The sequence below is a fragment of the Gossypium hirsutum genome, chromosome D01, assembly GCF_007990345.1.
Source record: "Gossypium hirsutum isolate 1008001.06 chromosome D01, Gossypium_hirsutum_v2.1, whole genome shotgun sequence".
In the NCBI taxonomy this organism is placed as follows: domain Eukaryota; kingdom Viridiplantae; phylum Streptophyta; class Magnoliopsida; order Malvales; family Malvaceae; genus Gossypium; species Gossypium hirsutum.
In genome coordinates this window covers 58970769-59042599 of record NC_053437.1, presented here as the reverse complement: position 1 = coordinate 59042599, position 71831 = coordinate 58970769, and the positions used below count along the sequence as shown (strand labels likewise).

The 71831-nt window shown below is 32.4% G+C and overlaps 6 protein-coding genes and 4 long non-coding RNA genes across 14 annotated transcripts in view; 4 read left to right on the top strand and 6 right to left on the bottom strand.

Moving 5' to 3' along the window:
* The window catches only part of LOC107922145 (3-ketoacyl-CoA synthase 6), a 1891-nt gene extending 1728 nt beyond the window's left edge, over positions 1 to 163 (bottom strand). Inside the window, 1 exon segment of the mRNA XM_016852015.2 lies at positions 1 to 163. This exon segment is cut by the window's left edge and continues 1233 nt beyond it. Coding sequence (XP_016707504.2) covers positions 1 to 67 — 67 coding nt within the window. The 5' untranslated portion in view covers positions 68 to 163.
* A 13841-nt stretch (positions 164 to 14004) lies between these two features.
* On the bottom strand, positions 14005 to 16185 carry LOC121213974 (DEAD-box ATP-dependent RNA helicase 6-like). Of its 2 annotated transcripts, XM_041087519.1 has the most exons (3): positions 16129 to 16185; positions 15368 to 15602; positions 14005 to 14488 (listed from the first exon to the last, which is right to left on the bottom strand). In XM_041087519.1, exons 1-3 carry the CDS (start codon positions 16159 to 16161, stop codon positions 14427 to 14429), a joined length of 330 nt encoding a protein of 109 aa, XP_040943453.1. In that variant the 5' UTR covers positions 16162 to 16185; the 3' UTR covers positions 14005 to 14426. The 2 variants fall into 2 exon arrangements, 1 of the variants encoding a protein (XP_040943453.1); XR_005909568.1 differs by lacking the exon at positions 16129 to 16185 and having other exon boundaries at positions 14883 to 15656.
* A 3069-nt stretch (positions 16186 to 19254) lies between these two features.
* On the top strand, positions 19255 to 22510 carry LOC121213973 (uncharacterized). Of its 2 annotated transcripts, none has more exons than XR_005909567.1 (4): positions 19255 to 19514; positions 19597 to 19688; positions 22096 to 22387; positions 22474 to 22510. It is a non-coding gene; the product is annotated as an uncharacterized lncRNA (long non-coding RNA). The 2 variants fall into 2 exon arrangements; XR_005909566.1 differs by having other exon boundaries at positions 19259 to 19514; positions 22159 to 22387.
* Positions 22511 to 22558: 48 nt separating this feature from the next.
* On the top strand, positions 22559 to 23518 carry LOC121213972 (uncharacterized). Its single transcript, XR_005909565.1, has 2 exons — positions 22559 to 22686; positions 22762 to 23518. It is a non-coding gene; the product is annotated as an uncharacterized lncRNA (long non-coding RNA).
* A 2187-nt stretch (positions 23519 to 25705) lies between these two features.
* Positions 25706 to 30727, bottom strand: LOC107922354 (shaggy-related protein kinase kappa). 2 transcript variants are annotated; one of them, XM_041087518.1, is made up of 13 exons: positions 30417 to 30727; positions 29248 to 29483; positions 28921 to 29013; positions 28749 to 28808; positions 28384 to 28656; positions 27980 to 28054; positions 27603 to 27659; positions 27383 to 27523; positions 27240 to 27290; positions 26661 to 26756; positions 26487 to 26570; positions 26286 to 26388; positions 25706 to 26090 (listed from the first exon to the last, which is right to left on the bottom strand). In XM_041087518.1, the coding sequence occupies exons 2-13, from the start codon at positions 29392 to 29394 to the stop codon at positions 26002 to 26004; spliced, it is 1269 nt and encodes a 422-aa protein (XP_040943452.1). In that variant the 5' UTR covers positions 29395 to 29483; positions 30417 to 30727; the 3' UTR covers positions 25706 to 26001. The 2 variants fall into 2 exon arrangements, with proteins under 2 accessions (XP_040943452.1, XP_016707839.1); XM_016852350.2 differs by having other exon boundaries at positions 29248 to 29487; positions 30417 to 30719.
* A 3208-nt stretch (positions 30728 to 33935) lies between these two features.
* Positions 33936 to 35893, bottom strand: LOC107922442 (uncharacterized). 2 transcript variants are annotated; one of them, XR_005909563.1, is made up of 3 exons: positions 35663 to 35820; positions 34658 to 35405; positions 33936 to 34546 (listed from the first exon to the last, which is right to left on the bottom strand). It is a non-coding gene; the product is annotated as an uncharacterized lncRNA (long non-coding RNA). The 2 variants fall into 2 exon arrangements; XR_005909564.1 differs by having other exon boundaries at positions 33936 to 35405; positions 35663 to 35893.
* A 2134-nt stretch (positions 35894 to 38027) lies between these two features.
* On the bottom strand, positions 38028 to 38680 carry LOC121213610 (protein MAIN-LIKE 2-like). Its single transcript, XM_041086409.1, has 2 exons — positions 38621 to 38680; positions 38028 to 38537 (listed from the first exon to the last, which is right to left on the bottom strand). Exons 1-2 carry the CDS (start codon positions 38678 to 38680, stop codon positions 38028 to 38030), a joined length of 570 nt encoding a protein of 189 aa, XP_040942343.1.
* An 8226-nt stretch (positions 38681 to 46906) lies between these two features.
* LOC121213609 (secreted RxLR effector protein 161-like) lies at positions 46907 to 47971 on the top strand. Its single transcript, XM_041086408.1, has 2 exons — positions 46907 to 47002; positions 47417 to 47971. Exons 1-2 carry the CDS (start codon positions 46907 to 46909, stop codon positions 47969 to 47971), a joined length of 651 nt encoding a protein of 216 aa, XP_040942342.1.
* A 4504-nt stretch (positions 47972 to 52475) lies between these two features.
* LOC107920901 (prolycopene isomerase, chloroplastic) lies at positions 52476 to 55593 on the bottom strand. Its single transcript, XM_016850724.2, has 9 exons — positions 55289 to 55593; positions 54974 to 55197; positions 54769 to 54879; positions 54406 to 54459; positions 53950 to 54237; positions 53644 to 53835; positions 53394 to 53552; positions 53057 to 53293; positions 52476 to 52972 (listed from the first exon to the last, which is right to left on the bottom strand). Exons 1-9 carry the CDS (start codon positions 55443 to 55445, stop codon positions 52658 to 52660), a joined length of 1737 nt encoding a protein of 578 aa, XP_016706213.2. The 5' UTR covers positions 55446 to 55593; the 3' UTR covers positions 52476 to 52657.
* Positions 55594 to 64851: 9258 nt separating this feature from the next.
* Positions 64852 to 69615, top strand: LOC107921415 (uncharacterized). Its single transcript, XR_001691058.2, has 3 exons — positions 64852 to 65011; positions 68259 to 68337; positions 69287 to 69615. It is a non-coding gene; the product is annotated as an uncharacterized lncRNA (long non-coding RNA).
* Positions 69616 to 71831: the final 2216 nt, after the last annotated feature.

Genomic DNA, 71831 nt, shown 5'->3' with positions numbered 1-71831 from the left:
GATTGACGAGATATTGGTAGCCAAGCTTGACATACTTAAGCTTGACAGAATTAGAGAAATGTGGCATTGTTGCAGTGGTGGAAATGAAGCTATTGAAAAAAGGTGTTGTTTGTGTGAGGGAGAGGAAAATGGGGGGTTAAAAATTTTTTTAAAAGGAGGAAGAAGAGGCGTGGGGGTTTTAAAGAGGAAGGGGACCAAAGAGCAATGAAGGAGGGGGGCAGTCAGGCAGATGAGAGGATTAAATGAAGGGAGTCACACCACTCAACGCTCACTTAACTCCCATTAATTTTTCCTAACTCCCCTTTATATCCAACATGTAACTAAATCCGGTAAAATTATCATGGAGGTCCCTGTATTAAGAGTCAGATTATATTTTGCTCCTTCTATTCAAAAAATGGGCAATTAATCCCTTTATGTTAAATTAAAGAACAATTTCATCCTTTTTATTAAAAATTTCATCAATTTGTACAGTTGAAAACTGAGATGGCTCATAGAATAACCAGACAATAACATACAGGGATAAGTTTTTAATAGTAGAAACAAATAATTTTTTTTTAACAGAATGACTAATTTGCTCTTTGATCTAATGTACAGGGATAATTTGCTCGTGTTTTGAGTAAAAAAGGTAAAATGTAATCAGACTCTTAGCACAGGGGCTTACATAGTAAATTTACCAACTAAATCCTTGCTTTCATCAATAAGCTCAATTTTCGTGCAACCGTCTTCTGTAATTTGGTGGCTTTAATTCTTTTTCATTAATTAAGTAATCATGGGGATCACAATTAGATATCAGTTGGTCTCATGATATTTTTACAATCGATTGAAATAAAACTAAAAAATGGAGAATACAAAGAAATTTTCATTTTTTTTAAAAATAATATTGGATTTTTTTCCCCTTATATTTGGATTATTTGTAACCCAACCACTTGATTACTTAATTTGATGATTAAGAAATTGGTTCATTTTCATATTTGTTTTTTTAAATATGATTAATTTTAATCCCCTCATTCAATCATTAATTAATCTATGACCTTTACTCCATCTTCAATATTTATATGTAACTTAATATTTTTTTAACTGGTATAATACCACATTTAGTCCTTAATATTTACATATTCTATGACCTTATTTGTCTCCGTCGCCGGATTTGGGTCACGAAGTATTACAATAAAATTTTAAACATTTACATCACATACAAACAAGTATACAATTATAAATACAAAAGAAAATCAAATCACATTCCATTTATAATAAATATACACTTACGGGCCTTAAATCGAGCTTACAAGGCTCTAAAATAGTTTGAGAACATTCTAGGTTCAATTTTGAAAACAGGGGACACATGGCTGTGTGTCACAACATAGACCATGTGGACATTCGAAGTCTAGACACACGCCCATGTCCCAGCCCGTGTGTCCGCCCGTGTGCCTACTCGTGTGTGCATTCGATGTTGAGTCACACGGCCGTGTTGTAGGCCGTGTGCTAGGCCATGTAAAACCAACACCTAAAGACAATAAGACACACAGCCATGCGAGTGGGCCGTGTGTGTCACACAACCGTGTGACTAACGTGTCCCAGGCTGTGTGCAACGTATTTAACCCCTAAATCAAGCTATTGCATACACCATTCCTTATGCAAAAAGACATATCATATCTAGATAATTTCCTAGGTTTAAAATCACATTCAAATCATCAATCACATTACAAAATTTCATCCATTCTATACCTAACCGAACATATGACCTTAACCACATTTTTCTACTCAAACATCCACCAAAATAGCTAAATATAATCATTCTCATCAAATTGTCATTGAACATAATATTTATCTATTCACATCAACAATTACATACATTTAAAAGAGTCAAGCTCATGAAACATACTTATTTCAGTCACAAACTTTATACAAGCATTTGTTCCAAAAAAGCATAATTCAAAAGTTTACATGACATTCAATATAAGTAACCTTCACTCAATTCAATTATAGACCAAAAGACCTTGACTCAAACATTATCATCCTAGGTACATGCCAAGACACAAAAAGAAATACGTCACCAACATTGAGTTCGGGATTGACATTGGATGCTGAGTCAATAGTCAAAATATAGGCACCTAACCTGCACACAAAAGAATGATTAAATATCTAAATAATTTCATAACCCAAAGAACTACATTTTTGTTTAATAATCCATTAATTCAAATATCTAACTTGTAATAGTTATTACCACATAGTGTACCATAGGTTCCTCATGAACATTTCATATAAAATTAAAGTTGTCTCTCATTTTACCAACCAACTTCAAGGTATCGGTTAAACATTATTAATATTGACCAACCTATCATTGGCACCCGATGCTTGACGGATAAGCCGTAACAAAGTTTTACGCCTAGCGCTAGTCAGATAAACCAACATTAGATGTGCACTGCACTAGTAGAATAAATCGACAATGATTTGCGCCCAACACTAATCAGATTAACTGACGATATTAATTGCGTGCCCAGCATTGGTCGAATAAATCGACAAATATTTGCATCCAACGCTAGCCAGATAAACCGACGTTATTAACTGGGTGCCCAGCCCTAGTTGAATAAATCGACAAAGATTTGTCCACGCTAGTCGGATAAACTAACGATATTAACTGTGTGCCTAGCACTAGTCAAATAAATCGACAAAGATTTGCGCCCAGCGCTAGTCAGATAAACTGACAATCACATACGTAATTACAAAATCCAAAATTTCCTTATTTTATAATTCAATCATTTACAACAAATAATTATAAGACAATCTTTGATCCATTCCATGATTATATATATATACACAATTTAATAATTCTTCATTCAATCCGGAATAACCAAATTACGTATAAGAATATAATTAAATAGCCATGTAATAGTTAAATTAATTAAACTACATAAATAAATAGAGCTCGAGTTCAAGGACTACGAACTTACCTCGACTAAAACAGTTACTAAAACGAAGTCGACAACTAATCCAAAACTTTAGCTTTTTTTTCCTCGATTTAAATACGATAGTAGCATCTTTTGAACATAATAATATAATTTTATTTAATTAAAAAGTTTAAATAAATTTTAAATAATTAATTCAAGCTTATAACCCATTTTAGTATAAATTTATAAAATCACCCCAACATTTTTCCTTTTATGCAATTTAGTCCCTAAACTCATAACTTGCAAATTTATCAATGTTAGTTACCAAACATGCTAGCCGAATTTCTTAGGCTTTCTAACCTGCCCATTTTTATCAAGATTTCACATTAAATCCCATGAATTTTACTCTTTAAACAATTTAATACCTAACTTTCAGAATCACTAAAAATCCTTTAACAAAATATGTTTATTTAACAACCAAGCTTAATATTCTACCAAATAAATTTCAAAATATATTTAGAATCATTTATGACAGTCCCTAAACATTTAATATTTTTACGAATTAATCCTCGGGTTAGCTAGATTAAGCTAATACGAACTCAAAAATATAAAAATTACTAAAAAAGGGATAAAGTTACATACCATACAATGGAAATCAAACTTGACCGAAAGCTCACCTATCTATGGCTTCATTAGGTTTTGCAAAAAAAAAAACATAAATAGGTTGAAGATGATGATATTTCACTTATCATCTTTTATTTTATTTTTAATTTACCTAATTACCAAATTAACCTTTAAAATTAAAACAAATTTCATCAAATGTCAAGCCATGATCATCCACTATAGTTAAATTTGGTAAAATTACTACTTAAGGCCCTTACTTCATGCTTTTTCACCCATTTAATACGAATAAGTCTATAGCTATTAACTTTTATAGATTTTATAATTTAGTCCTTTTTTCTTTAATTAACTATTTAAATATTAAACTTTTCTTAACCAAATTTTAATATAACCCTAATAACACCCCGTAAATATTTTACTAAATATTTACGGGATCGGTTTATAGAAATGAGGTCCCGATACCTTCTTTTCTAGAACCACTTGACTTTAAGAATTTACCACTTGAACCTAATTATTCGTTTAAATAACATAAATTATCAAATCAAAATATACTATAATACTATATTTGACTCGTAAATATTGAATAACAATATTTACGAATTCACTCGCCATATTTGTAGCCCCAAAACTATTGTTTCCGACACCACTGAAAAATGGGTTGTTACATCCAAACTCAACGGTGGCAACTAAACCAACTAGGTCGTCAATGCAATTAAAAAATCATGAAAAAGCCCTTCTATAATTAAAATAAGTTATACTATTTAAGGGTAATTTAGTATTTTCATTTTAATAAAAACCAATTATAATATGCATATTGTGAAGTTTGAACTCATGCCAATTAGATTAGAAAGCCTTAAATTTATTGCTCAACTAAAGCTTCAGTTTGATGTATTTTATACATTTTTATTTTAATATGCACAAGTTATTATCTCCATTGGTTGTATATATATCTATACTTGCTATTTGTTAAGTGTTTTACTGAGTTGGTGTTACTCTCAATCGGTTCACCAATTCACTAGAAAATTACGAAAATACCCTTTCATAATTAAAATAAGTTATACTATTTTTTAGTCTTTTTATTTTAACAAAAACCACTTAACTAAAGCTTCATTTTGATATTTTTGTGGTTTATCTGATGTATTTATATGTTTAAATTTCGTTTTACTCACAATTTAATCTATTTTTATTTTAATATCATACATGTTTCATGTGTTATTATAATTAATTAGTTTCAAACCATATGTTACATGATTTATCATGTGTTACTTTTAAACACACCTTTTTATTCTAAATCCGTAATTTGTATACGTGTATACGTATGATAGGATTACTTATTAGTCAATCTAATTGTTAAAAAAATAAGTACGTAATCACCTAGTTATTGCTTTAAGTAGAAAAAAAATTAGTTATTTCTTTAAATTTGTTTTTGAATTACAAAATACTAAAACAGGAAATTTGGTAACGAAAAGGCAAAAATTCAAAAAATAAAAATACCAATATTCTACGGTTCTGTTTCTTTTAGTTTTCATATTTTCTACTTTTAAATATTTATTTTTCATTATTGGAAATAATGGTGCAACAATTTTACTTTATTTGGAATAATATGAAAATAAAGTAAAATAAATTTTTTAATATTCAAAATTTAGTTACTTTCGAATCAATGACTTGATTGTTTTTTTAATCTTCCATTAAGCAGGTTTTAATGAATAAAAGTTCTTTACCTTTCTCTTTCGTGATTTGCTCTAAAGTGTCATTCTTGTTCCAAAAGAAACTTTGGGCCTTATAGAAATTGTTGGGCTTCATCAGCTTCAAGCGAAACTGAAGTCTTAGTCTTTTTTGTTCTTTGGAGGAGGAAGCGATCGCCAAGTTGGCTTTTGCATTTGATTGAACTAGGCATCCCACCATTTAACATTAACTCATTAAATTTTTACTCTTTCATGAGTTGGGTAAAGTTGAGCTCCCAGGTTCCTAAGTTATATATGCAACCTCAAAGCCTGCAAAGTCTTTTAAACAAGGTTTTAACACCATCTCGATATGCCCATTTGTCTTTCACTTCCATAAAGAATCCTAGAAGAGTAAGTATATGTTTTTTTACTGGAATACCAAGCTTTTGCTTAAAGTTGATTAAATTGGTTTTCAAAGATTCTTGAGCCAAGATAACTTGACCTTCAAACATATCCTCCAGATTGCCCATAATCTTTTTAATAATTCTATTGCTTTCTTGTTGTTTTTGCAAAGTGTTACTAGCACTTGCAAGAATATAACAACGAGCTATTTCATTAGAGCTTTCCCAACAAGCTCTAGCTTCACGTTGGGACTCAGGGGCATGCTTCATCAAACACACACTTGTGGTTCATGTACTTGAGAACAATGTGCAAGTTTTGTTTCCATTACTTATAGTTGTTGCTAGTTGTTGCTGTTCAGTTTGTTTTCAGTAAGAATACTGATGAGAGAAGTTAGTGCTATTTCGATTTGAAATATAAATTGTCACATATTAATTATCTTTAAGCAAGTATGTCATCAAATTTAGCAACATACAAGATGCATTAACATGATGCATGCTTCTTACATTTAGCCTTGAAAAAAAATGTAAACCGTTATAATGATAATTCTCAAACCCATGAAATTATGCCATCTTGGGGAAATCACAAACAACTAGTAAAAACATGGATTTATCCAATTAATATGTTAATTTAAATTGCAAAACTCCACACAAATTAATAATAGTTTCACTTTAATAATTATAACTTAAATAGAGTTTCATCAGAAGTTATTTAATTAAAATAATCTTGAATATATAATCACTAACTCAACACCCATCATTATATACTTTCAATATGAGTTATAATGAGATAATCTTAACAAGAATCATACATGACTAGTTGTCCTATTAACCGAGGTTGTGGTCTTGTTAAGGGACCCTGTAAAAAATAGAATATCGATAATGACAATATATCGCAAAGAAAAGAGAAATAAAAATAAAGAACACACAGATTTTTACGTGGAAATCCTTTCGAGAAAAAACCATAGGCAGAGGAGAAGAAAATTCACTATGTCGAATTCGAATGATTACAAAAGGAATAGACTATGTCTATTTATAGGCTTGTAAAACCATATTCTATTAGGAGTGTAGTAAGATTGAAACACCTTATTCTAACCAATATCAAATAGATGGAGTTTAATAAGGTTTAAAAAACCTTATTCTAAAATAAAATAAAAGAAGAGTAGTTCTATATGGATTTTACTTTTATTTTATTTTACCATTGTATTTTATTTAAATAAAGATTCGGGTCACCTAATTTTAACAATCTCCACCTTGACACGAATTCTCAATGAACAAGTTCTTCATCGCGAACTCTCAACGAACAAGTTCTCCACCTCTTCCATAAAACCCCTTAAGGGTTTAACTTCAACAATGAACACCAACCAAGTCTATGCAATGCTCAAACTTGGTTATAGGAAGTGACTTAGTCATCATATCTGTAGGGTTTTCATAAGTACTAATTTTGCTCACAACAATATCACCACGACTAATAATATCACGAACAAAATGATACCGAACATCAATGTGTTTTGTTCTCTCATGAAACATTTGATCTTTTGTCAGGAAGATGGCACTCTGACTGTCACAAAATATTGTACTAATTTGAAGGTCTTCATTGAGTTCACTAAAGAGTCCCTTAAACCAAATAGCTTCTTTACAAGCCTCAGAAATCGTCATGTACTCAGCTTCAGTGGTAGACAAAGCGACTGTAGTTTGCAAAGTGACTTTCCAACTAATTGCACAACCTCCGATTGTAAAGACATTACTTGTGAGTAATATTCTTCTATCAAGGTTTCCAACAAAATCAGCATCAACATACATAATGACTCCATCTCTAGTTTTTCTAAACTGTAAGTAAACATCAGTAGTACCTCGTAAGTATCTTTAAATCCACTGAACTACTTTCCAATGTTCTTTACTGGGATTCACCATGTATCTACTAACTGCACTGACTGCATATGATAAATCTGGATGTAAACAAATCATAGCATACATGAGAGATCCCACTACACTAGAGTATGGAACATGTGACATGTACTCAATCTCATCATCTGATTGTGGGGATAAAGTCGATGAAAGTTTGAAATGGGCTACTAAAAGAGTACTAACAGGTTTAGTATTCTGCATATTGAACCTGTAAAGAACTTTTCAATGTACCCCTTCAGACTCAGGTATAATTTACTTACTTTTCTATCTCTGAGATTTTCCATACCAAGTATCTTTTTTGCTGGTCCCAAATCTTTCATCTCAAATTCTTCACTTAGTTGGGCTTTAAGCTTTCTTATCTCTCATTTATCTTTCGCTGCTATTAATATGTCATCAACATAAAGGAGTAGATAAACAAAAGAACCATCATTTTTTTTTCTTAAAATAAACACAACTATCAAATCTACTTCTTTTGAAATCATGAGAAGTCATAGAGGAATCAAACCTCTTCTACCACTATCTTGGTGACTGTTTCAAATCGTAAAGGGACTTTTTCAGCAAGCAAACATAGTCCTCTTTTCCTGAGACTGTAAAAATCTCTGGTTGTTGCATTTAAATATCCTCCTCAAGTTCTCCATGCAAAAATACAGTTTTTACGTCTAACTACTCAAGCTCCAAATCATGCATAACCACAATACCAAGTAAAGGTCGAATCGAACTATGCTTCACAACTAGGGAGAACACATCTATGAAGTCCACTCCTGGAATTTGACTGTAACCTTTTGCAACAAACCTTACTTTATATATGGGTTCTTCAACTCCTGGAGTCCCTTCTTTTTTTTTTAAACACCCATTTACAACGAACAACCTTTTTACCTTTAGAAAGTTTCACAAGATCCCATGTTCTGTTTTTGTGAAGTGATTTCATCTCCTCTTGCATAGCAAACACCCACTTTTCTGAGTCTTCACAGCTAACAGCCTCAGAATAATTAGATGGCTCTTAGTTTGTATCTATATCTTCAGCCACATTTAAAGCATAAACAACTAGATCAGCCTCGACATACTTTTTTGGAGGTTTAATTTCTCTTCTAGTTCTGTTTTTGGTAATAGAGTATTGTGGTAAAGAAACAACTCTATTCTAAATTTTTGTACTGGCTTGAGGAGTCGACTCAATTGTAGATTCTGGATTAATCTGATGCTCCACCTGCTTTTAATTTTCTTTATTGGAAGAGTCTTTAAAAGATAAGTTAGGTAGCATAGCAGTTTCATAAAAAACATCTCTGTTAATCATAACTTTTCTATTTTCAGGGCACCATAACTTATACCCTTTTACACCAGCTTTATAACCAAGAAAAACACATTTAATGGATCTCGGTTCCAATTTTCCATTATCAACATGAGTATAAGCAGGACACCAAAGATCTTTAAATCAGAATAGTCAGCAGGATTTCTAGACCATACCTCTTATGGAGTCTTTTTTTCAAAGGCAACGGATAGAGATCGGTTGATCAAAAAATATGCAATAGAGGCTGCTTCGACTCAAAACGACGTTGGTAAGTTGGCATTTGACAACATACATCGAACCTTCTCCATGATCATTCTATTCATTTGTTCCAGAATGTCGTTTTGCTGTGGAGTATGACGAACTGTCAAGTGTCTTACGATCCCTTCTAACTTGCACAGTTTATTAAACTCATCAGAACAAAACTCTAAGCCATTATTTGTGCGGAGGTATTTTATTTGTTTTCCCGTCTGTTTTTCAATCATAGTTTTCTAAGACTTAAATGCAGAAAGCACATCGCTTTTCTACTTCAGGAAGAACGCCCAAACTTTTCTAGAAAAATCATCAATAAAAGTTAGCATATAATTAGCTCCACCTCTCGAAGGCACTCTAGATGAGCCCCGCGGATCAAAATGAATATACTCCAAAATTCCCTTCGTGTTATGGATTCCTCTTGTGAATCAAACTCTCTGTTGCTTCCCAAAAACGGAGTGCTCAAAGAAATTTAGTTTGCAAATTCCTTGTCCATCAATAAGTCCTCTTTTGCTCAATTCTGTCATACTATTCTCACTCATATGCCCTAGGCGCATATGCCAAAGTTTAGTAATATCATCATCTAACAAGGAAGAGGAAGCGATAGCTGCATCACTAGTAACATTAAAACCTAGAAAAATATATTTCTTGGCAGTCTTTCTTTGTCCTTTCATTACAACAAGGGAACCTTTAGAAATCTTCAAAACCCCACTTTCAGCTGTGTATCTGTACCTTTTTGAATCAAGAGTACTCAATGAAATTAAATTTCTCTTCAATTCTGGAACATGCCGCACGTCACTAAGTGTTCTGACAGCTCCGTCAAACATCTTAACTTCAATTGTTCCAACACCTGTAATTTTACACGAAGCATTATTTCTCATCAAAACAAAAACTTTAGACATTGTTTCGTAAGTTGTAAACCAAACCCGATTGAGACTCATGTGGAAGGTGTAGCCCGAATCAAGGACCCACTCCTCGCTCACTTTAGAATTGTTGATAGAAGCGACTTGAAGTTCACCATCACTGTAGTCTTCTACAACATCAGCTTCACCAAATTTTTCTGGTTTTTTTTCGTTTTGATTCGCGGCCTCTCTTTTGATCTTGTTCTGCAACTTATAGCACTCAAATTTAATGTGCCCTTTTTTTCTTACAAAAGTTACAAGTTTTACCTCTGTTTGAAGACTTTGATCTACCTTTAGATTTACCATGAGGATTTCGTTCCTGTGTCATTCCACGATCATCATCAGCATTTCGTTTTTGTCTCCCATGAACAATGAGACTCTCTCCCTGAAAGTCGGGTTTAACCACAAAATGCTTCATTTTATCATACAAGGTCAAAGAATCATAAACCTCATCAACTGTGAAAGACTCGCGGCTATATAAAATCGTGTTTCTAAAGGTTGAATAAGACGGGAGAAACGAACAAAATAGAATCAACCCTAGATCTTCCTTATCATACTGAACCTCCATGGCCTCCAAGTTTGAGAGAATTTCTTTAAACATTGTTAAGTGTTCGTGCACATACGTACCTTCCTCCAAACGATGAGCATAAAGACGTTGCTTTATATGCAACTTGTTGGTTAGAGTTTTCGACATACATATTTGCTTCAACCTCTTCCATAATGCAGCGGCGGTCTTCTCCTTCATCACATCCTACAAAATTTCGTTAGACAAATGCAGATATAATTATGTTAACGCCTTTCGATCCTTACGCTTCTTCTCTTCATCCGTTAATGTCGAAGGCATCTTATCTATCCCTAGTAAGGCATCCTCCAGATCCATCTGTGCAAGAACTGCTTCCATCTTAATCTGCCACAACGCAAATCTGGTGTTACGATTCAATAGCATAATTTCATACTTCAAAGACGTCATTACCGTAATCAATATATCGTAAAGAAAAGAGAAATAAAAATAAAGAAGACACAGATTTTTACGTGAAAACCCTTTCGGGAAAAAACCACGAGCAAATGAGAAGAAAATTCACTATGTCGAATTCGAATGATTACAAAAGGAATAGATTATGCCTATTTTATAGGCTTGTAAAACCATATACTAATAGGAGTGTAGCAAGATTAAAACACCTTATTCTAATCAATATCAAATAGATGGAGTTTAATAAGGTTTAAAAAACCTTATTCTAAAATAAAATAAAAGAAGTGTAATTCTATATGGATTTTACTTTTATTTTATTTTACCACTGTATTTTATTTAAATAAGGATTCAGGTCACTTAATTCTAACAGACACTCTCGCAGTCAATATTTTAAAACATATGCAAAATTTTCAATTTGGTTTCAGGGATCATTAAATGCATAGATAATATCAAGTGACATTTTTCCTAATCTAAATGACATTCTTATCATATAAGCATGGCATGTTTATCGATTCATTAATCATTCAATCATGCAAATATAAACAACAGCTATCTAACAATTGAAAATAAAATCGACTCTGACCAACCAAAGGTTTCCATGGTTTTATTCTAAGAATAAGAAAAAGAAAACAAGTAGGTTACAAAGTTTACTCGAAAGAATTCTTTGGGTCATCAACTTCTCTAAATAGTTGATCTTTACATCATTCAGCCACACAAACTCATCTAATCTTTATCAAAACTTGTTTCCATTATAAACCAAAAATTTACGAAAAAAAATTGGAAAAGAACACCTTAGGAGTCGACTTTTGGATTCCTAGAAACCTTAGAAATGATTTTGAAAACTTTAACATATGGTTTCTTCAAAATCTATGATTCTTGAATTCAATCCCAAAACAAGTCCACCTTAGAGTCTTCCAGAAAAGTCAAGGCACACCCAATTCATAGAATCGGAAATAGTTTCAAATATGGTTCAAAGAATGAAACCCTAATTTTTTACTTTCAAGATTGGAAATATGTTGAATTTTCATATCCCATTAATCTTGATCTTGTTTTTTAAAATTGAACTTTTCCATGATGTCTAAAACTTCGATTGTATGAACAATCAAAATTTTCACTTTAATTAAAAATGAAAAACTAGATCAAATACATACCTGACCAAAACCCGATGTTCCCTAAAGAGGGTGTCAACTTTCAATATTCTGTAATTACAATAAATTAAAAACCTACATGGAGATAATAATCCACAAACTAATTACATATCCAAAAATAACATAAATACAACCATTGTAATTCTAGGAACCACAACCTTCGCAAAATTATATAATAATAGTTTTATAATTTACGCATCCATTCACACACAATTTATACATGCAATAGATTAAGAATGCCACTTTCTATTAATTTAATCACAAAGGAGAAAAAGAGATCAATCAAATCATCAATTTATACTAATAGACATAGCATGACCTAGGCTCTGACGTCAATTTTGGAAATGAAAATGTTTTAGGTGACACAACGAAATATTAAAATTTTTCATAAAACGGTATATTTATATTTATATCTATAGTAATAAATCAAATACAGTACATGTGTTTTCGAGCTTAAGGAGATGCTCAAAACGTAATTTGGCTCCTAGGAATGTGTTGGATTTGTCGAACGATTCAATTGGAATTCAAATCCTTCAAGCTTTCAAGAAAATAATCTTTTCCGCTATTCTTGAACCCTCTGATATTTAGAGTGTGGGGTTTAATGCAAAGAGCCGAACACAAGATGAAAACTGAGACTACGCAAAGGGGTAAGTTAACTTCTTTTAAAGTGTGGGTCTAAAATCAAAATTTATTTTCTAAATTTGAATTATAATTGCCAATGAAATTGCAATTATAATCTCACAAATTTAAACAAGATAAACTAGAAAAATATAATCTATTTGAGTTTAGGGAAAAACAACTCAAATAAAATTTCACTAAATTTTGATAGAATTCTCCCTTAGCATGCATATATGTAATTCAACACCCCCTAGTCTCAATTTATATAGGAAAAATCACAAGATTTATATATTTGAGCAAAGTGAGCATAAAAATAATTATTTAATAGAGAATCGAATCTTCTTAGGACTCCCAAACGAGTAAAAAGTCAATGGCACTAATGAATAGAACTCCTTGTGTGCCACAGAACTCATGCCTAAAATGGGCATCTTAGACCAACTTGTATTAGATTTAATTATATATGCTATCTAATCTCAATTTATATATATATAAAAAAAAAACAAGCTCATATAGTTATCCAACCAATTATTTAGATTTTCTATTCATAAATAATTATTTTTAGGGTGCGTTTGGTTCGCTGTATTGGATTAGAGGTGTATTGGATTAGAGATGTATTGGATTAGAGGTGTATTGGATTAGAGGTGTAATAGCAAATCAACTGTTTGGTTGAATGTAATGGAATAGAGGCGTAATAGTAATCTTGTGTTTGGTTGAATGGAATAGAGGTGTAATAGCATAATGGAAAAAACTAAAATGACTAGAATACCCTTAGCATAAATTTGTTTTGGTAAATGATTATTGTTATTGTTATTTAAATTTTAATAAGATTATTATTATCAATAATAAATAATTTAATCATATTTAAACATAATTATTATTAAATATATTATAATTAAAATATATAATTTAATAAAATTCTTAATAATTAATATTCTTATATGAATTTACTCAAATCATAATATATGATACTATAAAATATAATTTGAAATAATTAATATTAAATATATTTTAATTAAAATATATGATTTAATAAAATTTATAATAATTATACCTAATAAATTTTCTTATATGAATTTGTATAATTTAAAATAATTATTATTAAATATAATTTAATAATAATATATAATTTCATAAAATTCTTGATAATAAATTTTCTTATATGAATTTATATAATTTAAAATAATTAATATTAAATATAATTTAATAATGATATATAATTTCATAAAATTCTTGATAATAAATTTTCTTATATGAATTTATATAATTTAAAATAATTAATATTAAATATAATTTAATAATGATATATAATTTATACATTTAACCAGTGCCAAGCATTATGACCTTTAAGCAATGTTGAACTTGATCACCCAAATTTTCACAAATACTGTTAATTACTTAATTCAAACTGCATTGTACAAAATGCCGGTCAGATCATTTCAACCTTCCAGCTACCAACTAATATGTTTTCCAATTTTCTAGCCCACCCAAACTTTACAAAATGCTAGATAGCATATTAGTCACAATCATATTCACATCACTAACTATATCCGAAAATGAATGACCCTGGGAAAAATTACAAATATTACATGGATTTCATTCAATCAATGTTGATGTAGAAGCATCCTTGCCCTCTGTTGAAGTTGAGTCAATGACCTAATACAAGTGCCCTCCTCGCATGTCTTTAAGCGTGTAAGGCTGATTAGTTCCCGAATAAAAACTACAAGACTACTTTGCATTGGCAACTTGTCTTCAGATCCCTTGCTTCGGTGTTTCCCTTATACAACCTCAAATTCTCTAGACTTACTGGCAGTTGTTCGTAGTACTGAGTCAGGAAGCCCTAAAATGATTACCAGTCAGGTGACATTCATCATAGCAGATGCTAAAATTTTGCAATTCAGTCGATTCTCTATAAACAAAGATGTAGATAAATACAACAAAATATATCTACATCTTTTTGTCCTAAAGGTTCTCAATAACAGAAGGTATTGATTAATGCACATTTCAACAATCTGAGAATATGAACTAAATTCAAGGAAAAATCAACACTAAAATAGCAATGAGCCCTGCATTTTACAAATTTTCACTAAACAAATTGGCAGATAAGACTTCAAACTGATGCTGTACAACTCAAAATATCTCATTCACTCTCTCTGCACCTAATATAATTTGCCAATTATAAATGCTATAAACTTCAGTTTAAAAATATATTATCCAACAGAAAGCAGACACACCTTGGAATTGTTCCTATAGTCCACAGCTAAACGATGGTAGTGTGTTGAAAACATCCCTCGGAATTGCACCTAATATAACTCATATTTCAAATTACAGCATAAGGGTCAACAAAGAACTTAATTTGGAAGGTTTCAGAAAGATGAGTGAAAATTTCTGCTTGGACTGATGGAAAAAGTTGCACCAACTTACAAAATGGAGGACCTAATGCACATGTTTAAGGAACTGCTACAAAGATTTGATCGTCAGTCAACTAAGTCCGTCCATGCCAAAGCCCATAATTCAAATATCAGTTAAAAGAAATGAAACAAATGACACTCACACTTCTCCAATATCAGATTGACAAGCAGATCAGACAACTAGAAGAACAATAAATAATTGAAATGGCCAAAGAATCCTACTTTCAGTACCCACTACCATTTTATTGGGCTTGAATTGGTAACACAAACACACACAATCAAGAAATTAAATGTAGATGAAATCTAACCTTGAATAACATTGTTATCTTGGTCAATTTTTTCCAATGCAGGAATGCAAAATGCTGCAATTTTCCCAGTTCCATTTTTGGCTCTAGCAAGAATATCACTTCCAGTTAAAGCAATGGGAATACTCTCTTCCTGAATAGGAGATGGTCTTTCAAAGCCCTTCTCATATATTCCCATAATAAGTTCACGTTTCAGAAAGTAGTCTTCAAATTCATTTCCTTTGGTAGCAGTCACATCCTGGCACAAATTTAATAGGCAGATCAGTACATAAGCGTCAAAATTAAAATTTTAAAAAATATCCAAATACCAACAAAAGCACTGCCATGCCCTGTGTGAAATTTATATCAGAGAAACGATATGGAGTGCTATCGAGGATAAAGAAATGCAATTGCAAGCCTAAAAATGGCCCTTTGTTCAAAAGGCCTCAACATCAAGGAACTAGTATCAGTGTCCTTAAGTTATAATCTTTGGAAACTGTCCATTCAAAATCATATACCTTATAGGAAATTAATGAGTAATTCACCTACATTGCCCAAATAACATAAGCCAGAAATTTTTCCTTCGAGAATTTTCATAGTTTAACGAAGGTATGACAATTATATATAGTGAAATAAACAAAACCAATGCTACAATTTCTTTAACCATAACTGGTAAAAGCAGAAACTTCAAGGAATTTTTAAAACGATAGGTAAGCTATGCAATATTATTAAAAAGGTTGTATTAACTTCAATATCTACTCGATTAATATCATTAACAAAAATACCTCCGTTTTGTAGCGTGTATCTGATGGTGGCATCTTTAGCCTTGCCTTCCAATCATGTGAACTGAAAGATGAAAAAGAATGTAAAACCGTGCACAATTCAATATGAAATACATAAAAGAAAATTCAATAAAAAAATTAATAACTGTAAACAATGCACAAGAAATTTAATTTATGAAAAAAATATAATTATGAACATTCAATACGTAACATGTACAAGAAAATTAAATAAAAATTAATCACAAATGCAATTAAAAAGAAAAAAGGAGAAGAAACAAAAAAGAACCTTGAGTTGACGACTTCAGATTGTACGGTCTTCTCGACCTCATCGGCGACAGTGGAGTCATTTCCGCCGGGCAATTGGTTTCATCTGAGCCACTGCTGTTGATGTTGTTGCTGTTTGCAGGTGATGATGATGATGATGATGATGTTGTTGTTGTTGAAAATGATGATGATTCTGCACCAAATTTCTCTGCGCATACTGCGGTTGCTCCAGCCTCGATTGAAAGCTAGGGTTCGCGTTCGCTCCGCGGCTACGGCCGAGCACCGATGGATACCTCCCTCTATTATTCATAGCACGGCCCTAAACTCCCTAAAAAACAAACAAATTCTAAAACCTAGGAAAAAAATAGAAATCTATATATACAACCGCAAAAAAGGAAGTTAAAGAGTGGAGTTTCTTCCAATGGGTTAACGCCGTAAATAGTGGCAAAACCAAGGGTCGTCCTACGAAACAACGCTGCTAGGGTTGGTTAGATGAAGAAAAAAAACCGGTTAGATGGGAAATTTGAAATGAAAATGGTAGGTGCTGCTGCGCAGATCTATTGAGAAAATAATAATACAAAAAAAAACATATAACAGGGAGAAGGAGAAACGGCGAGGAGAGTGGAGAAGAAAGGTAGAATGAAGAAACAGAAGACTTTGGGTAAGACAGAAGCGTCAATCGGGAGGCTAAAACAGGGAAGAAAATTGAATCAGGACCTAAACTGAGCAAAAGGGATGTATTACAAATCGGTGGATTTCACCGATTAAGTAAGTAACGTATTACACCCGTAATAGCATTACCATGAACCAAACAATGGACTAAAGGGGGCTTAAGTGGGGCCCACTGATTAGGGGTGTATTGGCATAGCCAATACACCCAACCAAACATGCTGAAAGTGTATAAAGTCAATAAACGGAAACGAAACTTTAGTAATTGTCACCCAAAACACGTGAAAGACACGTGATTGATTCTCATAGCTCATTTTGGTCTATTCAGTTAGATGCAAATGTTGGAGAAATTACCCAACCTCATAACACTTTATGTTTCAATGCTTTTGTCTGATGCTTATAAGATTTTTTAAATCTAATCCCCATTTTTCTTTAAAAATTCAATGTTATTTTTAATACAAATTCTATAGCTTTAAAATTTTTGTTTATAATTTTTAAGATTTTTTTAATAATTTTTAGAAGGACTTTAATTTTTTTTTTAAATTTGTTACTAAGGTTTTTTTTTGCCTCTTTAGCCTTATGAGTTTAAAAACTTTCTAATTTACTTCTAATAAAAAAATATGGGTCAAATTGAATAAAGGTATAAAGGTTGAGGACTAAATTTATTATTATACTTTATATAAAAAAACACGGAGAGGCTGTTTTGCTCACTCATTGCCCACTTCTTAAAATAAGGGCTATATGCAATCTAAGATATAATATATATATAATATTAAAAAAATAAAAATGATATGTGGTGTATTCTAATAACGTCATATGGCAGGTCAATGTCGATCAACAATTAGTCAATATCGATCAATGATCGGTCAACGGTCAATCAAAGTTAACAATATTTCCTAATATTTAAATATTTAATATTATAATTTTTTATTTTTATTTTTAATTTAAATTTAATATTTTTATTTTAAATAAATCTAATTACCATATGGTATTTTTTAATTGGCCAAAAACAAGTCACATTATACTTTTCCATTGACCCGAGTGGCTTAACAGATTTTGTTAACAGTCATTATAAAATAGATCAAAATAGAAAAAATTGATACTTTAAATATGAAATTGAGATAAAAAGCTTTAATCTTCGACTAAATCGTGAATCAAAGCTTTCTTTTTTGTTGAGTTCGACATAGGAAAAGATGGAGTTATCCAAAGTGAATAGAGACCGAATCCCCTACAGGACATAAGGAGTGCATCCACTGGAGTCACCTCACAAATCCCAATAGGAGTGCGACACCTGCCTTGTTGCTACTAACTTGGTATGGAGATTGCAAGAATCCAGATGAAGGTTGCGACACAGACCTTGGGAGGTCACGTCTTTTGAAGCGGAGTTGAGGTGGAATTTTCCAACATTTAGGAGGTCACGTGGATATGGGACAGTTAATAAGGGCAAAATATGGAAATTTAAGGGAAGGTAATGAAGTGATTTATGTAACATGGCGTGGAAATTGCAAGAATCCAAATCAAGGTCGCTACACAAACCTCGGAAAGCCGCAACTTTTGCAACAAAATTGAGGTGAAATTTGTCAGCATTTGAAGGATATCATAACCATTGTTTAAGAAGGTCACGATGTCTCAATGGATTCGAGATTGTTCATAATGACTAGTTAGGCGTAAAATATACAAATTTAAAGGAAGGTCATGACCTTTCATATATAGAATAAATAGAAGACAAACATTTGAAGGAGATCGCAACTATTATTGAAGGATGTCCCAATGGATTTGGGATTGTTCATAATGACCATCTAGGGGTAAAATATGAAAATTTAAAAGAATGTCATGACCTTCTTTCCTATATAATAAGACCCGTTCGAATAAAAGGAAGAAAACAACAAATGAGAAATAGATTGCTTGAATTATTATTTGCAGTAAATATATTTTTTCAAGAAAATAAGAGATAAGTTAGAAATTAATTTAATTTCTTTGGGAATATTATTTAATTGTATGAAATTAAATAAATATTGTGTCTAAAGTGAAAATTAAATTAATTAGTCATTGTAGTTATATTTTATTTGAGTAATTAACTTAATTTACGCGTAGATTCATTTATGGTAAAGTCGTCGTTATTTTAATGGAATTAGAATTAAGTTGTGTAAATTATTTAATTGACTTAATTGATTAATTAATACTAACAGTCTGTTTGGTTCGATGTAATGCGTATAGCATTATGCGCCGAATCGGTGGGCCCTACCTATTCCAGCGTTTGGTTCGCTGGTTTGTCCATTACGTGCCTAATCCATTACTTGCGTATTCCTCATTCCTCCCCGATTTCTATTCCCTGCCCAAAGACAGAATAGCTTCCGTTTAGCATTCTTGAAATTTCTCTGCCCTGTTTTGCCCTCATCTTCCAAGCCAAAATCCACCTCCAGAACTCTCCCTCCTAACATCAAAAAAGCTGCCAGGTGAGTGACCTCCACCACTCCTCTTTCACTTTCATTTGATTGTTTTGTCGAACCAAACTCACCTTCTGTTCTTGAAATGCAGTGAGTAGGGAAGTCCAAAAACAGACTTCTGTTCTTCAAATTTCAACAAGTATCTCCAAAGAAACCCAGAAGAAAACCTTTCCAATTCAATAGGTAAATATTGTCTGCCCTAAAATTTTTCTGTGAAAGTGTTTTCCCTTTTATGTCTATGATGAGAGATTCATCAAATTAGTTGAATCTCTGTTTACAATCGTTTAAAATTGGCATCTAAGGTTTCTGAAAACTAAAAAATTCGACCAAAGTCACTCCCTTTGCAGCGTTCTGCCCTTCTCTGCTGGAGTTGGTGAGTCGAGTTGCGGCCTTTAAAAAGAAAAACACTATTGCCCTTTTCACACACCTCTTTTCTTTTGCATGGTTTCCTAGCAAATAGGAGATAAGATGTTCATATTTGGAGTTATACTCTATTTGTTAGGAACCCGTTCCACTAGACAGTTTCGTTTTGGTCAGCTTTATCATCTGTTTCATGTGAACAAAGTGAAGGGAAAAAAAAATGAAATTCTTTAACATTCAAAGTTACATGAAATTATTTTCACAAGAATTGTATCTTCCTGATTCCATTGAGCTGAGTTGTCAAAAGTCACGCATCAGCAGCTAATATTCACATGTTGCATGTTTATTTGCATAAAAAAAATGGAGTTGACAGAGTGATTAAATGATATCTTTAGTCCTAACTAGTGTTTGTCCCGCTTTCATATGCTGGTATCATCTTACCCAAGATGTTTCACCCATTTTTTGGACTTCACTTTGCATTTTCTCAGTTAAGTATCGAGGCTTCCAGAATTTCTTGTGACTGAATATTTGTTTAGTGTCTTGCTTCTTGTGACAACGAGAACATGTGGAAATACATATACATGCATGCAATTTAAACTAATTCTGCTTGTCCCTCCTGCTGAATCATTTTCCCTCCTTTTTTTTTTCTTGGCTATAATCCTTTTTTCTTTTTTTCCTTTTCAGTTTTTAGATATAGAGGTGTATGGACTGAAGAAAATAGTTACTATCTATCATAACTTATGTGAGGACGGGTTTACATGAGTTGAGGATAATACATTAGCCAGCTATTTAACTTTGACCTTTGGATGGCATTGGTTATATGATTCGAAGTATCTCTGTCTTGAGTATTCCTTTTTATGTCTCAAGTTTTATGGCCTAATTTCCTTCAAACATAACATGGAGAAGTGAAAAAAATGGAAATAGAGAGTGGTTTATGGTTTTGGACTTAAGAAAAAAGAAACGTTGTATCATTTTAAAATAGGGTAAGTTTTTAATAAACTGTTCAGTTTGTGTGGTTTCTATAGGTGAACTTAATTCTTTCAGAAGAAGATGATTAGATTGTTCTTTTTTAGTTTTTAGATGCAACATATTGGATTCTGTTGCTTCCTTATGTCTATGTATATGTGCATGTAGTTGATAAATATTTTCTGGCATACTGATTTCTAAACTTAGAGGGTATAAAATATTTTGGTTATAGGTCTTCGGTGGTTTGAAATGTTATAGGAATCTTCTTCCTTTCATGGTCTATTTTCATTTTACTTTGAAGTGAGACAAAAATAACTTGTCCTTTAGTGCAGCAAATGACCACTGCTTAAATTATTAGCTTTGATTAGGCTATTTTCTACTCTCTAATTATGAACTATGTGCCAATTTAGAGATCTGAAAACCCTTTGTTTCTTATAATCATTTGGTGTGTATGAAAGGAATATTGAAATATTTTATAAAGTATACTCCATGAGGTGGCCTGTGCTTTGTATTCAAACTGACCTATTGTGATTCTTTCTACAGCATTGGTTTCTTAGTTGATAATGCTATATATATACTCAAGGAAATATCTTTTTAAAAAAGCTTTTGAGTCATTTTCAATCGTGATTTTCATGATGAAAAGCATTTAACTTTGTTTCATGACGAGATTTTGACGAGGCATTCAACCAGAGTCTCCTCACAAATGGCTGCCATGCACATATAGCCACTAATTTGGCCATGTGCAGTAATAGAAACTAGCGAAAGTGATCTCCCTTTTTTTTACTGTTAAACACAATTTGCCTACCTGTCTGCGTCTAAAATGAAAATGAAATCAGACCTGTTTCTTTTCTAATTATATCTCATTTTTGATTTTGCAGAAATTTTGAGCATTTTTAATATTTGTTTACTTTTTTTATTTTTTAGGAATGTTTTTCTATTATTATAGCATGTTTATTTTTATTTTAAAAATAGGAATTTTTATAGTATTTTTTTTAAACATAGGAAACTTTTATTATTTTATTAGTAATTTATTTTTTAATTTATTCTAAATTGTTGAAATATTTTAATTTTTTAATATTACATAATTTTTCCCTTTTTTTCTTAAATTTGACCAATGGGTATTATATATTAATTGTTAACATTATTTTAATTGTATTTGTTTCTTACCTTTAAACAATTACAAATATTAAGTTGCTTTATTTATTTTGAGAGATAAGTATTAATACTAAATAAATAAATAAAATGATGGACACTGAATTTACAGTGAATTAATTTGGAAGCAGACGATAATTGTTAGTCACTGAATTTACAGTGAATTAATTTACAGTGAATTAATTTGGAAGCAGACGATATTTCAAGGAGAGCCACAACTAGTAATTAACTGATAAACCTAGATATCGAACGCGAAAAGGTGACATAGCAACAAATATGCTAGGTGTTTGTACACCTGAAATGCAATTTGTTTATGTTCTTCCTGGTTAGGAAGGTTCTGTTGCTGATGGACGAGTTCTTCGAAGATGCCATTAGTAGGAGGCATGGACTAAAAGTTCCTCACGGTAAAGTAGATAGTTAGAGGACTTTGAATTATTCATTAAGATCAAACTTTTTTGGGGAATTAATAATTAAGAAAAAAATTTTATAGGTTGTTATTATCTAGTTGATGCTAGATACACAAATTGTGAGGGATTTCTTGCACCTTTTAGAGGACAATGATATCATTTGAATGATTGGCGTCAGGGTTATCAACCAAGTACTCTGGAAGATTTTTTTAATATGAAACAATAGCGGTTTTGGTTGGGACGACCATAGGCAGGTCATTGTTGCTAAAGATGCGGTTTGGGACTCTTATTTAAAGGTAAGAATGAGTTCAACTCTTTATTATCCTATTCTTACCAAACTTATAACTAATATGATTTCCTCATTTTTATAGAGTCATAGAGAAGCCGGTCAGTTCAAACATCATAGTTTCCCTTACTACGACCAACTTACTGCCATATACGCAAAAGATCGAGCGACTGGGAAAGACGCTTGCACAGCCGCTGACGTTCTTGAAGAAATAAATGCTGAGGATGTACCTTCTGCAGATATTAATGAAGACAGAAACGAATACTATGATTGGGATGCTAATGTCTCTTTCGATGACATGGATGTTTTTGCCACGGAGCCGCAAACGGACAAAAACCAAGGGGGTTCCTCATCTTCAAAGAGGAAAAAAAAAGAATTCTGATGCAACAGGTCATTTTTCTTCTTCAGTTAATGATGCTGCCACTTTATTGGCTGAAAACATGCGGGCAATTGGCGAACAAATCAGTAGGAGTATTGCCTCCGATGTGGTAGTTCACCAGGGCATCCAAGAAAAAGCGGCAAATTTATATCCAACCTTATGTGAAATAGAAGGTTTAACGGTGGATGAACGGTTTCAAACATTGAGTAAAATTCCAGATCATCCAACCCAAATGGTAGTTTTCTTTAGTTTACCTTCTGATGTACGGTTGGAATGGGTCAGAAGATTTCTTGCTGACCATTAAAATTTATGGTTTTGTTGATGACATTTTCGTAACTTTTTCTATTTGTAATATTTGGGATGGTATGTCATATACAATGTTCTAACTTTTTGATGTGGCAAAACTGTATAACATATGGATTGTGACATAGAATTTCATGAATCTCATTTAACCTTTTGTTAATATTCAATTGTTATTATGTTTATGCAAAATATAATTCTAAAGTTATTTATTATTGCTAATATTTTTTTATTGTAGAATAATTAAATTATTTGTTCCACAAATGATATTTTAGCACATTAAATATGTATTGCAATTTAATAATAATAAAGTAGATTATAAATTATATTTAATAATAATTATTTAAATTATATTTTATAGTATTATATATTATGATTTTAGTAAATTCATATAAGAATAAGAATTTTATTAAATTATATATTATTATTAAATTATATTTAATAATAATTATTTTAAATTATATTTTAGTATTATATATTATGATTTTATTAGTAAATTCATATAAGAATATTTATTAACAATTTTATTAAATTATATATTTTATTAAATTATATTCTATAACAATTATGTTAAAATATGATTAAATTATTTATTATTTATATTAATAATCTTATTAAAATTTAATAACAATAACAATAATTATCTACCTTAAAAAAATTCTGCTAAGGGTATTCTAGTCATTTTAACTTTTTTTCCTTATGTTATTACACTTCTATTCCATTACATTCAACCAAACAAAAGAATTACCTATTACATCTCTATTCCATTACGTCTCTATTCCATTACGCCTCTATTCCATTACAGCGAACTAAACGTGCTGTTAAGGTTTGTGTATCTGTGTAGTTTTAATTATTTACTCGGTTTAGGAGTTTACGTTTAGTTGAGGTGAATGGAATAAAATTGTAATTAGTAATTTAATTGTTTGGTTTAATGGAATAGAATAAAATTATAATAGTATTTTTATGTTTGGTTTAATGGAATAGGTGTTATAATAGCATAAGAAAAATGTTTAAATGTCCAAAGTACCTTTAGCAGAATTCTTTTAAGATAGATTTAAATTTTAATAAAATTATTATTAATTATAATTTAATAAAAATAATAATAAATAATTTAATAACATTCTTAATATAATTATTATTAAAATATAAATTAATAATATAAAAATAATATATAACCTACTTAACTAAACAAAAATTTCATGAAACAAAAATTCATATCTTTACAAGTAATAATGTCTTCAATATTACACAAAAAATTATATAATAGGCTGTAAGGGCAAAAAAAATTAAAAATATATTATGAAAATTGCATGAAATTGTATTTACATATTATATTCACATCTTGCGTTTTAACAATATCCATCGCAAGCATCACATTGCAAATAACTTGAGGTTTTAGCTTTAGAACCATTCCAGTCTTGTTAAAAGTATAAGCATGACATTCACAAATAAACATCTTCGGAATGGAATGAGAACCCAAAACAAACAATGCATTTGCACTTCAAAACATTTCTTGCTAAAATGCTTTAATTGGGTGTAACTTTCATGTAACGGTATTTATACCCATTCTATATCATTTATTATTCATTTTCTTACGTTCAGGTGACCCCTTCAATCTCACAATCCACCATTTTAGCATGTTGGTGCTTGATGATTTGAAGCTACATCCAGCATTCCATGTCAACCTTTTAAAGAAACCCCCCCCCCGGGGGAATCAATGAAGATGGTCAACCTAAGGTGGGTCTTAAAGCTGTCTTGATCAAAAGAAACAATCTAGTTGTTACTCAGTGGTTGGTGGAATGGTCAAATTTGGGTCTAGATGCTACATGGGATGATTTCTTTCTTTTAATCTTTGGGGGGAGGAAGGCAATGTTATGAAAAAGACAACTGGAAAGGGTAATATGATCAATTTCTATGGAAGGGCACAGGTAGAGGAAACAAGTGGCGTAAGCCATGAAGATGAAGTATGAGAAGAAATCTAATAAAATAGGAATCTTGTATTGTTGAAACCACCTTGTCCTTTTGTTCAGAGGTCCTATTCTTTTGATTACATAACAATCTCCATTTTTTCCATTCTTTTTTCTTTGCCAAAATTTTAACCCGATTCGATTCTCAACGGTTCATTTATTTTCAGATTTTATGGAGGTGATTGGACCACCAAACCTACCAATCCTCATCCAACCAATTCCAAATTGATTTCTAATGACGCAAGCCAAACTTGGTTGGATGTTATTATAACAATCACAAGGGAAAAAGTCCATGGTCCTAATTTTTTAGTAAAAAGTATAAGAATAAGGAAAATTATAATTGTTAAAATTTGAATCCTGAATTTAAAGACGATGACATGAACTTAGTAAAGCATCTCACAAATAAGTATACATAAAAGGTTATAGTAATTAAGACGATTGTCTTCAAAGGAAAAAAAGAAGAAAAAAAAAACAAAAACAAAACAGGTTCATAGGCACTCCAAGCCTTGGATCTCCTTTGTTCTAATGACTTGGTTTTCAAACACACTATTCGTACTAGAACGATGAAGAAGACACGGGTATGGTACTTTTTTTTTTTTTTTGGCTTTTTACATATGATGATAACATATATGATGATACAAATGAAAATGGCGTGGCAGAAGAAACCTGGGAAAGGTAGCTAAGCATGCAGCGCCATGAATAAATTCTGCTTACGAGCATGTTCCGGAATAAGTTTCTTCACAACGTCAGGGGGGACACCCGAGAGCTCTGCCAATTTAATTAATTTCAAGCATTCAAAACACATGTATCTTATAAGAGTTCTGCTTTTGTACTATTTGTGGTTAATTTCAACATATTGCATACATGTAGCAAGAAATGTGATTTCCAGTAACGTAAACGTGCTGCGGTGTCTGTTGATGGCATAATGATGCTAAAAGTATTTAACTACCAAGTGAAACTGACCTTGAGGCTTAAAATTGAAGAGGGGTGGAAGTGGACGGCCATTTGGAAGTCGAGTGTTTGGGTCCCTCAATTCATCAAAGAATGGGTGAATGCAAGCCTCCAACTTCAGTAGTATTGTCACCGCAAGGTAAATAAAAAAAAGTTAATGGTATTTGTACCATTACTACTCATTGCAGCAAAAACATGAATATCATAACTTACAGCAGTGCATCGCAAATTGGGAGAGTACTGAAAGAACCTGCAGACAAGGTCCACTGCTTCCGGAGGTAAACGCTTTTGGAAGACCTGTTGGAGGAAAATGTATCATGGACTTCAATAGGAAACCTTATGATAAGGAGGGCATAAATAATGAAAAAGAGAGAAGTGCACACATACCTTGTGCCATGGATGAGGCTTTATCTGGGGAAACTTGAATTCGGTGTAGTTTGGGTTCATGCACTTGATCTCTTCCCTTGTTGGAGTCCCCAAAACCTATCACACACACATTATAAAATCACATCCTTGGGGAAACTTTGATGTACATGTTTCCGAACATTGTGTCAAAAACAATGGAGAGAGGGCCAGCATAAGGCACCAAAGAAATTGTTTTGTCGCAGACTTTATTCAGCAGAACTTGAGATACTCAAATCCTAAACTTTTGGCCCAAATTTTCTTCTATTCATGATAAGGAAGAATTAAGGGACACATATAAACTCATTTGTAGGTCAGAAAACGTCAAGTTATCTACTGTGTTTATCAAAGTATCCCAAGAGTACATTTAATTTCATTCTTAATATAACCAAGTTGAAGCACAAGTAAGCCTAATAAATTATCAACCTATGGTTTATTGTCGAGATATCATAAGCTTCAACTGATTTTTCCAACACAGCAATTGTCAAAAGTAACTGATATATTAATCATGCAGCAAAAGTTAGTGCTCCAAAAAAATATAGAAAGAATGATAGATGCAATCACCTTAATGATTTCAACAAGTTGGTCGACCCCACTTTCACCAGGAAAAAGTGGCTGCATTGTATGTAGCAATCAGAAACACAATTGATAAAGACAACAGTAACTTATAACAGTACCCTTACTAAACAAATTAGTCTAAGATTTACCTGTCCAAGAAGCAATTCAGCCATCACACAGCCAGTAGACCATATATCTATAGCAGTTGTGTATTCAGTAGCACCAAAAATGAGTTCTGGAGCACGATAATATCTTGAGCAGATGTAAGAAACATTGGGTTCTCCCTTCACCTGAAAGCATGGAATGCATGTCAACTCAGGTGATGAAACAAGATCTGGCAACAACAATCAGTATTGCGTGAAAACTTACCAGCACTTTTGCACTCCCAAAATCACAAAGTTTCAACTGATGCGTATGTGGATTCACCTGGACAAAAGCCATAGAACTTGAGTCTCACCAAACTGAGTAAGGACAAAGTGGCTCCAAAGATAAGTTCTTTAACCAGATAACCATTTTCTCATATGAAGAAAGCAAAAAATAAAAAAACTTATAAAATCTTCAAAAACATAACTGCTATACATCTTTAGCAATGATAAAAGTAGACAGTAAATAACAGGTTTTTGTCAATATGACCAACAGACTTGATTCGATAGAAAATATATATATGCTAATGTGCAAGGTGTACACTATTACAAAAAAACATGTACTTTGCAACAAAACTTGATTCCCTAGAAGAAGAGTCTTACAAGTAAATTCTGAGGTTTGATGTCACGGTGACATATACCAATACAGTTGTGTATATAGGCAAGTGCTCTGCATATCTGCAATCCAACGAAGACAATTAGCTACAACTTTTTCCAGTAAACTAAAACTTTTAGTGTTTAAACCTTAGGGAAAAGAAAAGCAAGTTGATCTCTAGAGAATCTGAAATATTTGACCTAAGGTAATAGTTTATACCTAAAATTGAAGGATGCCTTCTCATTACATTACCATATCAGATAGCAGCAATACCAAATAAGTCATGACAATAAACCATTTTTAAAAACAACTCTGGACTGCTCAATCACTCACTAAAAGGTTATTGGGAAAGAAATATATTCCAAATATCAACATAACATACAAGATATGCTTTGATAAGACAGAGAAGCACCTGATACGTATAGAGTTTAACATATATTAAAGGCATTCGTGTGTTCATCCTGCTGTAGCTTCTGGCTGTACGATGAACAGTTTCTGGTACATAGTCAAGAACAAGATTGAGGTAGAGTTCGTCCTTGTCTGTTTTTGAGAAAAAATAATGCTTAAGGGACACAATATTAGGATGATCCAGCATTTGCATAATCTGCAACTCCCTATTCTTGTAGCGCTTATCTTGAAGAACCTTCTTGATGGCAACAATTTCTCCAGTTTCACGACATTTTGCCTGAAGTATACAGTCAACTCATTTCAAGATTATAATCTACATAACAAAGTCAAGAACATATTAATGATCAAGAATCTTATAGAACTACATACTTGGAAAACAACACCAAAAGAACCAGTTCCAACTGCATGCTCAGCAATATAACTAACATTCTGTCAATCAAAACAATAATAGATATATGTTAAGAATAATGCAGGTTGGTAAAAAAAATCAACTATAGAATCCCACATGGAAAATTTACAAACTAATTTATTTTCTTTCAACCTGTTTTGATTGACCATTTCGACCACCAATGGTGGTTCTTATCACATGCCCTGTTTCAGCACCCACTCCATCAACTACTTCTGGTTCACTATCCTGCATAGATAGCACATAAAGGATCATCTACAAATATTGCAAGGATTGTAAAATCATGTTTAAGGTCTCAGCAGTCAGGCCAATACATTTTCAATAAGCATGACTGCCATTGTAAAGCCATTTGAGAAGAAATTTTGACAAGTTAAATCCCCACCAACCCTCTCCTCCCCCCCCCCAAAAAAAAAAAAAAAAGAAGCAGAAGAAAAAAATGAACTATTGGGTTTAGCTGCTTACTCTGTCTTCATCATGGTCCACCTTGTCTCTCAGTCTCATTTCAAGCATTTCTCTCCCGAGCCAATCAACAGAACTAGAAGAACTTTTGAAACCATTAACAGACCTGGAACTACCCACTCCTCCATTTCCTAGACTTGCAGATGCCATAATTCAGCCAGGTAAATCTTATAGAAACTAGTATTTGTTATCCACTAAATACTCTGTGCTGCAGCTGACCATCCCATCCAAGCACCTATCTTCCTAATAGATTCCCAAAATTAAGAAGACGGAAATCATTAAAGAGAAATGTAGAATGATTAATATCATAGTTTCCATGCAAATATAACATATAAGACCTACTGCCAAGGTGAGAGATCAGAACCAAAAAAGATGCCTACATTACAACATCACGAGAATAAACTCCTCGAATAAGAATAATTTCATGCTTCTAGGACATGAATTTACTGGGATACAGAACATATATGGGAATCAAATGTTAAGCATTACTTCTTCATGTAGCATACAGAAATATAGTTTCCCGGAATATGGGTGTCAAAATATGCAATGAAATAGGGAAACAAAAATGAGATTTTCAATTAAGAAACAACACTGATAAGACAAATAGTCCACGGCTTAACTTCAAGTTCAAACTAGTGAGATCAGTTATCCAATGTCAGATTCTCCGAAAAAATGTCCTAATTCATTGTTTGTTCAATCTTATATGCCAGTTATTATATCTTTATAAATGAGTTTTCTTTCTATTAAATTAAAGCTTATTTCTTCGTACTTGTTTCCATAAAACGTCGGGTTTTTCATTGCTAAAATTATCAGTGCGATCTATTAATTTTTTTTTAAAAAAGGAACAAAATAGTACTAAAATTAATTATTAAAAAATGCACAGTAATTCACAGCGTGAAATTATGTATTTTTACACAGAGCATTGATCAGATCTAACCCTAATCTAACCAATCAAAACACCAGAAACCACATAATTTTCCATTCAAGAGATGAATTAATGAAAAGAACCCTAAAAGATAAACCTTTTTCATAACATTAGAAAAAAAAAAGAGCAGCACTTTTTGTCAATAATTAAACTCAAACTATTGCACTTCAAAAAGGAAAAGAGAGAGAGAGAGAGAGAGAGAGAGAGAGAGAGAGAGAGATTGTCGTTCAGTGTTTCGAATACTTACTGGGAAGTGTTTGGAACGAAACCGAAAACAGATCAAGCGCATTTTATTTTATCCTCGGAGTTGGATTACAAAACTCGAATCGGATTTACAAAAATAAAGGTAGGCAGCTATGAACTGTGTCTGATCTGATCAAATAGATATTCCGATATGTGTTGGTACTTTTTTTTCCATATATTTTGAGTGGAGACTGGAGAGAGAGAGAGAGAGTGAGAGAGAGAGAGAGAGAGAGAGAGAGACGGTGAGAGGAAGAGAGTGTTGGAGTTTATGGATTTTTTTGGAATATAATATATAAGAAATGAAAATTACCTATCTTTACGTCTTGGTTTTTTAATAAACATATATTTCTTTCACCTTTTTTTTTTGGGGGAATTATAATTTTTTTTATTTTCTAAAATTCCAAATTCAAAGCTCTAAGCCAAAAAAGAAAAGGTTAAAGTACACTGTAAGTCCCTGTATTTTTTAAAATTTTAGAATTTAGTTCTTGTATTTTTACTTCTCAGAATTTAGTCCCTTTATTTTTCATATTTCAAAATTCAAGTCTAATTATTATCATTGTTAAATCTCTTTTGTCAAATTTGTTAGTGTGACATTTTGAAATAAAAAAAACTCACTTGGTAGCTATGCAATTAAAAATGATGTTGTAGTGAACTTGAATTTAACACAAATTTAACAATGTTAACAATTAGACTTGAATTTTGAAATTTGAAAAGCAAAAGGACTAAATCCCTAAAAAAATATAGAAACTAAATTTCAAATTCTTAAAGAGTATAAGAACTTATAACATATTCTTTTTTATACAATGCTCAGAACTACCCATAACCCCTTCCCAACCCTTAAAAGAGGAAGATAACGCAATTCAGCACACTCGAACCCACATCCCCTTGCACTGGTAACATTATCAATGTTAATCGAGCTAAGACTCAATCGACATTTATTTTGACATTTTGAATAGCTTTGATTTTATTTTTTAATATCATACTTTTTAAAATTAATTTACATGTTTTTTAAATGTTGTGAAAATTTTATCATGTATTCTTTGAAAAGATAAAATTTATTTTATTGGATTTATTGGTAGAATAAGGCCAATAGAGCTTTTTTTTTAATTAATTAGGCCTTTAGGCCAGTTTTAAAATTAATTAGGGAAATAGGTTAATTTTAGGAGAGAAAAATAGAAAGTGCGTCTAATCTGCACAGATAGCAGGAAAGCACGCCCAGTTGGACGCACTTTCCGTTTCTCTCTCTAGGGTTAGGGCTTTTTTTTAGGGTTAGAGTTTTTATTTTATTAGGGTTAGGGTTAGGGTTTATGGTTTTTTAGGGATTAGGGTATTTTGAAAGTGTTCAAGGTTTTTGCCTGAAACAGTGAAAGTTCTTAGGTAGTTTTGAGGGGTCGGGGATGTGATAATGCGCCTCAGGGCACATACATTTCATATGTCATGGCGGGATAGGACTATCACTTGAGAAACCTATCTTGGGGAAATTAGGTTTTGGGAGAGATCGTGTTTGATATGATCAAGGGTCAAGGTCCAGGTAGAGGCCCCAGTCAGTGACCGTGATGCGATCACAGGTTCGAGTATAACCAGGGGCCCGGTGATGGTTGTTACACGGTTAGGAGTTCAAGCTTTTTGGACACTCACAAACAATGCCCTATATATACCATACATAAGATTGATGCCATAGTCATACGGAAAAACTCTGGGAACTTCCGGTGTAATCAACGCAATTTTTTTCTCTATTTCCAAGCAGACAATATTTTTAACCATTCATTCTTGTCCGAAGGCTGACACCGAAGTGGACACAAGAGGACTTTTAGGTGGAGAGCATATGTTATGGCACAATAGAGGTCAAACTCGGGTCGACGCGGCAGTAGTTGTAATAACGACAATCGGTTCTTTTGGACCTTTGAGCAATGTAGAGAGGCATTTCAGCACTGCAAGCCTGTGGTCCAAATTAACGGCACCTGGTTATATGGAATGTATCGCCAGTGTTTGTTACTTGTCATTGCTTAGGATGGTAATCGAAAGATTCTGCCTATAGCGTTTGCAATAACTCCCGGAGAAACGACAGATAACTAGCATTTCTTCTTGAACCGGTTGCGTCGTCGCATTTGCCCGCAGCCCGACATATGTATCATATCAAACAAGATACCTAGAATACTCTCAGGTATTGATTGTTACAAATCCCTCTAGGATCGCACTCATCATCGGTACTACATACGACATATGGGATCCAACTACTACAAAAGAAATATCCTTCAGTGACTGAGCGAAATTTAGTAATCGACATGGGTTTGTAGTTGCAACTATGTATTCATTGCACATCAAATATTCAAATACAAGGTTATTTCATTGCACTAACCGGTAGCTATTTATTGATAGGTTACAAGCTCGTCCAACATCGGTTCCATCAAATGTTGAACAACTTGAGCACTATTAACGCCTACGGTGCGGTGTATGTATTGAATATATTGTTCAAATAGTGGACGCAGTCATACAACGGGGGTCTACGATATGGGCACATAACGTCAAACTTGGTCGAGTGCATCAATTCTACATTGAAGGGGACGAGTCATTTTCCAGTAACATCGGTTGTCAAAGAGATATACTTTTGACTGCCCACTTTGCTTCCTAAGAGGGAGTTGGTGTATGTTTGACGAAGTATAACGAGAGCGAACATGATGTATGTAGTATGTCACTCGCGTTGGAACCTCAATTTTTTAGTCACGAACCACGCTAGGCTTAACTAGGAAATGTCAAGTGCATCCTATCGTGTAAACCTAATGGAATGGACCTACGATTATGAGAGATTCCAAGCACTTCGATTTTCATGCATACATGCAATTTTCGTATGTGGGAACATATAGATCGGTTACGCGCCTTACATCAATGACGTCTACTAACTACAAAGCATTTATAGTGTGTGGAATCCTAAATTTCCACCTGTCCCAGATAATAGTATGTGGTCGTATGTGTCCAGCGTGTCATTCGAGTTGGTACCAAACAAAAACTTGAGTCTCATCTTGAAAGGTCTCCTGAATTCTACCCAGATAAGAAACAATATGGATATTCAAGAGAGAGACAGTCAACAAAAATTATGCGGGTATTGTAGAAATCCTGGGCATACAAAGCCAACATGATTTCTATACATGGATGTGTTGAAGCCTCAGTGTCGATAACATTACTTTCTACCAAATTTCATATTCATTAACATGCCATACTAATAGTGTTTGTTGTATTCCCTATAAACCATAAAGGTTGGTGTTCCGTATTATGATTGGTGATAATGATATATAATTTATTTAGTTGTAAAATGTCACGACTTTCAGATGTACGATCTATCTACTTCTTTTTATTCTAAAATTTTCATGTTTATCTTTCTTTTCTTTCTTATTCAAATCACAAGCTAAATTCAAATCAAATTTCATATTCAAAATAATATGTCGATAATAAAATTTGACATTTTTTGTTTATTCTTAACTTACGCATAACTCATGATAGATAGTAATAAAGAAAAAATATTTTGTTTGAATGAATAACCTCGATTTTTTATTTATGACATATCTATATTTATATCACAATAATTATACAAAAAATACACTTAATTGTGTCATCGAGGAGAATGTGTGCCACAAGGCGGTGGATGACAGTCGCGTGGAGGATTTTTGTGTACAATCGGAGGTGCATATGAAGGTGTATCCAGAGGTGTGGGACTGTAGACTTCCTCCTCGTCATCATCGCCTGAATATATACCTAGCACAGCCCCTAAAAAATCGTATCTTCGGGATTGACAGCGTCATTATCTTCTTCCGTGGTTGATTGTTGCATCTTTCTCGTTTACCATCGTGCATCCACCACTCCCGTGTCCAGTGGTTGCGATGATGAGCCACCCTCTGAAACAGTAATACATGCTGTGTTTAGGTCACTATAGGCGTGTAACCATAAAGTGCCCCAAATCTAAAGTACGTCGAAAAGGTATCGGGCATCGATATCGTCATCGGTTGCTGTATGGGCATCTGCATCGGTATCTTCATTGGTGGCGATGCATACATCGGCTTCTATCCCAACTGGGGTTCGACATCAACATTTTTATGAGGGTGTAGTATGCAGGAGACGTCGGTGTCACTAAATATGTACCTGCAGGAACAGAAGAACCTACCACGTGTGACGGTGGTCCGTAATGTAGTGGTGCTTGTGAAAAAAACATAGGGTTACTTAATTGAACAAAAATAAGTGGATCAAACTAACTCGAATATTGCGCAGCCATAAGTGACACATCTTCTGCCAAAGTAGATGACGAAGCCGTCGTACGACTGTGTCCCCTCTTATGCTACCGTGGCGGTCGATGTTGCCTCTTTGATCGAATTTGTCTACTCCTCGCTTTCGGTGGTAGCAAATACAACTTGTTGACAGTTCTAAACCATGCCAAGTAATCATCAGCTGCCACTGTGTCTGCTGAGAAAAATGGTTCGCGAACAGGTAAAGATTGTATCTTATGATCCCACGCCTTGATTTGCTCCCCGTGCTGCACCGCCTAGTCGTTGTTGTTCTTCCCCTGCATGTCCACATTGTGCAGCTCTTTCAGGTCTCACAATGGCGGCGAAATTCGTTGCCTCCACCTGAACTGCCGCAACACCTGGTCTGATTTGTGTATTTCCACCATCGTCTACACTACCAACGGCACATTGGTGTCCCACATTTGTCGATTATCCAACACTTCTAGCGAGATACAAGATATGACATCGGTGTCAGCGTACGACATCTATTCAAACTAAAAAGTAAAACTGGAAATATTGTTATGTATGAATTTTCTTTTACGATACTGTAATACCCAATTTTTGGCCTGGGACCAACTAAACCTAAAGCCCATATTATAGCAAACCCAAACCCACTAGCCTAGAACACAAAACAGAATCAAAAAACCCTAGCAGCAAACTGGCGCCGCAGCAGCCCCCCGTATGTCGCACACGTTGCCCCGCGCTTCAACGTATTCCACCTGTAACAAAACCACAAACAACAACAAATAAAAAGGAGGGCTAGAATAGAAAAGGGGGGAGGAGGAAAAAACGAGTGTAAAAGAGACAAATATTGTATTGGAAAGGATTAAAAAATACGAAATCAAGGAATCAAAAATAATTTTGAAAGGTGATCGGTTTTGCTCTAATTTTTCTGTTCTTTTTACTGTTTTTTCTTTTTTCCCCCTTGTTTCTTAAAACGAATAAACAAAAAAGGGTAAGGAAAGAAGGTTCTTACCAGTGGTGGTGCGCCGTCAATACCCTTGCTGTGCGTCGTCAGAATCGGAGTTGAGTAGAACGGGGAAATTTCGGTGTGAGGAGCAAAGGAGAGCAGCCCCTGTGGCTGCTGTTGCTACAAATGAAATGGGGTTTTGATTAGGGTTTGAAATGGGTTTTATTGGCTGCAAATGAAATGGGGTTTTATTTATGGGTTATTTATGTTTTTAATCCTTTTCATTTTTCTATCATTTCAAAACCATTGCTTTTATTTTTTTTAAAGAAATATTGAAACTATTTCATTTTACTCTAGTGCTGTGCAGCATTTTGAAAGTGGGATAATTTTACCTTTTGGCCCACCATGTTACGCGTGTTTTGCAAATTTACCCTTTGTTTTAATTTATTTTTGTTTCTTTTCAATTCTGTTTTGATTACCATTTAAATTTTTGTATTTGTTTTACTAATTAAGTTTAATATTAGTTTGTTTATTATTATTATTATTATTATTATTATTATTACAACCATAAATTCGTGCGTATTCCTTATAATACATGCATATATACTTTTTATTCTACATATACATTTTTCCATTTTATAATTCATACATATATACATTTCCTTTATGTTATTTACGTACATATTGTTTTTATAGTTTATATATATTTTGTTATTACTTTATTTTCATAGCTTATATATATATATATGTATATACATTTATATTTTATAATATTTATACATTTTCCATATTTTACAATCCATATATATATATATACATTTTTTATATTATATATGTATATTCATACACTATTCAAAATTGTTATAAATATATTTTCCGCATTTTTTTATATATACATATATATCCATATTTTCATAATTTACTAATATATTATACTTATACATTTTTATTTTTTATAATGCATATACATTTTCTATATTATATATACATATATTATATATATTTCATTTTTTATATATATTTATATACATACATATTTTTTACATATATATATACATATCTTCATAGTTTATTTATATATTATATATTTACATTTTTTTATATATTTTGTAAATATATATACATATATCTTAAAATACCCATACTTTTATATACTTCTATATATTATAATTTTTATAAACGCATTTATAAACATACTTATATATATTTTTGTTTCATAATTTTAAAATATATTTGTATATTTGTTTTTTTAAATGTTTGTCTTATTAAAGCATTAAATTCATCTTATCTTGTATTTTTTTTAAATATTTAGTATTCATGATTCTCGAGAAGGATTTGGTCCTAACTTATTGGGCTTCAATTCTATTCGATGAATTTAGATAGCCAAGTATTTATTTTGCAATAAAATTGTACATTTCATAAAAAGCTCATTATCAGAACTCAATACATTGTGTCCTAACGCATTGGATATGACACATTGTTTTCTCGAGATGAGGATTTCTAAAAAGTAAAGGCAATATTCGGTATTTGGAATTTTGAGAAATTGTGCCCTAACTTACTGAGTTTCGATTTTCTTCATTTGACCTAAATAGCCGAATATCTTTCTTAGATTTAAATGTGTGAGTTTTAAAATTAAAAGACAAACTTAATTTTGAAGATTTAAAAATATTGCGCCCTAACTCACTGGGTGTGATGTTTTATTTCTTTGAAATAAGAATGTTTTATTATTTTAATTCATTCAAGTTAAAAAGTTTTCTTTTAAAATGTTTTCAAATTTTTGACACCAAGGCATTAAACAATCAATTCGGTACCGATTTTGGGCCTTACGAGGGTGCTAACCCTTTCTCGTACGTAACTGACTCCCGAACTCGTTTTCTCAAATTTTGTATACCAAAATAATTTTTAAGGTGAGCCGATCACACCTCAATAAAGGATCGGTGGTGACTCCAATTTTTTATTTTTAAAGTCGACAACTAAATTTTTGTTTTCAAAAAAATGGTTTCGACAAATACATTACGTAATTAATATAGGTTCAAAAGAATAAGTAACTAACATCGGTTTCCAAGCATTGGTCTAACAACAGCCTAATATTTTTTAGGTCATCGGGAAGTCCCACATAGTTTGGCCCATGGTTCCACATGTACAAGTGATATGTTAGTCGAAACGTATAATAAAAAAATTACTGTACATACTACATATTTGTTAATAAATGATGTTTACCTCGTTATCAACAGAAACATGTATGGGTCGGTCACCTTGGGACATAGAAACGGTAGTCGCCACAAGACCCACGACTATAGCAAGAGCAGACAACCATCGATCGACGCCGCACTTGGTACCGTGGCCCGACACATCTTTTGGTATAACGTAGAAATACAACAAATCCCAAACTTAGTTTTCTACACTTATTGAAGTCCAGTAGATGTAGTAGCTACTTTATATGCACCAAATTTCGAGATTTGTTGGGCACTAAAATGCCCCCAGTTAATCTCATGATGTATGCTCGGGCGTATTGTTCTATGACCTCCTCCGTTTGGTTTTCAAGGTCCTTAGGGAGCTCGTTGAAATTATCTTTCAACCAGTTCATCGATATCCAATCACCTTCAAACTTGTCTGAGACATTCCCCAACAGTGATTGACAGAGACCCACTTTGCCTAGAACGATCGCCGATCCCATGATGACTAGCCCATCCACTGGCAAACCGAGTTGTAACGCTACATCTTCGAGTGTGATTGTACACTTGCCGCATGGAAGGTGGAAAGTGTGTGTTTCGTGCCTCCATCTTTCCACCAATGCGTTGAATAGTGCCAAATCGAGTTTGCAACCCCTGGACATGCGAGCCGCATGTAAGAATCCAGCCGCTTGCAAGTGGCCACAAATTTCAAAGATCGCAGGCTTTCCTATATTATGAATGAAGCATTCTAGAACATGATCATTCGCCTATTTACATAATAAAAATTTCAAATTAAAAAATTTAAAATTAACATTATTGAAATTTAAAAAAATTTAAATTTTCGTCTTACCATTACTGCTTGGGCGGTGGAAATATGCCTGTCGTCGAAGCGGATTAGAGAGGCAGCCATTACTGAGAAATCAATTTGAACGAATAAAAACGTGATAATTACAAAATAATGTTTTTAAATGAAAATATAAAAAAAATTAACACGAGAGAGTCGAAAGATTTGAGAGAGTTGAGAAAAGGATGTGAATAAAAAAATAAAATTTGGGGGTATTTATAGGGTAAAAAAACTTACCGTTTGATTTTTTTTACCGTTGGCGCGGCAACATTCAAAAAACCGTTACTTTTTGACCGTTATGGGAAAGCGCGTCCAGCTGGACGGATTTTCCAGAAAGCGCATCTAACTGGGCGCGCTTTCCTGACACTTATGCAGAAAGCTCGCCCAGTTGGACGCGCTTTCCATTTAAATCAACCTATATCTCTTATTTTGTCGGATTTACTTTCACTTTAAAAATAATCTAGAAAAATTCAATTCTTTAAATTTACCTTTTCCTATTCCATACCCTAAATAAATAAATAAATAAATAAAAATAATTTTAATTTTAATTCATAAATGATTTGGTTCTATTAGAATTAAATACATTTACTAATAATATTTAAGTGATTGCATTGATATATTGATATTAAATATATGTTCTATTTGTTTTTATTTTATAAATTATTTTTATTCTAATTAATAATTTTTAATTGTAAATAATATGAGTTATTTGTATATGTGCATTGTATGGATAAAAACTAATATTATATTTATCTTGGAATCCATTTTAAGATATATTTTGATTTATTAAAGAAATTTTTATTATTTTTAAATTTTATTTACTTTACTTTTATATATAAGGAGAATAATTTTATTTTTAGATGATATATACATATTTACACTAGAATTTAGTTTTTTCATATATACTCAATTTATTAGAAAAAAAATAAAAAAAATATTTTAAAGTTATTCCTTTTTTAGATTCTTTTATTCAAAGCAATGCATTAGTCCCTTTTTCATTTGACACAATGTGTTTGTATGATGTTATTTGGATAAAAAGAATAATTTTATAGATTCGAGAATAAATATAAAATAATTTTTAAAAATATATATATATATATATATATATTTGAAGATGTTTTAGTATTTTTGGAATCTATCAAATATATATCTTAAAAATTATTCAAGAATAAATATAAAAGAATTTATAAAGATATCATTTGAATTGAACTAACTTTAAAATTAAATATCTAAAATTTTAAAATAGGAAAAGAAATTAAAACTTTAAAAGACAAAAACCAGCCACCTCATGCTGAGCAACGGAGCTCCACATTTGGCCAACATTCACAATCTAGTTTTGAATGTAATATATATATATATATATATATTATTTTTATTAACAAAATAGGTCATTTCAAAACCTATAAATTAGACATTAATTTAAATGAGTGATTAGTAATTTGGTCCTTTTTTTTAATTTTTCTTACAATAACTCTGATTTTTTTTAAAATAATAAATCAATTCAAATTATTTGTAAATGATTACACGGCAGTGGTGGACTAATCAACAGTTGATACGTGTTGATAGTTATTATTTTTGCCTAATCTGCTATTTATTTCTCATAAAACTCTAGGCAAATGACATATTGGCACGTGGTAATATAATTTTTTAAAAATAAAAACCATTAAAAAAATTAAAAAATAAAAAATGTTTTTAAAATCTAAGAAAGTACTTTTTTTAAAAAAAATTTCTTAAATCAGAAAATAATTTTTACAACACCGTAAACTTCTTCTTGAGTTACTCACAAAACCGTAAGATATCAATGCTAGATTATTGGAAAGCAGGAAAACACGAGAGATTGAATGATTACGGATTGCGAAATTATTTTATTTGGAAAAATATGTTTATGTTTTACGAAATTTATTAATTAAAATAAATTAAATGATTAAATGATTTATGTTGTTATTCTCAGCGATAATAAAGCTCCAATCTAAAAAATCCAATAAATATTTTCAAAATTGATTTAAGGTTCTTTATCAATGATTTGGATTTAAAGGCTTGAAATTGCTATTTGGGTTTCCAAGAGAAGTTTGTGAAGAAAACAAGGCTTCAACCTTCTTCCGTGACAGATTGTGGAGACTTGGCTATAGGAGAAGGTGAAAGAATGTGAAAAGATTAAAAACCTAACAGCAGTTGAACAACGAAGGATATGAGGCAATACAATGAGTTTTTTTCTTAATATTTTCAGATTTGTAAAAAAAAAAAGTAATTTTTTTCAAGATTTAGCGATTTTAAAAATGTAACTTTCTTACATTTTTTAAAATATTTTTTTGCCCAGATTTGTAAAAAAATTAATTTTTTAGAATTTTTGTTCAGAAATTTTGTTTAGAAAATCAAAATGATATCTTAGTTATAGTTCAAGGACCAAATTAATAATTAACCATTTAGATTAATTTAGATTAATGTCACATCACAGATAAAATTTAACGGAGGGACTAATTTGCATGTTTCAAAATGTATAAAGGCTAACTTATCTATTTTTTGTAGAGGGGTCGAAATGCAATCCACCCCTAAGTATAAGGATTTCCCTAGCACTTTTACCTTTGAAATATGAATGTAAAAGTTTTTAAATTTATTTATTTATAAATTTAATTAGTTATATAGTATTTTTAAAAACTCATGTTTCTATTATCAAGTTTATTAATGATTAATAATTTTATTTAAAAACATTGTTACTTTTATATATATTTTTTAGAATTTTTACTTCTAAATTAATGTAAGCAAGTGATTTGCCAATTGCATGAGGGAAGTAACCACGATGGTAGTATCAAGCATGCAATTTTGCAGTAAAAAATGAACTAACTTTCCAATATCCTTAATTACTTTCATTTGAATAGAACTCTAGCTCATGGCTTAGTGGCTTGGGTGCTAATCTTAAAGACCTATATCGTGGGTTCAAATCATAGGGACAGCTTGTCAAAGACATTGTAATATTTTGTAACACCCGTATACATGACCCGATCACCAGGTCTGAGCTATAGGGTATTACATTCGTTCCCGGAGCAACTACAATCAATAACATCCAATTCAACATTATTATACATTTAAAACAAAATGATTCATGCATATAATACGATACGTTATCCATTTCGAGGCTTATACAAGCTTATGAAAGCTCTTTTTCTAAACTGAGATCGAAATTGGACCAAATTGTAAAGAATAAAAAGTTTCGAGTTGACGTCGCGACTTCAGGATATCCTCATCATGACGTAACTCACTGTTTTGGTTTGTCGTGACCTTGAAGCTATGTTGTCGCAATGTGAGCCCTAAACTAATTCTCATTGCGACGTGATCCCAGCAATTCAACAACTTCAAATTGGTACCTAAATGAACACCAAAACATTATTAGCCACATATATGCTAATCTCAATACCTCAATTTCAGTCATTCCCTATAAAAACAAGCCTAAAATGCCATGTTCAACATTAACACTTCTTTTATACTCTAAACATTAACCAAATCACATGATCATTACATATACATATTTAACCATTTATGACATTAAACCAAAACACCCCTTAGGTACATGCCATGAGACCAAAAAAAGACTATACAAACATTGTTGAGTCGAGAGGGTCGCTTCTCGGATGCTGGAATCACTTTTCAGGATGTAACACCCCTCACTCGGCCTGGTCATTGGATCCAAGCTACGGGATGCTACTTCTATTACCAGAGCTAATCACATTTACCTCTCAATAACAATCCATTCAATCATGGATTCTGATCATAATTGCATGCACATTACAGTATACAAACAAAATCAAAACTCAATTGAGCTTACGAAGGCTCTTAAGTTGACACGAGCATAAATAAGGACTAAACTGTAAATTTTTCAAAGTATGAGCATAGGTACCGATACCTAGGTCAAGTATCAATACTAGGAAAACATTATTTGAGCATACACCAAAATTTCATTTTAAAGACCTTATTATCAACAACCAATATATCACAAAATTTGGCATCTTTTCATATACAAACTTACGCATACTACATACTTAAATGGCCCTCAAAATGCAACTTTCATCTATATATTTCATGTCAACTAAACTACACACAACTTCAATAGATTTTCAATCGTCTTTCAACCAATCATGCAATTAACCATTACTCTCACAAAACATACCATTCATATTCATCAAGTACTCTAGCATCATTATTAACTTTAACATCTAAGTGTTTTATCTATAACCTAACACATTACCAATTTGTAAACTTAAGTACATAACATATACCATTCAAAATCCAAAGTACCAACATTCAAGGTACACACATATACATAACGTTGCCTATATACATGTCATATAACCGAGTTCAGAACGTTTAAAAGTCTATTGAGTCAATATTTTATGTGTAGCAAATTACCCTGAAAAACTACATAACATTGCGAGCTTCAACGAGGAGGTGGACCCCCGAGCTAGTCTGATGCTCCATTCTAGGGAAGTTCGATAACCTCTTATATTTGAGATACATTGGGGACAATGTGTAGTCTAAGTGTTAGGGGTGCACATAGTTTTATATGTTTTATTTTTCTTACTTTTATGCCATTTTGTGCATTTATTTTAATTTTTTGTCTTTTTCAAAAAAAATCCAAAAATATTTTTCATTTTTTTTGTTTTTATTTTGTGTAATTTCATTGTGCTTGGACTATAATTAGGTAATGAGTTACTAGTTGTTTATTGAATAAGTACATAGAATTACCAAATTTGTAAATTTTGAATGATATTAGATAATTTCTTATTCTTAATTGTAGACTAATTAGTTCAATTAGTTAATTTATTCGTAATTGTAGACTAATTAGTTTAATTAGTTAATGTGTATAATAGACTAGAGGCAATAACCTAAATGAAAATGCATAAAGTATACCATAGGATGAATAAAGTATATGAATCCTTGTAGATAAATAATTTGAATTGTTAATTGTTTGTTTAAGTAGATGTATGTTTAAAAGAACTGGTGTTAGGTGATTGATTCGGGAAAAACCTTAGGCATTGTTTGAAATAGCCTAGAGCCTAAAAGCTTATATATTGCTATGTACCCCTAATTCTTATATCTTTAAGTCTCGAGTAACCTTTTCTTGTAAGCCTTAACATCAAAGGCTTTTGTCTAAACGAGTTTAGTACTCGATCCTTATTTGTCTCGTTCTTTAAATGCACTATGTAATGGTCATCGGGCCATAGACATTGAGGGCTAGGTAGAAACATTATGGTGGCTTTGTGTGCGAAAAAAAGAAAATGAAGGAATTACGTGAATTAGTATGTTTAAAAAACAAAAAAAAGAGGGGTGAACGAAAGAGTGCAAAATAAAGAAAAAGAGAGCTAAATCAAAATTAAGCTAAAAAATGAAAATATTTCGATTCACAATTATAAATTTTGTATGTACTCATCTTGCGTAATACCTTCTAACATTTTGGAGAAATAAGGTAGGTGAGAGAAAGAGAAATAAGGAGGTGAGCTTGTAAATAAATTAGGGACGAATAGGGAACAATGTCATGTGCTTAACCGTTTCTAGTGCTTGAAATTGTTTTGAGTATCTATTGTTTGAATTTTGAGCCGTCCTAAGCCTCAGAACTTTACAAGTCTAGAAGACCTTTGTGACCCGAATAAATCATCAACACAATAATTTATGAATAGCTTGCATTTGTCTGAACGAATATGACCAATTCTTTTTAAATATCTATGAGAAATCCATATAATTCATTTTGATGGATGACACTTGTATATATGTTCATTTCCATTGTCTCTACATTTATTGACATTTTAACTCAGTGAACTAATTATGTTTGCATTAGGAATAAACATGTTAGCTAGATATCACTCTTAAGTTGCATGTGAGGTAGTTCTCGTACGAGTTTGATGTTTGATATTTTACCGCCATGTGACTTAATTGTCTAATTTAGTCTAAAATGCATCTTTTTTTTTTTGCATGTTTAGTGTGTTTGCTTGAGGACAAGTAAAGAGTCAAGTGTGAGAAAGTTTGATCTGCCATAATTTGATATGAAAAATTAGGTTTTTCCAATATACTTAAGGAGATTATTCTCGAGCAAAGTAATATCTTTTTTCATATTTTTTTTTGTAATTTTTAAATTTTAAGTTAATAAATGTAAATGTCTCGTTTTTACTCAATTTGTGACGCAATTTGGCCAATGGTGTCATTGGGGGGCCTAACATATGGTTGAGTGGTGTAGGGACGTGTTGGAGGTTGAATATGAGCGAAAATGACACCAAAAGAAAGGATGTCGTGATATACATACCTTGGAATCGAGATACCTCTAACAGTATTGAAGATTGAAGACTACCCTTCAGCGTATCACGATATCCACCTTCAAATGCCCCCAAGGTTCGAAACTGCCTAAGGTATTGGATATCCTATTTTGGGTATCACGACACTGACATAGTGAGAGAGACAAAATTGGATAAAAATGGTAGTCTTTGTCCACCTAATCCACCAATCATTCAAGGCACGTGTAGGGGCAATTTTGACAACAAAAATATCAACATTCCATCTAAAACAACCAATTTTGGCTAATAAGGAGTGACACACACATTAATTTAGTTCTTAGCTTTAGTTTTTCTAGGTTTTCTCTTAGTTTTTCTGCAACTTTTCTAGGCTTTTTATTTTCTCTTCTTCTTTCTTAGTTTTAAGGTTTATTTTTCTGCATTTACTTCTTATTCTTAGTGTTATTTAAGTTACTTATCACTGTAACTTAAGTTTATTTGCATCAGTCCCTGTGCCTTGGTTGTAAGATATTTTTAGCTTTTGTTTAATGTATTTCAATTTCTTTTACTTTAAATCAATTAAAGTTGGTTCCTTTTATATTTATTGCTTTAAATTTTCTTGTTGAATGCCTTTAGTTTCATGTTTTTTAAGTTTTCTTGTATAAAAATCCAAACTTTTATATTTTTCTTAAACTTTACTTTAATGTTTTCTTTGCCTTTCATTTCCATGCCCATTCTCTTTATTTTCAGCATGATTAACTAAACTTAAAAAGGAGGTTGGTTGATGGAGATGTGGGTAAGCTGATTTTTTTTTGGAAAAGGACTAAATCATAATAAATTGGACTAAATTGAATAGACCTAAAAACTTAGGAACTGATGCCCCTAAAAGAATATCTAGACAAGTGAGACCGAGAGGTAATCTTACTGTGCACCAATTCATTAGTCCCTGATTAACTGGTGAGATCGAGAGATAAATTAAATTAATTCGTCTAAGTTGTTAAAATTGAGATTGAGAAATAAAATAGAGCCATTTAGTATTTTAAGAAATTTAAGTCCCTCATTTGAAGATCAACAAACCACATCGAAATCAACCAACCACTTTTAGTCATTTATTAATTTATCTCTTAGCTTTGTACACTTCACAATTTGGTCTCTAGATTAACATATTTAATTTTCTTGCAAAAATTTCTTGCTATGATTTGTCGTTCTATAAAATCATATCAGTAGCCACTTAGAATCTATAGTGTACGCTATTTATCATTCAATCGTCATCTCCTTTGGGTTCGATTTTTGGAATACTCTAGTGTTCCATTGTAACACTACAAATATTACAACTGACTTGTACCATTGCAGTAAAATCGTGCTTTAAAATTAATTTATAAAATCATTTATTTTATGCGCACGTGTGAGTGCGGTCAGTCAACCTTCCACCTCAGGTGAGAGATTGGTTATCATACATAACACCCCTCAAGCTCAACTAGGTGTTGAACAACCAATTAATAAAAATCCACAAGCTACTGAGAATACTCTAGTAGATCAAGTTGGTCAAGAAAATCTAGAAATTATTGAACAACCAGTTGAACGACATGATCTATAAGAAAATGTTGGTTCAACATTGAGGAGATCTACTAGAGAAAGGAAATCAACAATTTCTAGTGACATATTGTCTATCTACAAGAGTTTGACTATAATGTTGGAGCTGAGAATGATCTTGACTCCTTTTTACAAGCCATGAGTTGCAAAGAGTCAAAATTGTGGTACAATGTATGAAAGCATAGATGAATTCCATGAAAAGTAACAATGTTTGGGATCTTGTGTTGTTACCTGAATGGTAAAAACCATTGGACATAAATGGGTTTTCAAAATAAAAAGAGACTCAATGGAAAACATAGAAAGATATAAAGCTAGACTTGTTCCAAAAGGATTCACTCGGTGAGAATGAATTGATTATATTGAGACTTTTAGTCTTGTATCGAAGAAAGATTCCTTGTGCCTTGTGTTAGCATTAGTAGCTCATTTTGACCTTAAGTTGCAACATATGGATGTGAAAATCGCCTTTCTCAATGATGACCTAGAGGAAGAGGTATACATGAAACAACCTAAAGGATTCTCCTCTAGTGATGGTGAACACTTGGTATGCAAGCTAAAAAAGCCTATATATGGATTGAAACAAGCCTCTTGATAGTGGTATTTAAAGTTCCATGAAGTTATCTTTTCGTTTGGTTTTGTTAAAAATGTCATGGATCAATGCATATGCCAAAAGGTCAGTTGGAGTAAAATATGTTTCCTTATTCTATATGTGGACGACATTTTACTTGCAACAAATTACGGGGGTATGCTAGTGAAACAATTTCTTTCTAAAAATTTTGATATGAAAGATATGGGTGATACGTCTTATGTCATTGGCATTAAGATTCATTGTGATATCGTGGTATCTTAAGTCTATCTCAAGAAACCTATATCGACAAAGTTTTAGAAAGGTTTCGGGTGAGATTGTTCATCGAGTATTGCTTCTATCGTAAAGGGTGATAAGTTCAATTTGAACCAGCACTCGAAGAATGAATTTGAGAGGGAGCAAATGAACAATATTCCATATGCTTCTATTGTTGGAAGTCTAATGTATGCTAAAGTCCGCACAAGACTTGACATTGCATTTGCAGTTGGAATGTTGGGAAGATATCAAAGTACTTCAGGTATTGACCATTGGAGAGCTGCAAAGAAAGTTTTGAGATATCTTAAAGGGACAAAGGACTACATGTTTACATACAAACGATCAGACAATTTGAAGGTGATTGTCTATTTCGATTTAGACTTTGCCGATTGTGTTGATTCACGTAAATCAACATCAAGTTACATATTTATGTTTACTGGCGGAGCTATATCTTGGAAGAGTGTCAAGCAAACTTTAACTACTACTTCTACTATGAAGGTTGAGTTCATTTTATGTTTTAAGACTACCTTACATGTAGTATGGTTGAAGATTTTCATATATGGGCTTAGACTTGTGGATTCGATTTTTAGGCCGTTAACTGCCTCCGAACGTACTAACGTCCAGAGTGTAAATACTACAACTAAAGATATGAAATTGAGGCGGTGTCCGTAAGTATACAGGTCAAGTTGTAATATAGTTTTACAACGAAATAGGTAAGTACTCTGAGGATCATACTTAAGGGCGGTGAGTACTAAATTAAAGTTAACCTAAATGCAAATAGAATTAATTAGTAATTTAAATAAATTATATTAAAATAGAACATAAAGAAATGAATTTTAGATTGTTATAAATAAAAAAATAAAAAATTGCATAAATAAAATGGACTTCGGATCACTAATTTCTAAACTTAATCAAATCTAAACATGAGTTATTAGCTCGCTTTGGTGGTCATAACTAATTCTTATTTCGGGTTTCTATTCAATCAACTAGTCGTTACTCTAGCAGGCTCTCTTAATCTTCTACTAAACTAACGAGTCGATAAGAACTACTTATCTCTTGACCTCACAGTCCAGACCAGTTTGGGGCTAAGGTGTTTACAGAAGGGCCATACCAAATTTGGGTTAATTCCTACCTAAATGACTTCCTAGGGTCGTCAAGCCTAGGGTTTAAGTTCTTCTTCTCCCAAAAAACTGATCCGTTAAGAAAACCCTACATAACAATTAGTTAATTACATTTCCACTCACTAATCCCCCATAAGAGGATTAGTTCCTTGTGGAATCCATAAACATAATAAACTTGATAATAAAGATATACATGAAGAATAAATCAAGAATAGAGTTTAGATAATCGAGTTTGTATTTGATTGATGAAGTACAATAATCCTCAAACATTTGATTGCGTTTACAAAGCAAGTCCTCCGAAGAACACGAACAGAAAAGAACTAAAAATAAACCTAAAGCCTAAAAAAATGAAACCTAAAACTAAAATTACAAAGAAAAACTTATAATATGAAAAACTGCCCCTAAATAAGTGTTTGAAGAGCCTATTTATAGAGTTAGGGTTGATCGTCGACCTCAACCTAAGTTAGCTAACATTTTCATGTTAATTTTTATTGTGTTGACCAAAACACCCATTGCTCGTAATTGTTTCCGTACAGGGTCGGTGTCGTGACACCCTAATGCCTATGTCGCGATACTGAAGGCAGTATGCCTAGTTCAGGTTTGGCTTCAGGGGTATGTCATGATATCTAATGACTGTGTAGCGACATCAAAGGCAAACTTGAAATTCTTGTATTTTGCTCCCTATGTTGTGGCATTAAGCTTCCCATGTTGCAACACAACGACCAGCCATGAGTTCTTATGCCTTGGAATGGTGTCTTGCACACTCACTAAGTATGTTAGCTTACCCTTAGGCCCCATTCGACCCCTAAGGTCATAAAAAGACTCAAAATACACTTTTTATTGAATTCAAAACAAATATGGAAAAATTAAACTAAAACATAATAAAAATGCTTGTATTCAAGCTCCTAAAGTACGAAAACTAGTTAAATATGCTACACTGTATTATGACAGATCAACCGTTGATGATATATTGTGACAATTCAACTGCTGTCTTTATGGCTAAAAATAACAAAAGTCGAATTCGAAGTAAACATATCGACATTAAGTATCTAGCCATAAGGGAACGTGTTAAAGAAAAGAAAGTGGTCATTAAGCACATTAACACCGAGTAGATGTTAGCTGATCCTTTGACTAAAGGCATGCCAGACACACAAATTTAAGGATCATGTTGGCACTATGGGACTTGTTCCCACCTTGTAAATTTTTGTTGTAAGAACGATAATAAAAAAACTATGTTAAGTTTGATGTTTCTCATATTTTGTGCGCACATGTTGCAACACAACGACCAGCCATGAGTTCTTATGCCTTGGAATGGTGTCTTGCACACTCACTAAGTATGTTAGCTTACCCTTAGGCCCCATTCGACCCCTAAGGTCATAAAAAGACTCAAAATACACTTTTTATTGAATTCAAAACAAATATGGAAAAATTAAACTAAAACATAATAAAAATGCTTGTATTCAAGCTCCTAAAGTACGAAAACTAGTTAAATATGCTACACTGTATTATGACAGATCAACCGTTGATGATATATTGTGACAATTCAACTGCTGTCTTTATGGCTAAAAATAACAAAATTCGAATTCGAAGTAAACATATCGACATTAAGTATCTAGCCATAAGGGAACGTGTTAAAGAAAAGAAAGTGGTCATTAAGCACATTAACACCGAGTAGATGTTAGCTGATCCTTTGACTAAAGGCATGCCAGACACACAAATTTAAGGATCATGTTGGCACTATGGGACTTGTTCCCACCTTGTAAATTTTTGTTGTAAGAACGATAATAAAGAAACTATGTTAAGTTTGATGTTTCTCATATTTTGTGCGCACATTAATTTGATTATTTCGAGAAATTCACTAAAGTTTGGACCTTGAATAAACATTGGGTTTATTTATTAAGAAATATGGGCTAAAGTATTGAGACATGATATATTGTGATACATGGAAGATACTACTCAAATTCTAAGAAAAAATATCGCTATGATTTGTGCATTATGTTTCGACTTTAATTATTCATGGGCGATACAAGCTAAGTGGGAAAATGTTGGACATGCATTTGGTTCGTGGGGTTATTCCCACGTTTCCCATTTTTGTTGCCCTCCACTTCCATGTTGTTTGTGTGATGGTGGGGCATGTAATTGGTGGTTTTTGATGGGGAACCACCACTGTAAATACCACTTGCATAAGGTCCCTAAGTACCAAAAACAAATTTTTGAAAATATTGAGATTTTTGAGTGTTTAGAAGACTTTGACGGTATTTAATTTTTCATACGGTTAAATTCGACAACCTTGTCGATGGTTTGGCGTGCTCGAAAGTGGTGTAACAACATTTAGATTTTGACATTTGATTCAAGCAATGACTGGAGGTATTTATATTCAATTTTTTCTGTTGCACTATAGTGTTTAAACTATTATTTATGCATACATAAAACCATGACTTCTATTGGAATTGATGTGATTTTGTTTTCCTTGGGTAATCATTCTTAGATAGTCAATTGTGAAGCTTAGTGGTTGTATAAAATAAGACAGATGTTAATTGGAGGAATTATGCAATTGTTTGTTTAAAATAAATATGCTTCAAAGTGTTAGATTGACAACCTAACGTATAAATTTAGATCAAGAAAAAAAGAGACCGATCTTGAATGAGATTAAGTTGATTAAATCTTGCCAAGTGTGAATGAATGGAGAGTTGAAATCTAGTAGCAAATTTTAGGTTTTAATTTGATTCAAGAGATTGATTAAACTTTAAGATGTGAAATTGTGTAATAATTCGAGTTAACGTACTGTTCTATAACCATTAAGCGGCTCAATTAATCATCACCTTAAACTTGTAGAAAGATTTGATTGATAGTTGCATTTTATAGTTAGCTCACCTGTTTAAATTCAATTTCAAAATGAAATTAATAGTGTTAATATAAGTAGAGTGGTAATTAAGTTGTGAATTTAGACTGTTGTAATTAAATTCAAAATAAAATCGATGGTGTTAATAATTTTTAATCCGAGTAAAGTGATAATTGAGTTTTTAATTTAGAGTGAGCCTTCAATCCTGAATAATTCTCCCCACTATCTTTGCAGTATTTTCCCAAAAGATTTTAAAACGTGCATTATAGTGATAAAATGTTGTTTTTTTCTTTGTTCGCCATATAATCTTAAATTGAAATCTTAGAAAAAAAATTCATATTGAAGTCTTAAAATTGTTAGAAAAATACACAGGATGCAGTTTGTAACCAAAGAATATTATTAGAAAAAATAATTAGAAAAAGAAAATAAGAAAAATGAAAATAATATTATAATGAAAAGTTATAAGTGATCTAAGGGTTCACTCGATTATTGACCAAGGATTTTCACTATATACTTAAATAGTACTTTTGCTATACTCCGCTAAAACCTTAAAATAGTGTAATTTCTCATAATGCTTTTATTATTATTATTATTATTATTTGGTATATTACAAATTGAGAGAGGGATGTCATTGTCATGACTTGAACTTTTAACCTCAAATGCTAACATAGAGCTTTTAACCATTAGCTTTTTATACCATCTTCAAGATGCAACAAAATTATAAATTTTCAAATTAGAGTAGTGCATATGATTAATGGAAGTCTATTATGTAAGGATGATGCTTGAATGTTTTTAAAGCATAACTAATGATGAATAAATACTATTCTGAAGCTTTAATTGTTTTGACTCGATATAATATGTTACCTACCGTAAGCTACATTGTACATATTTCCATCCAAGTCAAGTTACGTGATGATGTACAGTGTCAGGAAAAGCAAACACGCGTTGCATTTCAGCCTCCACCATATCTATGAAGATCCACTCACTTTTCGCATGCTCTAAGTAATCTAACCAAAGTTAAAGCTTGTATGTTATATAATACACACACAAAGAGGTTGTAGTATGAGAATAAAAAATGGGTTTGTGTTTGCAGAAATTGAGATTCTAAATCTCGATAGATTGCATGCATGTTTACATGAATTAACTGAGTTAAAGTATAGTTTATACTTTGCATTTGGATAGGTAAACTAATAATTAAGAGATTCAAATGTGATATGGGTTTTGATTTTGGTTATAAATTATAAGAAAAAAACATTTGGGTTTCTTTCTATATTGATTCCAATTATATAGAATTTGGAATTATCCCTCTAATTTACATTAATGAGTAGGGTTATAATCAAATTTCAAAATGGGAAAAGAATTTATACGAAAATAAGATGAAGTCACCCATTGCATTCAAATTCCAATGGCATCAAGAAGTTGGGAGTGTTGAGAAACTGAGACCAGAGAATTGGCAACAATGGCACCACTAGCAGCAACTGCAGGGACTCCAATGCCAGGAAAAGTAGAATCTCCGCAACAATAAAGCTGTGGAATAGGGGTCGAATGTCCTGGAAAAGTGCCTTGACCAGCTTGAATAGCTGGTCCATAAGTTCCTCTGTTCCTTCGTAAAAACCTTTGATGTGTCAACGGAGTTCCAACCAGTTTCACCTCACACTTGTCACGGTTGAAACCAGAGCCAAGTGCTCGTTCAACAGCTTTCCACATTACCTGGTTTATGAAGCATTAACTTTTGAGCTTTGAGTTTTCAAGCTATGGCTTTGTCAAAAGCATTAGAAAGCAAATATAATTTACCTCTGATCGTTCAGCTTTAAGCTTTTTGTATTCTGCACTTCTACGATCGAGCCCCTCCCACAATTCAAATGGTTCAGTTCCTGGTGTATAAGCGTGCAAAACATGCTTCCCTGGTGGTGCAAGATTAGGACTAAGTACACTAGGTACAGATATTAAAACAACATTCTGATCAGCATCAACTCCTCTTTCCCATTCATTAACAACAAGATGATGAATCCCCAAATCCTCACGTACATCCTGCTCATTATGGTGCTTGAAAAGACGTCAATAACATATATAGATGCACAACATTTGAGTAATTAGAAAACTGAGTTACCAGTTACTAATATTTTGGTACCTCAGCATCAAAGCCTAGATGGAGATGCATGAATGATTCACATTGTGGTGTTGTTTTAACCCTGTCTACGTATGACTTTGGAAGTTGATCCTTCGGTAGCAGGTTCAAAGTATCCCACATGGATGCATTGCTCACAACAGCCATTTTAGCACGTATAAACTGCAGCATATACATTTTTTTTCAGTCAATAGCATTTCAAGCAGACAACATTTGCTTAAGTCAATTGTCTATGTTCAGACTATATATTTACCTGACCACCTTTCAGCTTAACTCCGGTAGCCTTACCGTTCTCAACGATGATCTTTTCCACATGACTTCCTAGAGATATCCGTCCTCCAAACTTTTGTATTCCTCGAACAAGAGCTTCAATAATGGCTCCACTTCCATTAAGTGGATACTCTAGAGTACAACCAGGTTTGTACCATTCTGCAAACATATAAACCTGAAAAATTGGAAGTAAAACTTGACAATGTTAAGTTTCAAAGTAGTGTATGTATATTCATAGCATTTCACCTTATAAGCATGAAAAGAAACACTTGGATATCCTTATAGTTACCATCTCTGCTGAGAGTATACCATTGGATTTCACCCCAGCAAGCAAGAAAGCTAAAAGGTCCACCCAATTCCTAATAAAAGGGTCTCTCAGCTCCAAAGAATCCATGATTTCCGTGAAGGGTCGTAAAAGCTTAGGAGCACCAAAAGCTCCCTGCGGTCCCATTTCTACAAATGATTTCAACAAAGAAGGGGCATATCTAGCTGCAGCAGTTGAAATAACTCCCAAATCTCCTCTGATTGATAAAGGAGGCAGTGCCATTGCAGCGGCTGATAAAGGAAGTATTGCTTCCTGCAGCCAAATTGCATTCTGAATTTGAGAAATACTTGCAAGTTTTAAAAAGAAAATGAAAGTACAGGTCTCTTAATCCAAATATCCAACACAGTTTGGTATCAATTATATGTTTGAGGCAGTTCTTTAGAGGGTAAAAAAATGATAAGTAAAAATAACGGAACTCACGAGAAGTTTTTTCCATTCTTGCACGGCGTTCTGACTAGCATACTTTTCAAGGTCCTGGAAAATAAAAATAGTGAGGATAATAAGCATGAGTATTTAAATGTGGTCATCTTCTAGCTCATGCTGGATAGTAACATCCTGGTATGTTTTTACACTGGTTGCATACAAGTTTATCTAGCTCTTGTTTGACAACCGTATTTAAGTCTTTGCATGATAGAGCAATATCTGAATAAACAGTTTATTTGATGCCTTCTACTCTTAAAAGAAATGGGTGTAACAGTATGAATGCAGAGTAATATAAAAATTACATATTAATTAAAGTATGAAAAGGCATAAAATTGAACAAATCTAACAATGGCAGTCCACCTTGAGAAATTCAGTTGGGCCTATGCGTGATAAGAATTCAGCTTCGGGAATGTAAACCATCCAAGAGTCATATTTCGCACATGGAATTGACTCACCCAATGCATCTAGGACCTGCAACTCAAAGATAAAGGAATGGTGATTCCAATCCAACCAGAGAAATCAAAAGTGTAAAACGGTGAAGGTGAAAAGATGATGTAGCAAAGACCTGTGCAAGAGGATTGGCCTGAGGACCTCTAGACTGAAAACCAGAGAACAAAGATGGACCAGAGTCAAATTTATAGCCTTTAATCTCAAAAGAATGGGCAGCACCTCCAGGCAGATCATGACTTTCCAACACAAGCACATCCTGGTTGTATCTAGCAAGAAGCCCCGCGCAACACAGTCCGCCAATACCACTCCCAATCACAACAACGTCAGCCTCTGGCTTCCCTGCAATACAAGTTGTTCACTTTTACTTCCATAACAGAAATGGGAATTCAGTTTGGTGCATAAGAAAAGGGTATATAATGCAAGAAAATACCTGGGACAGTTTTAGTAGGAGGCTTGACAGAGATCGAGGTGGAGGACGATGCATTGGAAGAAAACTGAGGAAGGTTATTAGGAGAACTTCGGGCCAAAACAGTATTTCTGGGGGTTGGGAATTTGATTCCTGGGAACAAAGGAAGACCCAATTCCATGATCGTAGAAAGGAGTTTCAAAGCAGCGACCAGAAAGTGCTGAGTGAGATGAGATAATTGAAAGAAGAGGCATTCATGGTTTCTGCTAAACAAACTAGCCACGTCATTCCTGTTCCTACCCAGATGTTTGGGACTTCCCAACTCCCTATGTCTGTCAAAACTGTCAAAGCAGTTTACTTTTGGATTATTTTCTTTCTGGGCCTTGACATTAACCAATTGAAAGCCCAATTTCTCATCAGCCAGCCCGCCTGAAAACAAAAGCTCCGTCTCAACCATACTCATTAATTTAGATAACACTAGCATGAGCGTCGCAACTAAACTTGTAAACTTGTTCATAGGTTAGAAAAAATTAATCTTGTTTAAAATATGGGTTAGGTTTGAGGCTTGAGCTTAATGGTTTAAGCTCCCAACCCGACCTATTTTTTAAAGTTTATATGTTTTATATTATTTTATTTTTATATATTATGTAATTTATAATACATAAAAATTAAATTTATTGCAGTAATTGTATATATATATACTATAGCAATTTGATGTTTCAATATAAGAAACCATTTGTCATATATAATATTTTCATATAATAAGTTCTTTCGCCTGCTAAGAGTTTTAGCACGTCTCTTTCTTTATCGTCTACTAAAGGCACGTTCTCTTATCTTAGGGTTTTAGGGTTGGAAATTGCGTTGTGGTTGGTTTGGGATTTTCATTAATGATGGAGGCATAACTTGCAAATCTAAGTCTTGATGATGAAAAGGAGGAACCGATTCCTTGTGAAAAAGCTCCGATTGAAATAGAAGACGACTATCAATTTTGCTTGGTAAGAAAAGCTTAACGTATTATGCGGTTCACTTTCCCTTTCTAAAAAGAACTTTGGCTAATCTTTGGCATCTGTTGGGACAGGTTACAATCACGAATATAGGGGAAAATGTATTTATTATGCTTTTTTCTATGAGGTAGATATAAAAAAGGGTTTTGGATGGTATACCTTGGTCGTTCAATAGACACCTTATTGTTTTCCATCGACTGAATAGTAAGAAAGACCCGCTGAAAGTTTCATTGGTTTATACTAATTTCTAGGTTCAGGTCCATAATCTGCCGTTTGGGGTTATATCGGAGGGACTGGCATGGCAATTAGGTGATTTTATTAGGCATTTCATCCCGTATGATGTTTCTTTGATTACGAGGGGGAAACAAAGATATATGCATTTTAGAACCAAAATTGATGTACGATTAGCTGTGAAGCATAAGAAAAGTTGGCATTGGGACAAGGGTGAGAGGGATATGCTTACTTCTAATATGAAATATTAACACTTTTCTATTTTTTATGTGGAAAGTTAGGGCATAGGGAAGGTTTTTTTCCCTATAAGGATGACAATCAAGATTCAAGAAGTAAATTTTGGCTGGGACATATCTTTAAGGGTATCGTCATGGAAAGAAGTTTCAATTGGAAGTAGGAGGATAGTTCGAAGGGATTTCAAGAAGGTATTAATTCCCATGGCATAGATACGGATGATCAGAATAATAAGGGAAAATAAGGAGGTGTGATTATTCAAGGTGCGTGGAAACAAGGTCAGAGGGAGTCTATAATGGAGAATAAGCCAATTGAAAATTATGATGGGAAAAAAAGATAAAGAATACTGGAAGAATAATCAAATGGGTATGGTGTTATTGGTTTACTGATTGACTTCAATAAGAGATTGGCAGCCACTGGCAAGCGAACCGACCGGGAGTAATGAAAATTTTAAGTTGGAATGTTCGTGGATTGGGACATCCACGGATGGTTAATTGCCTTAGAAACAAGGTGAGGCATGTACAACCCCATATTTTGTTTCTAATTGAAACAAAGTTGAGTGAAAAAAGAATGGAAAAGGTTTAACTACAGTGTGGTTTTGCTAACTATTGATGTGGGAGCGTATGGGTTAAAAAGGGTTTGTCAATTGGTTGAAAAAGGGAGTATGTGTTGTAATTGAGAAGCTTTTCAACTAATCATATTTATATGGAGGTAAAGGAATGAGAAGGTATGCCATTGTGGAGGTTTATAGGGTTTTATGGCGCACCTGAGGAACACAAAAGAAGAGAATCGTGGGAACTTTTAAGGAGGTTGGAGAATTATTGAGATTTACCATGAATGGTCGTGGGAGACTTTAATGAGATTATGTTCTCGTTTGAGAAAAAAAGGGGGTCGATTGCGGAATGAAAGAAACATGGCTCATTTCAGAGAAGTGTTGGAGGATTGTGATATTAGCGATTTTGGTTTTTTGAGGAGATGGTTCATATTGAAGACAGGTCGGTTGCTAGAAAATAACGTTTGTGAGAGAATTAACAAAGGGGTGGCAAATTTGACATGGTGGGAGAGTTTTCCAGGGTATTATTTAAAATATTAGACGCATGCTATATCATATCATTGTCCGATTTTGGTAGATTTGGGGATTGATTGTATAGGGCACAAAGCAATAGGGAAGGGGGGATTTAGATTTAATGCAAATTGAGTCATGGAGGATGAGTGTGAACAAAAAAATGATGAGTTTTAGGAGGGGATTTCAAATGATGTTCGTTCGAAGTTGAGGAAATTAGGAGATCTTCTTAAAGGTGAATTGGGACAAATTACTGCCAATAAGAGGAAGGCGTCAACAATATAAATTATGAGATTGGCTAACTTGAGCACAGTTGACCCAGATGATGAAATAATGGTAGAGATAGAAGAGGTCAAGTTGGCTCTAAATCTAGAAGCTAGTAAAGGAAAGATGTTTTGAGAGCAACAAGCAAGGGCGAACTGGCTTCGGTTTGGAGATAGAAATACATCTTTTTTTCATAATCTAGTAAACCAACGAAAATAGAGGAATACTGTAAAAAAACTAAAAGGGCTGAATGAGGAATGGGTCGTTGGAGAGAGGGAGAAGGCAATAGTGGAAAATAAATATTTCAAGGAGCTGTTCACAGCTTCAGACACGAGGAGTAATGATAGAGTGTTGTCGGGGATAACAAATTACATTCAGGAGGGTATGAACATTGAGTTAGTTGAGAAGTTTAAACTCAAAAAAGTGAGGGAAACAGTAAATAGTACAACACCTTTAAAGGCATCAGGTATAGACGGATATCCTGCACTTTATTATAAAAAATATTGGCATATTATGGGAGATGAGATAACTAGATATTGCTTAGACGTTTTGAATAGGAGAAATGAGATTGGCATTATCAATAGTACTAGTATAGTGCTTATCCTAAAAGTGAGTTCACCAACATGTATGTCGCAATTCAGGTTGATTAGTCTATACAATGTGTTGTCTATAATTATATCCAAAGTGGCAGTTAATAGATTTAGAACAGTGTTTGATAAATGTATTGATGAGGCACAAGCGACATTTGTACTTGAAAGGAAAATTACAGATAATGCGCTAATTGCATATGAGGTGCTACAATCACTGAAACAGAAAATAGATGGGGCATAGAGTCATATTTTTTTTGAAATTAGACGTGAGTAAAGCCTATGATAGGGTAGAATGGAATTTCATTGAACAAGTTATGAAACGCATGGGGTTTTGTGACAATTGGTTATGCTTAGTAATGGAGTGTTTCAACTGGTGAAATATTCAAATTTGTTCAATGGGGTGCAAGGGGAAAAATTCAAACCTTCAAGGGTTTTGAGACAGGGCGATCCACTCAGTCGATATTTTTTCCTGATTTGTGCGGAGGTTTTTATTCTCTCCTTAAATTGGCAAAAACTGAAGGAATCATCAAAAGAGTAGGGAGAAGAGGGCTATCATTAACTCATATACTTTTTTGTAGTTGATAGCATTTTGTTTGGGGAAGCAAGTGTGAAAGGTACAAATGCTATTAAATAATAGTGGTCGAATATGAAAGGGTATTGGGTCAATTGATCAATTTTGAAAAGTCGTTGATATTTTTTATAGTAATGTGTCGAGCATCAGAAGGGATCAGATTGGGACATCTATTGGGGTAAGGGTCTCTAGTAACCCAGAAAAATACCTAGGTCTATTGACTATGATTAGAAGACGAAAGAAGGAGGTGTTTACGAGTTTTAGAGATAGATTTAGATAACGCATTGAAATTTGGAGTATGCACTAATTGTCACTTGGAGGTAAAGAAGTCTTTATTAAAGCAATTTTAAAAGCCATCCCAATTTATACGATGTAATGTTTTTTGTTGCCTGTTACATTATGTCGTGAATTGGAAAATATTATTAGTAAATTTTAGTGGAGAAATTCTAAAATAGGAATAAATTTTAGTGGAGAAATTCTAAAATAGGAAAGGGAATTCATTGGTGTGGTTGGAGGGGAATGTGCAAGCCAAAAGCACAAGGGGAATTGGGATTTAGGGATTTGGCAAAGTTCAATATAGTGTTGCTTGCAAAACAAGGTTGGAGGTTAATTATGAAACCAGATTGTTTGTTTGCAAAACAAGGTTGGAGGTTAATTATGAAACCAGATTGTTTGTTTGCCCGTATCTTTAAAGCCAAGTGTACAAGCCCAAATATTCCCGGGCCCAAATAAATATACAAAACCCTACAACTCGTATGGCCCAATAAAAATTAACCCTAGCCCAATAACCAAATCAGCCCAAAACTAAAAAACAAAAAAAGAAAACCCTAACAACCTGTGCCAGTAGCCACCGCAGCAATCTCACCCTCGCACGCTGCACCAGCCCCCGCATGTCGCGCCCATCGCCTCCGCATGTCACGCATGTTACTCCGCGCGTGTCGCACGTATTCTTCTCCAACACGTACCTGTAACGAGACTCAAAAACAGACAACAACAAAAAAATATAGAGAATCAATGGATTTATTTATTTATTTATTTGTTATTTCTCAAGGATTCGGCTATAAAACCGAATGATGATTGTGTAAAAGGGGGGATATATGCAAAAAGATCGAAAAAGAGAGAGTAAATATCAGTTTTTTAAAGGTAAATCGTGTCTTTTTTTATTTTTTTCTATTTTTTTTATTTTATTTTATTTATTTATTTTTCATTTAAAATATAAAAAAGGGGGAAGAGATTTACCTGGTCGCCGGAGTCGTTGAGCTGGTGTCTCTTCCGTCAAAATCGGGGCATGGAGGCATAGGCTGAGCAGCGGCGCAAGGATGGGTTAAAAGAACCCTAGCAGAGCCACACTGGTTTTTTTTTTAAAGGGAACAAATGGTTTTATTTTATTTTTTTTTCAGTTTTGTTTTATTTAAAGCAAGATGAAACGGCGCCGTTTTGAAAGGGCGAGATCCGCGCGTTGACCCGACCCGGAGGGGAGGATCCCCGCGTCAACCCGACCCGGAGGGGAGGATCCCCGCGTTTTGGCCCGAATGGGGAATTTGCGCGTTTGGTCCCTCCTCTTTTATTTTGATTTCAATTTGGTATTTCATGTACTTTCAATTTAGCCACGAAATTTCTTTCCTGTTTCAATCTGGTCCAGGGACCATGTGCATGTGCCCACTGGAACGGCGCCGTTTGGCCAAGTGCGGGGAGATTTATTTCTTTGGTCCTCCCCCTTTCATGCACAATTTGATTTAGTCCTTTTTTATTTTTTTTATTTTTAATTTTGACCCTAAAATTCTGTTTAATTTTGATTTAATCCCCATTTATTATTATTATTATCATTATTATTATATTTTCTATACATATACATACGCATGTTTTATATATATATATATATATTTATTCTATTTGCATAGTTTTTATATACAAATATATACGCTTATTTTTATACACATTTTGTAACACAATTATAATTCAAAAACATACATGCATTTCCATAATATGTACGTACAGCTTTTTTATATTTTTAAATTATTATAAATATTTCCTTATTATTTTATATACTCCATTATTTTATATACATATTGTACATATATAAGTACTTTAATATACATATACGTATTTTCATGATTTACCAATACATATACTTATACATTTTTTTATTTTGTAAATATATACACATATACATACTTTTACTATTTTTTTTATTTTCATGATTTTTAAATACATATACATGCATTTTTTATTAGTTTTTTTATTGGTATATTTCATTCCTTCTTTTTATATGTATACTTGTATATGTGTGTTAAATATATGCACACACATATTTTCAAATTTACTTGTATGTTGTGCTTGAATTTATATATTTTGTAAATACTCATACATGTATATTTTAAATTGAAGTATTTGTTTTATATTGTACGTTAACTTTTTAACATATCCTTTGGGAAATATATTTTGGTTTCGTCAATATATCAAAATCATTTTCCCTTGATTCAAAGTTTTTTAAATCAAAGAATATTCAAAGTTTGAGATTTTCAAGGAAATTGAGCCCTAACGTATTGGGTTCCGATTTTCTTTGATAATTTTAAATAACCGAGAATATTTTTTATTCAAAATACATGAGTATAAAAATCATTTTTGGGAACTTAACTTATTGTGTCCTAATGTATTAGGCGTGACATATTACTTTCTCAAAATGAAGATTTTCGCATAAGATAAAAGTGATATTCAAAGTTTGGGGATTTTGAGAAATTGTACCCTAACGTATTGGGACTCGATTTCTTTACATGACTTGAACAATTGATTATTCTTTTTAGATTTCATCATTTGAGTTTTTTTAAAAATCTTTTTTAGCCCTCGACACTAAGACATTAAATAATCAATTTGGTACCGATTTTGGGCGTTACGAGGGTGCTAACCCTTCCTCTTGCGTAACTGACTCCCGAACTCGTTTTCTCAAAATTCGTAGGCCAAAATAATTTTTAAGGTGAGCCGATCACACTTTAATAAAGGATCGGTGACGACTCCAGTTTTATTTTTAAAAGTCGACAACTAAATTTTTTATTTTCAAAAAATGGTTTTGACACCAAGTATTACCCAAAATGTGATTTTATGAGTACTAGTTTAGGTTCTCAACCATCGAGCATTTGGGGAGCAAGGAGACTTCTGGAACTAGGCATGGGATGGAGAGTTGGAAATGGCATATCAATAAATATCTAGAATGATGTTTGGTTACTAGGGCCTAGACATGGAAAAGTAATGGTTCAAAATATTGATATTAATTATTCAACAGTAGCAGATCTTTTTGATAGAGAGACGACTACCTGGAAGTTGGAGGCCTTAAGGAAGCTCTTTGTTAAGGATCAAGTAAATAAAATACTGACAATCCCAGTAGCTGAAGTTGATCTTGAAGATGGAAGGGTGTGGAGGGGGAACAAGACAAGTATGTTTTTGACAAAAAAGTGGATACAAGTGGCTGCTTAATGAAGATGTAACAACAACACAAGGGGGAAGTGACACAACAAGCTACGCTATTACAGAATTTTTGTGACAAATTATGTAAGTTACAAGTTGCAAACAAAATTAAAATTACAACATGGAAAATCGCTAATAACTATATCCCTACATTTGACAATTTACGAGTGAGGAAATTGCAGGTGGTGAATATTTTCCCTCTCTATAGTACATTGGAGGAATCGGTGAGCCACACCTTTCGGGACTGCATGTTTATCAAAAGTATCCTGCAATGAGTGGGGATTGATGGCTCCCCCAGCATTTAAGGACAAAGTTGGAAAACATGGTTAGCAAATATGTTTGTTTGTACAGGAGAGGAGCAATGCAAATGGTTAATTATTGTGTTCTGGGCGGTTTGGCATTACAGAAATAAGGTTTACCATGAAGGTGAAAAATAGAGCATAATAGGTCTGGTTAAGCTTATTAAAGCATATTATACAGAGAGTACCTTCACAGAGTTGGTGATTTCATTAAATATAAGTCAGAATGATAGTACATGGACTCCATCAGGACTAAATGAAGTTAAATGCAATTTTGATGCGGCTTTCAACAGGTGCATGTTTAGTTCGGTGTCTGGGATAATCTTTAGAAATAATGAGGGGTATATTTTGGCAACTTGTACTTACTCGAACAGCTTTGTGGCTGATGCAACCACGACTGAGGTGAGGGATTGCTTACAAGCGACGACGGCGTTGAAGAGTTAGGATTCCGAAGACTGGTGGTAGAGCGGGACTTCTTAACAATTATTAAAAAAGCCCGATCATTAGAGGAGGCCAGATCAAACATTTCTATAAAGGTTGTACCTGTAAACCAATCTCCTAAAGCAAAATAGGCACAAGAAAAGAACAATAGACTAGACCAACCTACAAAAACAAAACGATCATTCATATCAAATAAATCATTTTCATCTTTAGTAAATTTATCAAGAGCTATAGTCGTAACAATTTTTTTATTCAATTACTTCAACCATTTTTGAGTATCTTATGTTATGAAGGTTTGGGGATTCCGTTTTTTATGTATGATATAATTAATTAGTTTCGAATATAAAAAAATATTTTTTTGTATTGGTCCAGGCTTAGTAAATTCAATATTTTTATTAATTGTGTCTTATTTTATATTTTTAGTAACATAATCATGTTAAACGTGACTTAATAAATACAATTTATTTTATTTACTATTAATTTAAAAATAACTAAAAATTAATTATTGAAAAAAATCAAAAGGTAATAAAAGTCCAAATTAAAAGAGAATAAATTAATTACAAAATCACCCCAAAAAATTCAATGTTTATTCCTTGAATTAAGATTCAAAACCTAATAAAAGTGAATGAATTAATTTAAATTCTTTATTTTTATTTCATATTACCTTATCCAAAAATAGAAATGCCGAAATAATCGTTGTTCCAGAAAAAGAAACGTAATACATTCGTAGCCAAATTTCATTTTTTTTTTTACCAATTTTCTTAGTTGAAAAATAATAATACTTATTTTATTACTTCTGGCTTTATCTAAATTACGAAATTTTCGTTTAAATTAGTAGGATAAAATTGAATAAACTATATGCTTTAATAAATACTCATTTTTAGGTGAAGTAATTGATACATTCTTCAAAACTTGAAACAGATCTCCAAATCCTTAATTTAATACAGAAGTACTACTTTACATTGTTTTAAAATAGTATTTAAAATGATGACATAATGGTTAAGGGTATTCATCGTTTTAGGTGTGGTTTGGGTTTGAATTATATTAATCGCGTTTGTTGTTCGGACTTTGTCCTGTAATTGTAATACACAAAGAAAAAATATTTGAGATTTATTTTTTAAAATTAAATAATAAAAATATTTAAATTATTATGAATATCTTATTAGATGAATGTATATTAAGATCAAAATAGTTTTAATATATATATATATATTTTTCCTTAAATCAAACATGTTAGGCTTTATTTACTAATTGATCAAAACATTATAACCAAAAAATAGACCAGCAGATAGACCTGCGGGTCTACTGTGAAAACAATAAGACTTAACACCTAATCCAAAAAGAAAGTAAATTTCAAAAAGACAAATGATAAGATTTTCCTACCCAACCACATTTAATGCAGAAACCGTGCTTTCAAATCAAGACTTTTTAAATAGCAGACGATTTCAGCTTCTACGGAACCAAACCCCATTTCCAATCTGACGTTCCTTGCTGCTTCTAATTCCCTGCACACCTCATTTCAGTCTGGTTCACGCTGTCTCTCCGCCTCCCTTCTCCGCACGACGAAGCAGGGGACTCCTCCATACACGTAAGTTGGTTTCTCTCTTTTTAGACTCACAGTAGCTAAAACATGGGCTAGTTTATTTTCTACCTTGTTTGTGTGTTTGAACTGAATTCATCCCAGCTTTGTTGTATTTTAAATTTTAATAGTAATTAGAAGTAGATATCTATTTTATTTATACTTCTTATACATATAAATAGAGACTTTAGAGAAATTTTATAAATATTTCGATTGATCAATAAAAATACGTTCTTTTTGCTCTTGTAATTTCTTTTTGGTTCTTTACTTTTTTTTTATAACATAAACTTATTTTAAAAATGTAATATGTTGTTCAGGGACTTCCCTCTACTCTGTAAAAGAAATTGTATTATTTCAAAATAATTATGCATCAACATTGTTTAAAGAAAAACATAAATAATGCATTATAATTCAAAATTTACTTTAAAACCTTTTAATTAAGCATTTAGTGGCATTATTTTTATAAATCCAAGTAACTCATATTTCAAATTATTACAATATATTCCTTATTATTACCGTTAACTGTTAATTTTTTAAAAATCAATTCAACGGCCATTCAACTTTTTTTTTTTACTTATGTAATAACAATTAACATTAACAAATTGTTATATTTTGGTCACTCATCCATTACCTCTAGTTAACATAATGGCATGTTAATTTAAAAGGTTAATAACTAATTTGGTACTTGAAATATAAATAAAATATTATTTTGATATTTTTAATTATTTTTTAATAATTATTCTACTTTTTTTAAAATATTAAAAATAAATTAAAATTACTAAAAATATAAATTTTATTATTAAAATTAAAGGCTTAAGGGTGTAAAAAGCCCTCAAACTTTTTCAAAAAAATAGAAATTAAGTCCCTATTTTTTTTTGCACTCAGTTAAGTACTTAAACTTTTAAATGCATCAAAAAGACTCTCAAACTTTAAAAAAAAACAATTAAGCCTCTGCTTTTTTTTTTGCACTCAATTGGGTACTTGAACTGCCAAAATGCCTCAAACTTTTTCAAAAAATTCAATTAAGTCCTTTCTTTTTTTACTCAATTGGGTACTTTAACAGTTAACCGTTAAAGTTAATTCCCCTTAATTTTTTCAGTTAAAGCCATAACGTGTTACAACCACGGTGTGACATATGGAAAAAAATTGTAAAAAATAAAATTCAATAAAAATTATAAAAATTATTAAATTTTAATAAAATATTAAAAATATTAAAAATTATAAAATATATAGAAATATAGAAAAGAAATATAAAATTTGTAAAAATAAAAGTAAAAATTATCGTACCAAAAGAATCATTTTATCATTTTTCTATAAAATTTATTGATTTTTATTTTTTTTATCATTTTTCTCCACATATTACGCTATGTTGCGACACGTAATGACTTTAATTGAAAAAAAACTGGAAGTCATTAACTTTAACAGTCAATGTCGAAACCCTTTTTTCAAAAAAAATAAAAAATAGAGTCGCCACCGATCTTTAATGAGGTGTGATCGGATCACCTTGAAAACGATTTTAAGTCTACGAATTTTGAGAAAACTGGTTCGGGAGTCGGTTACGCACGAGGAAGAATTAGCACCCTCGTGTCGCCCAAAATTGGTACCGAATTGATTGTTTAATGTCTTATTATGAAAAGATTTTAAAATACGATCCCATGAAATGAAAGTTTAAATAATTGAATTGGTTAAGTGGACGGATTTGAAACTGATCGTCACACTCAGTGAGTTAGAGTGCAACAGTTCAATCCTCGAAATTAGGTTCGTCCCTTCTTAAAAAATTTAAAACATGCTGTAAGAAGGATATTTGACTATTTAAGTCAATCGAGAAATCAGAATCCAGTAAGTTAGGGTTCAATTTCTCGAAATTCTTAAACATCAAACATTGCCTTTATTTTAAAATCGAGATAACAAAATGTCGTATCCAGTAAGTTAAGATCTCACATTTTGAAATCTAAAGAATTTTATTTTAAAATTGTATAAAATGAATACTTGATGATATAAATTCATCGAGAAGAATCTAAGCCCAGTAAGTTAGGGCACAATTCTCTCGAGAACTATTAAACACCAAGCTTTTTTAGGAATTTTGAAGTGAAACGATTATACTGTTTTATGAAATGCAAATCTTACAAACAATATAATTGAATGGCAATATATAATGCAAAAGATAAATAGTAATCTAAATTTACATTAAAGAGCAACCAAACATATAATTCATCCATATTGATAATTAAACACCTAATAAATCAATAATCAAATTCTTAAAGATGCCAATAAAATGAACATAATAATTAATATGAAGATTTAAAAACAAATTTAAAATACAATGATAAGCTAAAATGTTAAAATAAGGTTAAAAATGATGAGTTAAGATATGAATTAATTTATCTAAAAAAAACTTTTATAGACAACATTAGATATGAGAAAAATAATTTTAAAATTGATAACAATAATTATGATAATATTAGCCAATATTAAAAGATATTAAAAATAATGAATCATTAAAAATTAATTTATTTAAAAAGAATTTGGAAGCAAAATTAAATACATAAACATTTTGAAACCGAGAACCATAATCAACAAATTTGAAATCAAATCTTAAACAAAGTTAAAATGACAGTATAAAAAATATAATAGACTTAAAATATTAGTATATAAAGGATCTAAAACACAAAATACCAACTAAAATAATGATTTATTTACACTTTAAAATATAATAATAAATTTTAACATTATCAGAAGTAAATATTATAAGAATATTAAGTACTATAGTATACAAAAATAGAATTAATTATAATAAATAAAGAAACTAACGTTGAATTCTAAGAAATAAAACTAAATTGATATTAAATTAAATTTTATTTTAAAAAACAAGGGACCAAATCAATAATTATGCGCAAACATTAAAATCATTTCAATCAATTATCAAAAACGGCACCGTATGATCTTGGATCCAGACGTAAATAGAGTAAAGTGTAAGGTACAAATTACAAATAAATAAAAGAAATCAAATCGCGATTCTATTAAACATGAAGGGACTTGCCGAATAAATAAACCAAACGACCCATGATGCGCGGATCCTTCCCAATTCGGGTCACCGTTGGATCGGGTATTCAGAACGGTGCCGTTTCGGAGTCATTGGATTGACTCTAAACGACGGCGTTTAATGACCTTCTTTTAAACTAAAATAAATCCTAAATAAGCTAGCACCCACATTAAAACCAAGCCTAAACTAAAAAATAACTCTGTGCCGCTCCAGGTACCGTGGGTATTTGAGCAGTCGTTGACCTTAGCCTATACTCCGATGGCGACGGAGAGAGCTGGGATCGCGCCTCCAGGTACGTTTTTCCCCTTTTTTCTTTATCACTTTCTCACCTAAATACTGACTATTGAACGCAGAAAAGAGAAAAAAGAAAACTGAATAGCCGAATGAAAAAAATGGAAAAAAGAAACTAGGAAATCACCTTTTGTGTTTGATTTTTGTATTCTCAATGAGTATATTGAATGCGTAACTCTTTTACAGCATTCGAATGGCTTTCTTATAGCCCGATTTACAGAAAATAAAATGAAAAATAATTTTAAAAAAAATCACCTCTATGCTAGACCTGTCCATGGGCCGGGCCGGGCCAGGTTTGGGCCGGGCCCACAAAAAATTTCAGCTCGTTTACTAGGCCCGGGCCCGGCCCGGCGTGGAGAAAAAATATGGGGCCCGAGCCCGGCCCGTTTTTAATTAAAATTAAAATTATTTTTTTAATAAAATTAAAACTAATTGTTATTAAAATTAATTGTTAGTAAAATTATCAAATTATTAATTACTAATTGTATTAATTGTTGTAATAAAATCTAACATTTGATTAATAAATTTATCAAATTATTAATTGTATTAATTGTTGTAATAAAATCTAACATCTGATTAGTAAATTTATCAAATTATTAATTGTATTAATTGTTGTAACAAAATCTAACATTTGATTAGTAAAACAAACTTGATGTTTTATTATTATTATTTTGTAACACTAGTCAAGGAAATGAAAGTAAATAAACTTAAAATAAAAAACTATTATATTTTAAAAATAAAAATATATATTTAATATTTTTCGGGCCGGGCTCGGGCCAAAAAAATCTTGCCCGAGGCCCGGCCTATTTTTTAAACGGGCCTAAATTTTTGCCCAAGCCCATATTTCGGGCGGGCCGTCGGGCCGGGCCGGGCCGCCCGGCCCATGGACAGGTCTACTCTATGCTGTTGTTTTTCTATTTGCTGTTGTTTCTGTGTGTGTTTTTTTGCAGGTACTCGGCTAGCCTGGAAGTACAGAGATGGCCGTATGGAGGCGTGCGTGGCTTGGCGCAGCGCATGGAGGCATGGCACGTAGCGGTGGCGCACGTGCGAAGGCGCACGTAAGCTGTCAGAAACCTTAGGGTTTCTGTTTTCGTTTTGGGCTGTAATTGGGCCGGGGTATTTGGGTTTGTAACCGGGTTTGGAGATTGGGCTAATTAGGCTTAGGTTAGGTTTGGGCTAGAGGTTTTGGTTAACTATCTGGACTGATGTTATTTGTAAATGGACTTTGAATTTGGTTTTATTTATTTATTTATTTATTACAGTCAACAGTTAAGGTTAATGGTTAAAGGGTCTTTTTAATGCATTTGATAATTTTTTTTATATTTTTATGATTTATATATATTTTCTTAAAATTTAATAGTTTTTATAATTTTTATTTTTATATTTTTTTCGCATGTCACGCTGCGGTTGTGATACGGGGTGGCTTTAACTGAAAAAATTAGGGGTAGTTAACTGTTAAATTACCCAATTGAGTGAAAATTTTTTTTTTTGAAAAAGTTTGAGGGCCTTTTTATTATCAAATGTTGTAAATTAAATCAAAATTTTATCATTTTTAGGGGGTCAAAGTACAATTTTAATTTTACTAATTTAAAATTTTAAAAATTTTAAAAGGCTTAAATGAAAAGTTTTCCATTTTAGGGAGGGGAACCCATTATTAGCTCCCTTAGATACGCCCTTGATGTGATAGTTGGACCATTAAAATATTAATAGTTCAAAGTGTATTTAATTTTACACCATATATAATCATATTATATTACAAGGTTTGGCTAAAAAGGAAAATAAACACTCTTATTAACATTGTAATTTTTTTAAAGTCAATATTAAATTATTTGACACATGTTCACACGTTTTCCTTTTACTTATTTGCTTCATAAATTCTTTAAATATTGACAATCTAATCCCTCTTCTAAATATTATTGAAATTAATTTACTTAATAACCTTTTTAAAATTATGATATTAGTCCCTACTAAATATTAAATTTTACAATTATTTCTTAAATAACTTATGAATATATATACATACATGTTTGGTATATATATTATTAATTTATATGGAATTACATAAAAAAATCTTGGAAAAATTGCATACTTAAATATTAAATTTTGTTAATAGAGACTAAAAAATAAATATGAATTTTAATTTTTAATCATTTTTTCAAACGTTGCTAATTTTGAGATTATTTAAAATAATAAATGGATATAATTTAATATATATTGTAATACCCAAATTTTGCCCGGGCTTGATAAAAAAACCCATATAATAAATAAACAATAAAATTTAAAGTCCTAATACAGTCCATTTACAATAAAAATATAAAAACCAAAATTTACAAAGCCAATTAACCTAAAGTACGGGCCCAATACTAGCCCAATGGCCCAAATCTCTACCCAAACCTGAATCAGCTAAACCTAAACCGACCCTAAACCCAATCTTCTAAATCTGAATCTCCCAGGCCCAGAACCCAGCCCGAATTAGTGGAGTACCCTAGAGGCTTCTAGGGTTTTCGCTGGCGCCGCAACAGTAGATCTAGACCCGCGTGTGCATCATCACCAAGCGCGTGCATCTTCTCCACACGGGTGCACCTCTAGGCTGGCTGAGTACCTGCAAGAAGGACAAACAACCTGCAACGAACACACGGCAACAAAAAGAAATGACAGAAAAGGGGTAACAGAGGGGATTTGGGAGGATTTCTTTTTATTTTATTTTATTTTTATTTTTTTCTGTAATTCTGGCCATAAAAAGGCCATTCAAATATTGTAAACGACACACACATGATATTGAACAAAAAAATCAAAAAAATATTCAGAGAATTAATACAAAAAAAGATCAAAAGTTTCTTGAAGGTGATTGTTTTTCTGCTTTTTTTTCTTCTCTGTTCCATCGATGCGTGTTTATTACTATTGATTTTTGTAAAATAGAGGTAAAAAGGGAAATGATTCACCTTAGCGTAGCGCCGATTGAAACCTTGCTCGCTTTGTCGCAATCGAAGCTCGGGCTAAAGTTGTGAGGCCGGATATTGGCGAAGCTTTCGGCGGCGCGAAACTAGGGTTGAAATCCTAGCAGTAGAGAGGATAGGGGCGGCCTCCCTTTGGTCCAAACTTAGGGCTGAAGCATTCTGTTTCAGGTTTTAAGGTGTTTAGGTGGGCATATAAAACGACGCCGTTCGAGGCTGGTTCCCATAGCTTCGAAACGGCACCGTTTTGGCCGTCCAGTGACCATGACCCATGTGGTGACCCGACCCAGGGAAGGATCCGCGCAATTTAGTTCAAAGGTTTATTTGCGCAACCAGTCCTTCTTTGTTTTACATCGTTCTAATCTGACTTTCTATAGTTTTCGATTTATACTATATAGTTTATTCTGTTTCAATTTGGTGCATGGTCAAACGGCGACGTTTTCGATTTGAATTCTTGAGCTTCTGCGTTTAATTGTTGCTTTAGTCCTCAGGCTTTCGATTGATTGTAAATTTAGTCTTTTAAATGCTGTAATTTCGATTT

Bases quoted from the DNA above. Each gene is read 5' to 3' on its own strand.
- LOC121213610 (XM_041086409.1), bottom strand. From the start codon at position 38,680: ATGGCTGCCTCTCTAATCCGCTTCGACGACAGGCATATTTCCACCGCC. The intron at 38,538-38,620 runs GTAAGACGAAAA...TTATGTAAATAG, and splicing joins CCACCGCCCAAGCAGTAATG to GCGAATGATCATGTTCTAGA.
- LOC107920901 (XM_016850724.2), bottom strand. From the start codon at position 55,445: ATGGAATTGGGTCTTCCTTTGTTCCCAGGAATCAAATTCCCAACCCCC. The intron at 54,880-54,973 runs GTCTTTGCTACA...TTTGAGTTGCAG, and splicing joins AGGCCAATCCTCTTGCACAG to GTCCTAGATGCATTGGGTGA. The intron at 53,836-53,949 runs GTAACTATAAGG...CCAATTTTTCAG, and splicing joins GTATACTCTCAGCAGAGATG to GTTTATATGTTTGCAGAATG.
- LOC121213974 (XM_041087519.1), bottom strand. From the start codon at position 16,161: ATGCCACCATCAGATACACGCTACAAAACGGAG. The intron at 15,603-16,128 runs GTATTTTTGTTA...AATTTGTGCCAG, and splicing joins ATACACGCTACAAAACGGAG to GATGTGACTGCTACCAAAGG. The intron at 14,489-15,367 runs GTTAGATTTCAT...TAATCATTTTAG, and splicing joins AGATAACAATGTTATTCAAG to GGCTTCCTGACTCAGTACTA.
- LOC121213609 (XM_041086408.1), top strand. From the start codon at position 46,907: ATGGATGTGAAAATCGCCTTTCTCAATGATGACCTAGAGGAAGAGGTA. The intron at 47,003-47,416 runs GTATGCAAGCTA...AATTTGAACCAG, and splicing joins CTAGTGATGGTGAACACTTG to CACTCGAAGAATGAATTTGA.
- LOC107922354 (XM_041087518.1), bottom strand. From the start codon at position 29,394: ATGGCATCTGCAAGTCTAGGAAATGGAGGAGTGGGTAGTTCCAGGTCT. The intron at 28,809-28,920 runs GTTGAAAGAAAA...TTTGATTGACAG, and splicing joins GAAATGGTCAATCAAAACAG to AATGTTAGTTATATTGCTGA. The intron at 27,660-27,979 runs GTAAGACTCTTC...GCTTTTGTCCAG, and splicing joins TCAAACCTCAGAATTTACTT to GTGAATCCACATACGCATCA.